At 37.8% G+C, this 60,948-nt stretch overlaps 4 protein-coding genes across 5 annotated transcripts; 2 read left to right on the forward strand and 2 right to left on the reverse strand.

The window, feature by feature from the left end:
• Window positions 1-574: 574 nt before the first annotated feature.
• Window positions 575-8,091, forward strand: AGT (angiotensinogen). Its single transcript, XM_053459040.1, has 5 exons — window positions 575-665; window positions 1,917-2,710; window positions 5,227-5,494; window positions 6,296-6,440; window positions 7,083-8,091. Exons 2-5 carry the CDS (start codon window positions 1,936-1,938, stop codon window positions 7,278-7,280), a joined length of 1,386 nt encoding a protein of 461 aa, XP_053315015.1. The 5' UTR covers window positions 575-665; window positions 1,917-1,935; the 3' UTR covers window positions 7,281-8,091.
• Window positions 8,092-11,101: 3,010 nt separating this feature from the next.
• On the reverse strand, window positions 11,102-29,620 carry COG2 (component of oligomeric golgi complex 2). Its single transcript, XM_053459749.1, has 18 exons — window positions 29,495-29,620; window positions 27,888-28,049; window positions 26,374-26,439; window positions 25,775-25,855; window positions 24,941-25,041; window positions 24,036-24,144; window positions 23,031-23,210; window positions 22,404-22,528; window positions 21,607-21,733; window positions 19,557-19,696; window positions 18,751-18,812; window positions 18,355-18,506; window positions 15,717-15,896; window positions 15,180-15,252; window positions 13,957-14,099; window positions 13,429-13,568; window positions 11,652-11,829; window positions 11,102-11,462 (listed from the first exon to the last, which is right to left on the reverse strand). The coding sequence occupies exons 1-18, from the start codon at window positions 29,564-29,566 to the stop codon at window positions 11,361-11,363; spliced, it is 2,193 nt and encodes a 730-aa protein (XP_053315724.1). The 5' UTR covers window positions 29,567-29,620; the 3' UTR covers window positions 11,102-11,360.
• Window positions 29,621-31,600: 1,980 nt separating this feature from the next.
• PHF10 (PHD finger protein 10) lies at window positions 31,601-51,450 on the forward strand. 2 transcript variants are annotated; one of them, XM_053459200.1, is made up of 13 exons: window positions 31,601-31,672; window positions 31,898-32,025; window positions 34,052-34,182; window positions 34,889-34,972; window positions 35,435-35,568; window positions 37,264-37,317; window positions 37,403-37,552; window positions 38,509-38,618; window positions 41,674-41,833; window positions 42,473-42,622; window positions 47,978-48,086; window positions 49,579-49,767; window positions 50,600-51,450. In XM_053459200.1, exons 1-13 carry the CDS (start codon window positions 31,652-31,654, stop codon window positions 50,683-50,685), a joined length of 1,506 nt encoding a protein of 501 aa, XP_053315175.1. In that variant the 5' UTR covers window positions 31,601-31,651; the 3' UTR covers window positions 50,686-51,450. The 2 variants fall into 2 exon arrangements, with proteins under 2 accessions (XP_053315175.1, XP_053315176.1); XM_053459201.1 differs by lacking the exon at window positions 37,264-37,317.
• Window positions 51,451-57,350: 5,900 nt separating this feature from the next.
• On the reverse strand, window positions 57,351-59,658 carry C3H6orf120 (chromosome 3 C6orf120 homolog). Its single transcript, XM_053458845.1, has 2 exons — window positions 59,580-59,658; window positions 57,351-58,601 (listed from the first exon to the last, which is right to left on the reverse strand). The coding sequence occupies exon 2, from the start codon at window positions 58,572-58,574 to the stop codon at window positions 58,014-58,016; it is 561 nt and encodes a 186-aa protein (XP_053314820.1). The 5' UTR covers window positions 58,575-58,601; window positions 59,580-59,658; the 3' UTR covers window positions 57,351-58,013.
• Between the last annotated feature and the right edge of the window lie 1,290 nt (window positions 59,659-60,948).

Consider the following 60,948-nt stretch of genomic DNA (forward strand, 5'->3'; position numbering starts at 1 on the left):
TGGGGGCTGTGTCCTAAATTGATACTGGTATCTAATATTTCTGATGGTTTCCCGGTATATGCCTAATATGACATGATGTATATTTCCTTATAGATTAATTAGTCAGCAATATGTCATTAATATTTGACTGAAAATGAATTATGAGACCCTATAGATTCACAGAAAAAAAAGGAAATTGAAGCGGACCATTTGTATGATTTTTCAGTTGGTTATAACAAAGGTCACCCAGAGATGACAACTGATTGGGTTAGGACTCCTCAGCAGGAATGACGTAAATAAAAGGGAAACATTCCAAACAAATTAAAAGTAGCAGGGCATACCACTGATTGTGAAACAACTTTAATGTGTGGTTAGAGAACTATATCATGCTGCGTGGAAATACAGCAAAAACAGCAAAGACAATGATTGACAGATGTAGAAATGTTTTATCTTATGTTTGCCCTCATGCTGTGTAGTAACAGATGTATGATGTTGAGAAGTAGCACAACAAAAAAGCCAGCAAGTGGTCACAGAACATTCTGAACAGATAGAGGAGTCCACGGATATTAGCTAATAAGTAACCACAGTTATGCAACAGTTGAAATAATATTTGAAGCAAATATATGTTTGCTCCAGTTTTGAAGAAGAGGAAACTAGAACTGGTCATCATCAGGGATCTGTGTTAGGTACGTACACATTCGATAACTCCACCATTGCGATTTTATTTAGTTAAATAATCTATTTGTGTAGGTATCCATCTATAAAAGTAGTAACATTTTGTGTTTGGAGGACAGATTGGGGAACATCCTATATAATTTTGTGATATAATGATGTTATTCTTTCAGCGTATATTTAAAAATGGTATTTTATATTTATTAAAATAACATAAGTTATTAGGTTGGTACTGTTTTGGTTAACACTATAAAAATAATTGTTTAATATAGTGTTATAATATTACATAATACACTTGTTAGAATAAAATATTTTTCCAAATGTAAGTTTTTTTAGTCCCTTGCAGTTTCCAGTATGTGCATCTACCTTATGTAAAATGATAAATTGCGTCTGGGGTTGTTGGCTCCCTCATGCTGCTTCTCCGAAATTTGCAGATTTTGACTGTCTTTGTCTTTAAGATGCTTTAAACTGAGCAGCATCCAAAGGACAACCTATTACATTTTGTTTGCTGGCTAAGCAACCCCTACACAACCACATTTTATATATTTATATTTAAAAAACAATTCTCTGCAATGTTGATCTTATTGGATCATTGTAGAAACTGGTAATGGTACAATGAGCAGGGTTATAATATAACATTGTTCTTTGCACACAAATTGCTCTCTATAATTAACCTTTATTGCTTGATGGTCCTGTTGTAGGCCCCTTTTGGCTAGCTTCATTATGCAAGCATCTAATAGCAACTGTACTTGCTCTTGAAATATTATGTGGTCCATTTTTTTCATTTTGCTTCCAATTTTTCTCATTTGCACTTGTTAGCTACTGCTAGCTCCATTTGTTTTCAATGCCCACTATGTGAGCGTAACTGCTATCCATGATCTAGCTAACTCTTCACACAGCTTAGATTTAAACCTACTAGGATACTCTAATCTAAAGATCTATGAAGATCTATCATATTCAGTCCCCAAGAAGAAGCAGGATAATTTGCACCCTTGTAGTCCCAAGTTATTCATCTCAAACCTTCCTATCTTTTTTATCCTTTGACGTCTACACCAACCAATAATTTGTCCACTATTAAATCTTGCAAATTCTTGTTAACTTGTCAGTGATGTCCCCGAACCCATTTTTATTATCTCACGTGATAATTTTCAAGTAGTCAAATTTTTCTACCCTAGTAGCATGGAGGTTTTTGTTTCCTTCTGTAATAATACCTACCCATTATAATGAATGATTGTTGTTTTTGTTTTGTTTTGTTTATTTTGCAGATTTCTACAAATCACAACAATGAAACTTCAAATCTTTTTGTTGCATTTAGCTGCATTTTTTACTATCTCGGTATGCAACCGTGTCTATGTGCATCCTTTCACTCTGCTTATGTACAACAAAACTGAGTGTGAAAAAGTGGATAGCCAAAACTCCACCACTGAAAAGCTTTTCTTACCCATTTCCATTGAATCAAAATCTGAGCCTCAAGAGACACCATTCAAAGACAAAACACCCCCCGCAAGAAAACAGCTTGGACTTACAGGTGTATTGACACCTTTAATAGAGTCTGTCGGTTTGCGAGCTTTCAATGCCTTGAGGAAAATCAACAAAGATGGCACTTTGCTTTTGTCCTATATTGACATATATTCATCACTTGTATCTTTCTACCTTGGTGCATCTGCAGAAACTTCAGATGACCTTCAAAGATTTTTGGGATTTGAACACCCATCTGGCAATGCAGATTGTCTTTCTAAAATGAATGGCCCAAAAGTACTTTCAACCATCAAGCAAATAGACAGCCTTTTGTTTTCCAATGATGCGAACATAGATACACTGAAAATGGTTTGCATATTTGTCTCAAAAGGTGTCCCACTATTCGAAGAATTTGTGCATCACCTGATTCCTTCTGCTAATGAACTTCATGTAAGGTCTGTCGATTTCACAAATTCACTCAAGACTACAGAATTAATCCATGAATTCATTGATAAAAGAGTATTGAAAAAAGGCAATTTTGTATTGGAGCCTGTTGATGGAGCATCCAACCTTCTCTATACAAGATATAGTAACTTTAAAGGTAAGAACAATTTTCATTTACAAACATATTTTTAGGTTGAAAATATACAGGAAAAAATAAATACAAAACAAAGGTTGATGTTGAGAAAGCTTTGTGTACGTCAATGTGGCATAATCTTGAGAAATCGTTTTTAGAAGTGATTTAATTTGTTTACTTAAAGGGGAAATATAAATCTATTGCTCTAATTATTAAATCAAAGGATGCATTATCTAGGGCCAGTTTTCATCCTTATATAATTAATAATACATAATCTTCATAATTTTCACTGCAACTCATTTAGTGAATACATTTCAAGTACATACTCTGGAATGTATGAATTTTTGAGTGGAAACTCAATCTCTATTTGGTTTAAGTGAGTTATTAGTAATTGGTGCATTATTTGTTTGTAATGAGGACTTCTGTTCCCTTTACTTGACACCCAAAAACCACTTGTTCTTCATCCCCCCTTTCCCTCAGTGCCTCTCTTTTCTAGACATTTGGAATGTCTGGTGGGTATTAGTATTTAACTCAGTGTTACATATGTTCTATAACCAGAAAGGGTACAATTAATGTTTCTGAATGCAGAAAATGTGTTTTTAGCAAAATTGTGACATTATTGTCACAATAAAAAGATAAATAAAGAGTCACATAAAATGTCTACAGAAAGCCGTGTCTCCTAGCGACACCTGTAACCACTTCGCCTGAAATGCCCCCCTTTGTCTGTTTAGAATGGTGGGTGGAATAGAATGTTTTTGACTTTCTTTTCTTTATACATGGTTATGAGTTATAAAGAGGACTGTTTTTTAAATACGTGATGCCAGTTTGACAACATGGTTCCTTTTATGGACAACTCAGCATGGGCTGTATTAGGACATTGTGTCCTGTAATCTAGATAAAAATTCAGATGTGCTCATCAATACACACATGGAACATCAGTGACCAGGCAGGGAACCCATGTTTAGACAGTTTTGGAGTTTATTAACCAAAGTAATCGCTGGGAGATTTTGCAGGAAAGTTGCAGTTTCATCTCTCTCTCATTTTACATTATGAATGGTCTACCCCTGTGAGCTTCTGCTTGAAGAAAAGCTTAGATGGTCCTGTAGAAAGCATTTCTTGTATTTTATATCACTGACTGAACTCTCTTTAAGCAGGGTCAGCTTGGTCATGTGGAGAAATGCCAGGGATGGTCCTTATAATGCATAATGAACTCACAGAGTCGAAACCACAACTCTCCTCCAATTTCTGTGGTCAACTACTGCTTTAGTAAAAAAAAGCCCAGTGTTTACTGAGGGCCTGAATTAGATAAGATGGTATATTTTGTTTTAATAAACCATGATGAAAATTAAAATTATTTGATTCACCCCATTGTGAAAAACTTTTAGGTTTTCCCAAGAACACCTACGGCATAATAATTTTTAGATGCTAAGGCAAGGTTAAAACTGCTTTGTCTTAGTGAATTCACAAAACACTATTCTATAGTTTGCATCTGGACCCAGTCTGAAAGTATAATCCAGGTGTTTAACACTTAGATCATGCTTTAATTGTATGCTAGACACTACTGTAAATGTATTAGTAACTTGGCTGTTCATCATGCAATAATCTGTAACCTGTATCATTTTACAACAAGCAGACAGTATCGTATGAGATAAACTAGGATTGTGCAGCTGGACTTCCCTACTGCACCCCGTAAATGTATTGGCTAATTTCAAAATTATTATTATTAATACAGTTGTCTTCCATTTTAATTGATTAGTGCTAAGAACCCCCAGAAAATGTGGCTCCAAAAACACATCTACAATTCCAAAACTATTTTTCCAAACACTAACTCGATCCTTAAGGTGCTACTGTACCTTCTTTAATAATGATGCTAATTTCATAGTTAAAATGTGACATGCATAAGAATTCTGCTTTTTTTTATTTAATGCCTCCAACTTGTATAATGTTTGAAAATGAATTTACAATATTGGAATCAATTGTTCCCTTTTTCCCTGTTTTTCATTTCTTCCCTTCAATAGAACACACCACTGCATTTGGATAATGGGAGATAGACTGTTACAATGTATTTTATAGATTGTTCAAAAGAATTAAAGATCTACATGCATACATTTAACATGACTAAATACTAAAGTGCCAAACCAAGCCTCATACCTCTGCAAAATATAGAATAGTGTTTTGTGAATTCACTAAAGCAAAAGCAGCTTCAACCTTGCCTTAGAATTTGAAAATTGTTATCCTTTAGGTGTTCTCGGACAAACCTAAACGCTATTCACAATGGATTAAATAATAATAATAATAATTATCATGGTATAGTTCTATATATTTTCTTTACTTATACCTCAATGAGTTTGCTACTTTAAGGAACAGGGCTATCCTCAAGAAAACTGAAAGGGTGGGGAACCATAGTGACCCATGGCCCAGTAATCATACTTTCTGGTGAGATCTGGAGAGTTCTCAGATTTGTAAATCGTAATTGTTTTCGAGGGTACCGTATGTAGACTTGGTTTTATTAATAAATAACCAATATCTCTGTTATTTAGGCAAAGTGAGGAATTCTGTTTCAGTTCTGGAACCTCAAGACTTTTGGATTCAGCCAAACAAGAAAATTTCAGTTCCCATGATGTCAGTATCAGGAATGTTCCAATATCAACCTGGTGATAAAGTGAACCCATCAATATTAAAGATTCCTCTCAGTGAAAATGATTTCTTGTTGCTGGTGCAACCAGACAATGAAAAGTCTCTTGAGGATATAGAGTCTACATTTTCTATGGATACATTTCCAAAGTGGCTGAATAAGTTATCAGACAGGTATGAAGGTACAAGTTTCTGATAAATGTTGTTTTAATTTTTTTCACACACTAAGGAACAGTCCTTTTATGCAATGTAATAATAGGAGATTTGGGGCTTTGAACTGAACCCATTTTAATAGATATATAGTCTGTGATTTAGTATGAATAATATATTTAAAAAAGAAAAACTATTTTATATATAATTCTGTTGGGATAAACACTTCAGTATCAAGCTACTTGCAGACACTTTGAGCAATTCACTAATTTAGCCCAATCTCTCATGAATCATCATCCACACTATTCCACCAACAAATGTTATGACATCAGAAGCAACAACTATCAGGCTTCCTTCCCCTGGTCAGCTGAAACATTTTAGTCATATTGGGAGAATCCTGGGGCAGCAACTGCAATGCGCCCACACAGCCATTCACATTTCTATTAAACAAGGTAGTCTCTTCATGTCCAATTTCGCAACCACTAAACTCTGAAGAAGCCAGTATTGGCAAAACGCATCAGGTTCTCCACAACACCATTTTTTGGTGTCAGTACCTAAATCCAGAGACACACAAACAGTCCTATATTTTAACAAAATGTATTTTTAAGTGCTTGTTTTTTTATTACGTAATGTTTTACAGTATTAAATATTAAAATTACCTGTCTTCGTACACTACTCCTGTACATTCTGCTTTTGACTGGATTAAATTTTATTTCTTTTTTTTTTTCTTTCATTTTTATTCAACATAACACATCGACATCAAAAGAAAAGTTTTAAATAAACTTACAGAAAGCGTAATACATACAACCTTTTATTTCTTTTCAGGAAAATAAATCTAGTGTTGCCGAAGTTGACAATCAAAAGTACTTATGATATCCAAGAAATTCTTACTGAAATACAACTGCCAACCCTTCTTGGGAGAACAGCAAATTTCAGCAAAATAAGTAATTTAGACATTCATGTTGGAAAGGTAATGATTATATACAATATACAAAAATTAAATTGATTTTTCAATTCACTGACTATTGTGAGTTGTCAACCCTGGCAAGATTCAGCAGGCATTCATGAAATATGACTGATATACTTATACAGCATACGAGGCCAACAAAGCTCCTTTGCAGTAGAATTGTACTTATGTTGGCGCTTCATAATGCATACTTGTCATGGTGTTAAAATCTGTTACTCTTCTGTCACTTTCCATTTTCGTAAGTGAACGCTAAAGTTCATAGAAAACCTTTAGTTAGCCCAATTAGGAAATTTTAATATAATCCCGCAACTGCATTATATTATATATATATATATATTATATATATGTAACAATATAATATGTCTTATTCAGCGCCTACATTAGTTTGTATTTCTCCTTTAAGTTATTGTGTTTAGACAAATGAATCACTTGGACTACATAATATGGATAATATTAATCTTTGCGGGGCACGCCATTTCCTGTAAGATCACATAAGAAACCAATAAAAGGAAAATATTTATTGCCCTAATTTTGAAGCTTTATTCCTGAAATGCTTCAAGCAAATACGGGTCTTTCTATTGGCATATAAATTAATATGCAAAGCATTATTCTGCCATAGTAATAAACGTGGTTTCCTTTTTTCAGATTATAAATCAAGTTCATTTGGAATTGGAAGAAAGTGCCATGGGCACAAATGAAGCCAGAGATCTCTCTTTGAATGAAGATGATATAGAAGCTCTGAACATAAAATACAACAAGCCATTTTTTCTGGCTGTTTTTGAAGGAACCACTAAGGCGTTGATGTTTTTTGGTAGAGTGATAAATCCTGAGAATGCCCTTTAAGATTTAGCAGATTGTTTAAAGTCCAGATCAACTGAAATTATTGTAGGACACAGACTTGCCCAAAGCTGCCTTCTTTGAGTATTTTTATCCTATTCTTGTGTGTAACTGGGTGGCTCTAAGGAGTAAACAATACAAAAACACCAATAAGCAGCATTGGCTTAAATTTCCTAAATTTAAAGCCAAGTATTCTAAACGTAGTAAATCTTTACATAATTAAAAACAAAGCTATTATTATCTTAACAGCAAGCTGAACTATTTCAAAGCAAATGAACCATTAAAAGGAAAATATTAAAACTGTACCTTTTAACCAATATTTGTTTCAATGAGTCATTTTAAAATATGAATGACAGATGTGTTGACAAAAAAGATCACACTTTCTCACATTTAATATGTATATTAACATTATACCTACCTGGTAATTTGCCAGAAATGTTAAAGCCAGGTTTTGATGGTTAGTCCCTTGCAGGCAGGGAAAGTAGCAGGGAGTAGGTGGAAGTGTGTGGTGAACCGGTGGTCTTCAAGAACCTTGTAGACCTGGTTCCTCTGCCATATCTGTAGTGCTGCAAATCTGGCAAGTACCCAGATACAAATGTACATTCAAGTATTGTATTATTAGCATCATATTTTTATTGTAGTGTTTGTTACCTTTATTGTGGTTTTTATCATAATAAAAACAAAAATCTGATTGTATCACAATTATATAAAAAACTTAATATCTTCCAATGGACAGTTTATGTATTCTTGAATTCAACATTTCAAGATAGACTATCACCCTTGCAGACCTCTCTAATAATAGCTTCCTATGAACCTACCTGGTCTGTTTTTTGTGTGTGTTGTGATGGTCATGTGTCCACATACTTTGGGACATAGTGTTCCACCACTGGGCTTGATGGAGTTTATTCAAAGCCAGAACATGCTTATAATATTCAAGGCATACTGGAACATAGTGCGGAATACAAACATTGACAACTTAAGTAAATACAGGCATATCATCTGTGTAAAGTCAACAATAATAAAAGAGTACATCCTAGATATAAAAGCTAGGTAAGAACTGTGTTGTATCACAAATTGATGTGAAACATAGTACAAAGAAGCAACATTACTCATGACACAATACTACATTTGTTCTGGCAGTGTCCTTTTACAGAGGCTTAGATGTTTTGCGGTTGGTTAGATATCACATTATATAGTGGAGGGAAATAATAGAAGGGAGGGACACCCTAACAGGTATGTGGATACACATTTTGGGGTGCTGATATCTACATGCAACAACAAGAAATCAACACACAGCCAACAAATATACACTGCAAATTCCATTTGAAAGCATCTATGTCAAGGGTGTCCAACCTGTGGCCTCCAGTTGCTGCAGGACTACATCTCCCATACTCATCTGCCAGCCACTTAGCTGAAAGTGCATTACGGGAAATGTATTCCTGCAGCAGCTGGAGGGCCACAAGTTGGACACCCCCGATCTATGTGAAGCATAATTACAGGAGATTCTGCCCCACCACATCAAGTAGCTCAGTTATGGGTACTGTTTTATGTTTAACCCACTGAGGTTCACCTGTAAATTAAGGCCCTTTCTGGATACCATTAATGAGGCATCTGTATGGTAGGAGAGGTGCTTAACCCAGAAGTCTGGAAGCACACTCTATATAAATACATATTTTGGGGTGCTTCTGAAATGACCATTATGTAAATACAACAATTCAAGGTTGTATAGAATACACGTATGTATATATATATATGTATATATATTTTATAAAGAAATAAGAAAAGGAATTCGTAGGAAGAATAAATATTTTATTTCAATGAGTAAAAGTCAATTTATGAGCTCCAATATGTTCCAATGTTATATATATATATATATATATATATATCTAAAGGTCCATAAATTTGATTCCAGTTAAGGATTATGTGCTAGGTGACATAAGGACATAATAGTACGATGGCCTTTGAACTGATCTTTCCACATTGCTACAGTGTTACACAGGCTGTCTCTACTGTCAGCAGAAGCTGGACTCGCCTATACAGATAGACATGTTTGGAGGACTGGACCTTTATAGCCACATCCACCCTTGCAGCGGATGCGCTTCTGAACACTGCTCCCCGACCTCTATGATGGTACTCACCACCGAGTAAAACCACTGTCTGACATTAGTGAGCCAATTTAAAATAATCTTTGTCATGCACATTTATGAATACATATTTAAACTGTTTCAGGGTGTGATTTAATCACTTGGTGTTATAAATGTAGCCCTGATGGAGAATTGTGCTTTACTGCAATGAGTACAACTTGTTAAAGATGGCTGTTCTAAAGCAAAAATAACAAATTATTAAATCATGCTTAACTCAAAGTTACTACTATATAAAACTACGGTTGTACATCTGGTGCATTAATCCCTTTAAATCCCATTGTGCACATGTTTTGGGTTTCTGGTTTGAGTATGAACTTTGGTTTAGTCTCAGTTTGTAGACAGATCCATATGTGCACAGTACATGTTACTGGCAGAGATACTTTGTCACATGTCCATGTCCAACAAGCCTTGCCAGCAGAAGACCAGAAATTACTGGATGAAACTAACCCCTGTGCTGATAAATGTCTTCCTGGTTCTAGAAGGTTCAAGTTTGCAAAGACATGATAACCTTTTACACTTTTGGTTGGCTGGAGATCTACAGGACTTTGACCGAAAGGGCTGCCATATAAGACCACACTATTGGAGGATTATATATATATATATATATATATATATATATATATATATATATATATATATATACACACACACACACAAACATTCTGGTGAAACGTTTGGAAAATTTCATCATTCTAGCAATGAATGGATTGGTTCAAAAGAACATGATTTAGCATTGATTGCTGAGGTGATAAGACCACTTTTAAAACCTTGCACCAGAATCACGTTCTATTCATACAATATTATACTAAAAGTAACTAAGTATTCCTACTGCTATGAAGAATAATATAAGCTATTGCAAACCAACAGGGTAATGTAAATATCAGGATAGCCTAAAAGCATTATTTCTTTAGAAAATAATGAGCGCTTACTGGTGCAGGTCAAAAAAATCGACATCAGAAGCAAGCAACAAATTAGCCTTTTGCTTTTGGATTGTCCACCCATCTGCTATGGACGAAGGTAATTTTTTTTTATATTCAGTTACAAAACTATGCAATATTTTTAGGACTTTCAGGGTGATACACTCTTACCCGCCAACCCATTCAGTGCCCCAAGAAAATAGGGACATCAATAAAAGAAAAAGGGGCATTTGAGTACACATATGTGCTGCCCATACTAAACTTGGGATCTAAGCAAATAAAAAAAAAAAAAAACATTTAAAGGAGTAGTCTAATGTCCCCTCCAACAAAGAACGCATATTAAAATATCAAGATGCCAAGTATCATCTCCCCTATGCTGTCTGCAATTTTACAAAAGATGTGGCTAATAACTGGCAGAGAATCAGAGGATAGATGGTTTTCCGATGAAAAAATAAAAACCTTAAAAGGTTACACTATTGTGTGATTTAAATTGAATAAGCTCGGGTGGCTGGAGCGCCTCTTTAGGAAACAAGTCAATTTATGTATCTTGTCCTATATTGTTTAGTGTCATTAAGCACCGTAATAACCAGTTCGCACATTTGCACACTTAATACCGAGGGTTAATGTATCACACAGTTTATTTTAGGTTTACAACCTTCTTTTTTTGTGGCTATGCAGAGGATGTGGATTAGTTCCTCATTAGTACCTTAAATAGTAATGTTGATTATCCCAAGCATAAAAGGAAATTCAGAGGTAGAGTGATACATAGGCTTTAAAGGAATTTTATTTGGCCTCTATACACTTGGGCTACGTAAAGTAGAAAATCTCAGACATCAATCTCTTTATTATTGTATGTACAAGATATTTAAATCACTTTATTTTAACATATTGATTTCCCCTGAAAGTACCACTGTTGTTCGCATATACCGTTTTTTTCATTTGTATAATATTAGAAATCCAAAAACCTTGTGAAACATTGGATAAAATGGAAAGGAAAATAACAGAAAAAAGTGCATTTGATAAAATCAGGCTTGTTCTGTTGTTGCTTGTTCTTTAGCCGCTTGAACTAACTCTATAAGAGCTGGGAAGCTTTTTATGTCATTTGTCTCTAAGCCCAAATTCGCAATCTGAAGGAAAAAACAAAACAAAAATATTAAGAAAACATAATGCGCCTATCTCACACTCTTTTTTCATTGTTAGGCGTCTCAATCAGTGTGATCATTTACTGTACTAAATCCGATCAGAGAATGTACCAGCATGTGGTACAGAAGTGGTACTGACAAAAATATGCAATTTAAATTTTTTTTTTAGCATACCTGATTCCCCATATATTCCACATCAAGCGCCAACTGAAGTCTGATTTTATTATCATCAGTAGTCCCTCCGTTAGATGTGTTAGTCGATGTTGTGGTTTTTCGAGCTTGTTTAAGTCTCTTTAAACTCTCTTCCATCTTCTTTACAGAGCTGAGAACATCTGATACAGTGTCATAATACCTAAACACAACAGGGTAAAGTGTCATCGTCATGGCAACAAAAAAATGGGGGGCCAGAATGCCACCTTCAATAAACTAAAACCACATCAGTTTGCAGGTGAATGTTGCACAAGGAAGAGTGGTATCCATGTTTAACTTGCAGGAGACAATAGCTACAGATAATCAGCAGCTGATGACTTCTTTATGAAGCTTATCTATTGAACAGTGAAGTGACTTGCAGTAAAATTTCATAAATCACATTAAATATGCATTGTTCTACTATTAGAAAGATGACCCTTGATATATTGTTAATTTAGTGGGATCACCAATGCGATGCTTACTGAATAAAGCCACAGGGCTATGATGTTATACTCCAACATGATTTGTCACTGCTGTCATGAATGGACAAAGATAGAGATAAAGACTCCTCTGCTTCTTCCCACTACACCACCTGTCAGCAGGTGGGACATATTAGGCACAAAGTGAACATTTTTTCTGCTGTTAGAAGCACGAAAGATGGGCAAGTGTAATGATCTGAGGAAGTTTTAAAGGGGCCAAATTGTGATGGTTAGACGTCTGGGTCAGAGCATCCCCAGAACTGCAGCTCGTGTGGGGTGGTCAAGGAAGGAAAAGTGGTGAACCGGGGACAGGGTCAGGGGCAGCCAAGGCTCATTGAAGCACTTAAAAGGGGGGGGGGGTGAAGGGTGGCCCATGTGGATAAATCCAACAGATTAGCTATTGTGCGCCAAACTGCTGAAAAAGTTAATGTTGGTTCTGACAGAAAAGTGTCAGAACACACAGTGCATTACAGTTTGATGCGTATGGGGCTGTGTATTCGCAGACCAGTCAGGGTGCCCATGCTGACCCCTGTCCACTGCCGAAAGCGCCAACAATGGGCAACTGAGCCTAAGAACTAGACCAACGAGCCATGGAAGAAGGTGACCTGGTCCGATGAATGTTTTCTTTTACATCACAGGGATGGCCGGGTGCGTGTGCATCGCTTACCTGGAGAACACATGGCACCATGATGCATCCATGGAGGCCCTACCTCGCAATTTACAGGACTTAAAGAGGATCTGCTGCTACCGTCTTGGTTCAGATACCACAGGACACCTTCAGAGGTCTACTGGACTCCATGCCTGGATGGGTCAGGGCTGTTTTGGTGGCAAAAGGGGGACTTACGCAATATTAGGCAGGTGGTCATAATGCTATGGCTGATCGGTGTATTTTTCTTTGTTGGCAGGCTAAATCTTGACTTCGACTAATAACTCCATTTATGGCAATAACTATTCTTCTTATAAAGAGTACTCATAGTATAACAAATACATGGAAGGTTTATCTGCATTGAGTCATTGTTTTTGCCTAAGCCGTACAGTAAAAAAAAAAAAATATATATATATATAGTGAGGTGCTTATCTGCATCTATCCACCCATAACACTGTAATAAATAACAGTCAAAAACAACATAATAGAGTCCCAGATTAACACGTCTCACACTGGACAAAATTACCTTTGATCCACCTTTTTTGACCCAGAGAGCATAGATACCAAATGTCTACTGTAAAAGCAAAAACTGTGCTGATTATGACCAATTTTTCTTTATAAACATTTCGATACATACCTCTGAATGCTGCCAGACAAGGCACCTTTCAGCCAATCCTCTCTGATTGACTGCTTAAGCAGATTTTTGTATTCACTTTGAAGCTGATAAAGGTGCTTCAGGGCATTGTCCACATAAGGAGAAGCCTTGGTCGGTAATTCCTAAGTAGTATTAAATTGGTATGTAAGCAAGGTTAATAATCAAAACAAATTTTATATAAATTTATACTAAACAATGAAACTGGGATGCTAAGATGTGTTTCTCAATGAGTCTTTAAACCTTAAGAACAACTTTTTCTGATCAGTTTTTGAAAGATAATGCTATAGTTTTTAAATGAGATGGGAGGGGGCATAAAAAGTGATGATTTAACTTTAACAAATTAGCACTGAAACGCAGCAAGAGTTGAGACCAGCTGGGTTACTGTGTGGTTACCTTCTACACATAGCACAACCTTATCCAAACTACTATTAAGCTTCGGATATAACCTTTTTTATGAGGAATCACATATTCATGGGATTTAAACCTAATGGTATTACAACAAGTACTAACCTTGTTTGTTCTTCTGTAAAGCCTGGGGACCTCCAGGGCGCTCTTTAAATAAGCAAAGCAGGCCTCGCTAAGGTCATTTGTAATTGTCTTATTAATTGCCAACAGAGGTATGGATATTGCATTAAGAGTATCCTCTAAGGCACCTACAGAGATCATATTATAAGAAAAAAAAAAAGAAGCAGAATAAGAATATGCAAAAAAAAAAAAAAAAAAGAAAAAGATACTGCGCATGACCCATTAAGTTCTACTATATGTGCACCTAGTAGAAAATGTTAAACATTTTTCCAACTTGCACTTTAAGGGACACTCCAGCCATCTTCTGCTTTTTAATGCATTTGATAGCTGAGTGTCTGAGTAACTAATGAGAACCCCCTCTATACATTTCCCATCGTTTTCCAACCACATCTACTTACAACGCAGGAAATGCATTTGGTCTCCTGCACAGGAGCTTACAGTTTCATGGGGGTCTACCCAGAACCCCCCCCAGTGAATAACTGCCGAATGCACTCCTATTGTTTTTATTGGGAACATTAATCGGCTGTTTCAAGCAGCCAAAACGGATGTCAAACACAGAATGATGAGGGGTAATCAGCAGCAGCCCTGAAGCTGCAGCATTTGCACCAAGTAAAGGTAGTGTTGTAATAAAAAAAAATATTCTCTGGTGGGGCTGTATGGAACATAAGAACACAGAAGACCTGTATTTTTTGTGTGTTTTTAATATTAATCGCTTTCATTACAAGTTTGTTTTAGGAAAATATTGAGGGACCAACACCAGGTTGAACCGAAAGTAAATAACTTTAAAATGCTGAACTAGATGGGAGGTTTTCTTTTTTTCTCAACAACTGGGACTCTGAGAAAAGCTCCAATAATGTAACACAGCGACAATGGAATTTATTCATTAAAGTTGGTTGCTGGGGGAAGCCAGTGAGATGGAACGGCAAACTTGTCTTCCAATAATTCCTTGGATGGCCCTGTATTAAAACATATTAACCGCTGAGGATTCTCGAAAGTCATCTCACCGAACTATGCAGTTCAGATCTTCTTGTAGACAACTCTGCATAGTAAGTTGAAACCACAACCCTCCTGCCAACCCCTTTAGTGAATAAATCCCAGTGTGTAATACTGTACTTTTTGTGTAAGTTGCCAAGTAACTTAAGTCTCATAAGGAACACTTAATGAAATCATTCAATGATCCGGTATAAAATATATGAAAGCAGTCTCACCTGTTACTATGGACATGTTCTTGAAACCAACCTGATCAAGCTTTTGCCTAATTACTTCTGTTAGCTCTGGTAACTAAAAGAAATAAAAAGATCACAAATAAAACAATAATGTAAGCTAGACTTTGAGCAATCTTTGTAATTGTTTTGGATTAATTACAACCTCAAAAATGTATCGTATGCCAACATGATTTGGTCCTCCATTTATATTAAACTGTATAGACATGGGGCGTTAGGCTAAAAAATAAAAAAAATAAAAACCCAAAAGCCGGCACTCGCATAACTGAAGGCTTTTGTTTGGGCATGTATGTACTTTGGGATTAAATGCATGGACTCTATGCAAACGGGTATATTTATTGCAGTAAAGGAAGTCTCATTTTTTCACTCTGATAGCAGAAGGATGCCTTCATCAATTACCTACGCAAATTGGACCCCAATAATCATTTCAGTTAAATATATGACTGGAGTGGGATGGAGTTTACCTTTTATACATGTCGGTGTTGTAATGCTAGCTAGTCAACAATTATTTATTGGTTGTACCTGATCCTTTATTTTGTCAACATCTGCAACAACAAGCATGAGCTGACGTGTGGAAATGACAGAAGGCTGTGACTCTGGCGCTGACCCACTTGCTTGGTCGTCACTGGTGGTCAGAGGCGAGGGGATCAAGTTACTCATTGGCTGTGGAGTTTTACCATCATTTGTTGTCCGAGATGCCAACTGGAGATAAGCATTCAAAAGACAAACATTGAAAAGAAATAATAACCCAAAAAATCAGGCCCAAATTCAATTTCAAATAACATTAATCTTAACTGAATATTTTTTTAAAGTTTTTTTTATTAATTTTTTTTTTTTAGCAGCCAAGGCAAAAAAAAAACCCTCAGAACTGGTCTGGCAAATGGAGTTTTGGGAACCGAGAACTGAAAGTTAACCCCTTAAGGACCGGGCTCATTTTTCGTTTTCTACCCTGTGGGACCGAGGCTGTTTTGACACTTTTGTGGTGCTTGTGTTCAGGTGTAATTTTCTCCTCACCCATTTAGTGTACCCACATAAGTTATATATTGTTTTTTTCAGGACAAGATGGGCTTTCTTCAGATACCATTATTTTGATCGTATCATCTTATTTACTATAAAAAAAATAAAAAAAACATGGTGAAAAATTGAAAAAAAAGACATTTTATGACTTTTATTTGAAAAATCTTTTACTCACCTAAAAAAGCAAGTAAAAAAACTAGCTAAATAGATTCTACTACTTGTCCTGAGTTTAGAGATACCCAATGTTTTTATGTTTTTTTGCTGTTTTTTGTACGTTATAGGGCAATAAGTACAAGCAGCGTTTTATGATTTCCAAATCTTTTTTAACAAATCTGGTCAGTCTGCCTCCATCTCCTCTTTGGAACATCTTTGAAGCCGGTTAACTCAATTTAACCCCCTCAAACCATATATTTTTGAAAACTAGACACCCCAGGGTATTCCAAATGCTGTTATTTTAACCCTTTCCATGCACCAATTATACAACTACACTTTGTCAAACTTTGTAATAGTAATTTTTTTTATTTTTTTTTCCACACAAATTGTACTTTAGTTATAGATATACAGGTTCTGGTATATGTCACTATCAAACAACACCCCAATGTGTGTTCAGCAACATCTCCTGAGTACAGCGATACCCCACATGCATGGGTTTGTCAGATTGTTTGGCTGGTAAAAGGCTACTTTTGGGGCATGCGTAATCCAGGTGGTCATTTGGTCATTCTGCCTCCATCTCCTCTTTGGAATATCTTTGAAGCCGGTTAACTCAATTTAACCCATTCAAACCATATATTTTGGAAAACTAGACACCCCAGGGTATTCCGAATGCTGTTATTTTAACCCTTTCCATGCACCAATTATAGAACTACACTTTGTCAAACTTTGTAATAGTAATTTTTTTTCACACAAATTGTACTTTAGTTATAGATATACAGGTTCTGGTATATGTCACTGTCAAACAACCCCCCAATATGTGTTCAGGAACATCTCCTGAGTGCAGTGATACCCGACATGCATGGGTTTGTCGGGTTGTTTCAGATTTAAAATGCCACATTTGGGAAGTGCGCTTTTTTTCTCCATTTTGGTCAGTCTGTACCTATGCCCTATCTGTGAGCTAGGCCACTCCAATTTACCCCATCAGCCATTTTTTTATATATATTAGACACCCCTTGGGTATTTGAAGTGCTTTTATTTTAACTCTGAGATTTTTGAGAAATTTTAGCACTTGCTCAAAATAATAAACTTTATTTTTTTTTTTTTATATTTTTTAATACTTTTTTTATATTTTTTTTTACACATTGTGCTGGTACTGGATGGTTCATCTAGTGACATCACTGCATAATTATTTTTAAATGTTAGCACATTTTTTTTTTTCCATTTTTTTATTTTTTATTTTTTTTTTTGAATATTTTACTAATCACATAGTGATTAGAAAGCTGGGCTCCATTGACTTGCATGGTTGAATGCAGTACCTGTATTCAACCAGCAAGTGGAGCCAGTTCTCTAGAGGGTCTGGAGACCCTCTAGCGAACTTTTTCGTCTTTATTGTTGTAGTTCCCGGGCCGCCGCCATCTTACTTGATGGCGAAGATCACCGGCAGCTGCGGCTGTGACCGCTCTCCGGAGCGGTCACAGCCCACCTAAAGGTAAGTGTTTGGTGTCGCTGGATGCCTCCTGATCGAGGCATTCCAGCGACACCATTTAAGTTTAGGAGGCGATCGTTGATCGCCTCCTAAACGCTTTTAAAACGGGCGTCCGCCGCCATACAATGTATGGCGGCTGTTGACGCCCCGGGGAGGGGCCAGACATGGCCCCCGATGCCGATCTCGGCCTTGCTGGATGCCTCGACATCGAGGCATTGCAGCAAGGCCGTTTAAGCGAAGAAAGTGATCCTTGATCACTTTCTAAGCTTATTTAACTTTTTGACGGTTCAGGACCGTCAAAGGTCATTTAGTGACCTTCTTGTCATGACGGTCCTGAACCGGCAAAGGTCGCGAAGGGGTTAAAACTTCCACCCTGATCTACCTTCAGCAATCTGAGGTTGGCTACGGGTCACTTTTGCCAGTATGTCCCTAAATTACTTTTTCTGCAATCAAACGTAGTTTTAGAAATACTGCTATATAAATAAGAATATAAAGAAGGCTTACCTCTTTAAGAAACAAGCAGTAACGTGACAGCAATTGAAGCGTTAGTTTCCAAAAACGATGTGCCAGTAAAGGTAAAAAGACCTTATCGGACCAGCAGGACGTCAGGCAGGTCCAGAGGACATGGGAAGCTCGAAGACAGTAAGGACTGCCAGCTGAAAGGGAAGGCAAACACGTATGCATGAAACAACTGCGACCACAAACCTTTCTTGTGTTGTACAGAGGCTCACTGGTTACAGCACAATAGAATATCCAGATTACAGGCCATACAACCCAAACACTGCTACTACAACATGTTTTATACCCTCGATGCACAACGGCCATTACAGTGCAACATAAAGGGTGTTATCAAAATGTATTTTATGAAATAACTACACATCACGCACTCAGATATTTTACCTGGTGCATCTTCTAGGCCAGCACACAAAGCGGATTCAAGACATCCTGCTATTTCCTTAAATCTAAACAGGAAAACAAAACATTGTAATACTTTTTGGTGCAGCAAATACTCTCCCAAACTTCGGCATAACCTTTATTATTCATAAGTACATAACACTGATATCAAACAACATGAAACCAATTTTGGGTACCTATTAATATCTTTTGTTAAACATTATGCATTAATTAGTATTAGCTGTCTTAGAGATTTCATTATGTCATGCAAAGCCTGCAGTTACTCTTTCAGCATTCCCGATAATATTTCAGAGCTTCTGTTAATGAAGTGACCTTCACGGGTTAAGCTTGGCTAAAGAGCTGAACCCAGCAGTGGTTAGACATGAGACAACCCAATCTTCAAACAACCAGGTATAGGAGGTTTATCTACACTGTTCTTAGGGCTCATCAAGTCATCTTAGTGACAATGCCTACCCTGTATATCATCATTATAAAGAATACAGTACATACAAGAAACCAGAACCGACAAAGTAACCGTTATACGCTTACAATCTAGGGTTAATATAAAGAGACTTTCAACAGCATCTTGGAATCCTCCTCCCCCTTTTTGTGTTAAGAAGTGTTGGACCAATGGAATAAAATATACTGTTAAAACAACTAATTTGGCAAAAAATTACAAATGTAACCATTATGGAATCTGTTTGCTTTTCACTTAACCCCTATGAAAGCTTCAAACGGATTTCGTGCAGCGATAACCCTGGCATAGGTTTTTGACCCGAACATTTTTGGGAGTAAAAGAGTCACGTGTTCACCTTATCTGGAAATACACGGGCAAATTCCACTTGTTGTTAAAACTGTGATAGGACGGATGAGCTCGTAATCGCTTAACGCTAGTTTGAGATCCACACTGTCTCTCAAACTTTCTCACAAAGTCCATGCTTATGGTGTATTTCTAAAAGGAAAAAATAAAAGCAGTAAAATAAAAGCAATTAAAAACACTTTCAAGTATAATAATTGTTTTTTTTTATTATTTGCATATCAATAAAGCAGCAAAACACAAGTTATCCCTCGCATTTAGCAAAAAAAGCACATACTACTACTATTCAGTATGGTGACAACAAAGGTATCAGTCTGGTCCCTAAATCATTTATGGACCAGACAGCAAACTATAGACGCTGTCTGTATCTGTTTTGACCTGTTCTGTCCTAATTCAGGGCTTCAGCTATTTCAGTTGTACTACATCGGCAAGGTGGATCTTTCTTTAGAATGCCATGGGCCATTATTACCTACTATGTATGTTAAATCAGGATATGTTAAAGATATTAATAAAAAAAAAATTATAAACTGAAAGAGCACCTAAACAATCAAAGCATACTTTCATATGCATTGTTTAAAGTTGGGGAAAAATAAAAAATATATTTAACTTAGGGAGAAGCTGCAGTTTTCCACCCCCTCCAAGTGCTGATGTTTTACTCTTTCGGGGTCTGAATAGATCCGTGCCCACAGCATTCACCACTGGAACCGACCAGTGGTAAGTAATGTCACGTGCAGCGAGATCTGTTCAGCCTAAAACATCTCCGGTACAGAAAGTAACCGAGGGGTGGAAGGGAATGTACCGTATTTGCTCGATTATAAGACGACCCCCCAAATCTTAATATTAATTTAGGAAAAAAAGAAAAAGCCTGAATATAAGACGACCCTATAGGAAAAAAGTTTTACCAGTAAATGTTAATTCATTTAAACACTTTTTTTAATAAAAGGTATGCTTGAGAAAAATATTTTGGTTTTATTTCCTTCTATTTTCCAACCTGCCCCCCAGTTATGCACATCTGCCCCAGAAGTGCCTTATACCCCCTATATGCCACTGTGCCCCATGATATGCCTTTTAACCCTCTAAATGCCACAGTGCCCCATGATATGCCTTTTAACCCTATATGCCACTGTGCCCCATGATATGCCTTTTAACCCTATATGCCACTCTGGCACTTAGAGGGTTAAAAGGCATATTATGGGGAAGAGTGGCATATAGGGAGGTTTAAGGCATTTCAGGAGGCAGAGTGGCATTAAAGGGGTTAAAAGGCATTTCACAGAGCACTCTGCCTCCAGAAATGCCTTACACCCCCCATTTAACACTCCCCCTCCCTCCTCCAAACTTACCGGTGCTTCTGAGTTGGGGGGGGCGCATAACACAGGAGGGTCCAGGTCCCCTGCATCTGAGCCCCAGGTGCTTAGTCCGGGCAGCATGTAGAGCTCCACGCGAATCGCGTAGAGCTCTACACGCTGCCCGGACTAAGCACCGGGGACTCAGAAGCACCGGTAAGTTGGAGGGGGCATATATATATATATGCCCCCCCCCTCCAGCTTACCGGTGCTTCTGAGTCCCCAGTGCTTAGTCCGGGCAGCGTGTAGAGCTCTACGCGATTGTATCGCGTAGAGCTCTACACGCAGCCCGGACTAAGCACCGGGGACTCAGAAGCACCGGTAAGTTGGGGGGGGTTAACACAGGAGGATCCAGGTCCTCTGCATCGCTGCGGGGGATCTGGATCTTAGTCTCATAATCAGACCTATTTGAGGTCTGATTATAAGACGACCCTGATTATAAGACGAGGGGTATTTTTCAGAACATTTGCTCTGGAAAAAAACCTCGTCTTATAATCGAGCAAATACGGTATATGGGGGGGGATTCTGCAGAATACCTTCATGCAATTGCAAGAGGGAGATCATGTCGAATTTAAAGGGACCCCTCAGGTATCATTTGCATTCAAGTGCATTAAAATTGCATGACATAAAGCTGAAGCATGACGCTAATTGTACAATACAAAATCTTGATTACAAAAATGGCAAGACCAATGTTTTAATTACCTGATGAAATATGTCTGGATTTCCTGGGCTGAAAAGAGACGGTAATTTTTCCTCTAAACCTCGTGCAATTTCGGGCCAAACAGAGGTCAATAAAAAGTCATACCCAGGAACCATGTCTGCTTTATCACTATAAAAAAATTTAAAAAACATGTATGAAATACAATTCAAATTGTAAGCTGACAAGTGGGGCCCTCAAAAGCCCACCATTCTTGCCAGAACCTTTGTGTCTGTATGTGTTAATGTATATTTGTTATTTTTGTGTTAAAATTGCACAGCGCTGCGTAATTTGTTGGTGCTTAATAAATAAAAGGTAATAATAAAATATACAACCACAGTTATGCACCAAGGATATTGTTCAACAGTTTGTTATATCAGGCCCTCAAGTGGTCATTCTACACCACGACAGCTAAAGTTGAACACCAACGTACACTTTCATGTACTTCTAATGTTATTTATTTATTTAACAATGCCATATTTGCATTAATGTATATTTTTCCACCTGAACTTGTGTTTTCCGGCTATTTCATGCGCCTCATACAGTCCATTTAAGAAAATCATACTACACTCTTATGGGACATTTTTACCTAATATTCCAAACAACCGTCAATTTGTCAACCAGAGCTTCAATGGTTTCCATACCCTTTACCTTGTCCAGTGACGGAGACCAGTTGGACAGTTTATTACAGACATTTATTAACTCTTCATCAGTTTTTAATTTATATCCTAATTACAATATGTATGGTTGTTTCAAGTTGGTCCACGTAGGGATGAGGAAGGTAGGTGAATAGGATTATTACCTGGATATGGCTCCTCCTGTTACTTCCCTAAGAAGCCTACAATGGTAAGGAACAAACTCCAGGAGCTTATTATACATAGCCTGAAGCCCGTTGGGATGAGACTGTACATACTGTTCCACTATCACCTGCAAGCACAGAAATCATAGGTTAAAGATGAGCAGAGCTTGATCAACAAACCATTTCTTTAAATGACAGTATTATCTCTTTAAAGAAATCTAAAGGAAGAAGGGCGAGAGGCTTAGGTGTAACGTAAGGAAGTTTTGACAGTGACGGTGGACATGTGTAACAACCGTCGAGCACAAGCTGTAAAGGTTAATGCATATAAAGATGCATGGAGTAGGCATATGGCTATAATGAGTATATGACCTGGAACACATTACGTTTTTCTTGTTTTTAAGAAAATGTGACAAATTAACTTCTCTACCACATTATTAGGTACAGCGTTCCTTAGTCAATGGACCGGTTGGGGAGATGGTCGATGCCAAGCCAGCACAGACCGTGTATTACATAATACATATAGGTTTCCATGCAAGTTGACAACGTATGTATATCTGCTTCCAGTAACAGTGGCCCATATTCATAGAGGATATTTACACAAATAGTCGATGTTATACAGGTGAAGTTTACCTCCTCAATATAAGGTTTCACCAGCACCTGGCCCACTAATGCTTCTGCATCTCTGGTTTTGTCAATTGTTGCATATGTCCGTAAACAGTGACGTATTATATCCACGTTGGAAGTCTGAAGACCTTCTAAGAGCAGACCTTCCAGAGACTGCTGTAACATGGCCGTTATGCCAGCAATACGCTTCAAGGCAAAGAGAAAGAAAACACATTTTTAGAAAGCACTCTAAATTACTGTTGTTAATGTGGTCAGCTTTGTATATGTGTGTGTATTTAATTATGTGTAATTATATATAAAACATACATGTCACAAGAAATTAACCTGGCCAACCTCGTGTTCTAGGGAGCTGGACTAATGGTATACCTGGTGCTATGATCTTAGCAGTGAAAAAATATATTTGATGACACCTGTAGGTTCATATGATCTTATCATATGACTGTATCATTCCCACAAAAGTACAGGAATACATTCCCACATTTATAAATGCTCTTTAAAGCTTCATATATCTATCTCTACATCCATAGATAAGAAAACTGATCTCCTTAATAGCACACAGGCTAAAACTCACATCTCATACTTCAAACTGCTACATTTTCAGATGGTCTTCTCATACATATTTTAAAGATGTGAAGTTTAGTTACGACTTGAAACAATGTGGTTTATTCAATAAAAGTAGAGTCCTCATATGAGTTGTGAATTTAGCTTCCTGTTATACATAATGAAGGTCACTCCGGTGAGCTTCTGCTTCAAGAACAGCTTGTCTGGTCCTTTATAATGTATAGTTAAATCAGCAATATTTGTTTAAAGTCTTCTTGCATGTGGAATTATGTATTATACAGGGCCAGCTCAGCCCTTCGTGATGGAGAAACCTGACCATTTTGTCTTTTCATAATGAATAGTGAAATGAGAGAGCTTTGACCACAACTGCCCTGTTCTGTCCATGCCATTAGCAAATAATTCAAATGCATGCCATGAATGGTATAAATATATATAATTTCAGATACTCACGGGTCTCAGTTTATCCAACAGAGGCATGCCCTTGCTTTGGACTGCATGGAACTGTAACTGGTTAAATTCTGTGGCAATTCGTTCCAGGACCTGTCCAGTCAACAACGGGCTTAAAAAAACACGGATAAAGTGTAATTTTACACCCTTTTCTGTGTTGGTCCAATAAAAGACATCTCCTTTGAATAAACTTCTCACGTACCCAATAAATTTAGAATTTACTAGCCAAAAGGGCTACTTTCATTCTGAGCAGTAACAAAAAAACCTCACATTGATAATGTTTCCCTTTCGGAAGTTCCCCACTACTTTAATACAAGACTACTTACAGAATCACATAATATTCTTTTATTTCCCATAAAAAAAATAACTTCTGCCTATTATTTGCATGCCTTTTGTTTTTTGCTTGGAATTTCAGTTTCCATAAGTGCCATTTCCGTGCAATGTATTTGTGAGTTAAAAAGATGTACCATAAGGACACAGCGACACTAGATGTACACTGTATGGCCAAAAGTATGGGGGCACCTCACCATCACACCTATATGAGCTTGTTGGAGATTTCACTCCAAACTATGGGCACTAATATGGTGTTGTCAGCCATGTCCATCAGACTTCCAGTGAAGCATTATTCATCCCTCCAGAGTCCACTGACAATGTGGACAGTAATGCTTTACACCCCTCTAACTGACGCTTGGCATTGAGAGTAGTGATCTTCAGCTTCCGTGCAGCTCCTCGTTCAAGGACACCTATTTCATGTCACTGAGCTTTTCAGTACGACCAATTCTACTGCCAATGGGTGTCTATATGATTCATTTATACATCTGTTAGCAACGGGTTTGGCTGAAACACTAGCCAGCGAAGATTGACTGTATCTACTAACAAGCATAAACTGATGGCATCACTCTACTGACCTGCTTTGATCGGAACCACCCTCTTTGCAGCTTTGGGAGTTAAGTATTTTTTCAATCTTTTCAACTGAGCGAATGACTTGAATCATCCTTAAGACACACATCTGTAGATAAAGATAAAGAAATCTTTTAGTTTATAACAATAACCCATTTTAAAATTTCTATATTGCAGTTCAGTAGATTTTCATTTCTGCTGACACCAGTTTAAACTAAACCACTATATTATTGTATATGGTGTTTAGTGAATTTTTAATAGCTTTTTGTTAGGAGAGAGAGAAAAAACAGGGTGCAAACGAGGACAGTACTGAACATTAAAGAATATACCGGTAATTCTCAGCTGTATTCAAGCCCTCTATTCACATACACATTTACTCAACAAGTATAGGGGCAAGAGGATGTTCAATTGCCCTCCCAGGCAACTATTTGAATAGCAAAGGCCTGCATTGTAAGGGGAACCTAAGGAAGGATGCTGAGTCGCGCAAGTTCTTATCGCAGATTACAAATTTAGGGTAACCTAAAGGCCTTTTACAGCACTGCACAACCTGAATTTCTCCTATACAGAAAACATCAACTGGATTTATGCCGTATGAATTTTAAAAGGGAAGACAAAAAATATCTTTATGTAACTTTTTATCCTGGTATATATCAGAGAAATGTTTCCTGTCATAGAAAACTATTTCTATTGTTTCACAGTAAATCACATAACTGGTACCTGCTCCCTTCCACTACGAATACACAGATTCTAACAATGTTTCAGTATTTTCAAAAAGGTCAGTATGAAAGGGACTCTTTTTAATGATTCTGTTAGTACAAGAGTCCTAAATACACAGCTCGTACCTTCTTTTTCCTTATATCTTCACGTTTAGCCAAACGCTCATCTACATCCCGGATGACATCCCTTACTGATGTCTTCAGACTCTGAATAAAAGAAATTAATAAAATATGCACAGACGTTGCAATTATTATTTTTTTTTTTTTATCTGCAGAAAAATAATTTACATACGCATTGGTAACATGATTTAGATGGTAGATTACATTCAAAAGTTACAGTAAGTACAACACAATACGTCTATTGATATTCTATATTATTCTACTAACAAAGGACAGTGCATACCTAATGATTAGATGAAAGTGCATCTGTCGTTTTCCAAATCCTATGTAATGAGATTTATAGATTTAAAAGGGACAGTGCCAGGGAAAAAATATTTCCTATATGCCATACGCTATATAAAATTGCAAATCTTTATGAAATAATAAATTTGATTTCACCACTGTGTTCATGTTTCCATCTGAAGGAAAAACCTCTGAGGTTCCGAAAGCTTATGTAACGGTACATGTTCTTCTATGTTGGTCCAATAGGTATGAACCTCAACTGAATACTCCAGGAGAAATAACAATATCTTAAACAACCAAAAATATAAAGCTGTCAGCCATACCAGGACTTCTTCCCACAGCTGTCCCAATGGTACTGAAAGTTGGCTCAGTGCTTTATCCATTCCAACCTGGTCAACAAGAGAACCAAAGCACATATTCAATGTTGGACGTTTTCAAACATAGCAACATCAGTTTGGAAGACTTTTAATCCAATGATAGGGTTAAACTTTATACTTGTATACAGTATTTATGCTTGTAAATTATATCAGAGTGCAAGCTTTCACGACTACACGTCGCTTCTTGTATATAAAGATGGGATATATGGGTGGGGTGATATTGAATATTTGTTCACTTTTATCAAGAAGAACACATGCTCAAAAGGTAAAGTAAAGCAAATGCATTAAAAAGATTCAAACGGTTTTAAAAATACAAATAATCTGGTTCACTTTCTCTCTGAGCAAGCAGATTCCACGGTATCTATTTGGGGTTCCACTGTAAAAGCTCGGGAAACGTGAGGACTTTCACCAAGAGCACAATAAAACAAAGGTCCTGGCATTATTTATACACACACATGGTTGCTGCAGATAAGATCCATCATCCTGTTAAACATGCCTTTATTTATTTTTTCTAAGCAAACATACGGTGTGAAAGAAAAAACACGGATCAAGAGTCTTAAAGGACAGCGCTTAATTTGCTTTGCCCAGCTAAGCGAGATTTTGTCGTTTTCCCTCCTCTTAAAGAAAACGTCATTTTTATAAACTACATTATATGTGTTATTCTAGCATATAAACCACATTAGTAGTAAGGCATCAGATATCACCCCTAGATGCACTTTGATGATGTGTTTCAAAAGCCTTCCCATACCTGGGGTGAGAAAATGGGCACATTGGGAAAACGTAAAGTGGTAGCAGAGCTATCACATGCATTAACAGCTGTCTCATTCATTCTGTTTTGTTCTTATGTGTCTTTTTTGTTTTTCTCTGTAGATATGCCTCAATTGCACACTTTATTTGGTTAATTCACTAAAATGGGAGCTGGAAGGAGAGTTTGCAGGAGAGTTGTGGTTTGAACCCCCAGAATTCACTATGCATTAAGAAGGACCATGCCTAGCAAAATTTATTTTACTGATTTGGACCTACAAACTGCACAGTTCAAACACTGAGTGGACCAAGGAAATTTGTACTGCCTTAAATGTGTTTCATACAGGGCAATCAGACCAATTCCTGGAACAAAGGCTCACTGGGGTTGGCTCTTGGTTCAATGATGTAAATTGAAATGGGAGATGCAACTAAAAGCTCTTCTGCAAACTTTCTCATTCATGCACCACTCACTTTCTCAAGGAGGGAATGAAATATGCTTCCAGCCAGCTTACAACGATGTGTCTCAAAATAACTTCCCATAGCTCTTCAATTATCATCAATAATGCTGTATCGGTACCCTTTTTGATATTAAAATGGATATATGAACAGCTGCTGGTTGTTTAGGACTGGCACTAAATAGACTTCTGAGAGGGAACCAGGTTATGAAAAACTGCAAATCTTGATTAAAGCAATACTGAATATAAAATGAAATATACCAGGTTGGTGGAGAGATTCACAAAGTCTGCATAGTCCTTGTTGATCAGCTCTACCATAGCTGTCTTGAGAAGTCTATAATATAGTTCCAAGTCATCCCGAAGATCCTCCAGCTGTACACGTTTTCTGCATTCTGACATAAAGTTATCAACATCGAACCCATCCTAGTGGAGATCAAACATTCATGTTAACATAATATAAAAGTTAGGTTATAAAGTCATTTGGTAACATGTACATATAGCTTAGTGAGAGCCTGTATACTGATTTTAGTAGCATTCATCACAGCTCATTTAGTGGTCTCAGATGACTTATGAAGAGAATTTGAGCCCCATTGGGTTCAAGTCCGATATACCAAACTTCAACTCTAACCTTAATACAATATTTAATATTGATTAAGAGTTTGTGTCTTCCCAATAAACTCAAATCCTACCTCTTCTACTGTTTTGTTGGAAGGATATGCTTCGTTAAAGCAATTTAGAACTAGAAAGATTGTAGCCTCCATAACAGGAGAAATAAGCCTAGTTTAGGAGAGAGGAAGGTACCCCAAGAAGGTATCGGTAACAGTATTTGTTTCCTTAGTATTTCTTTCCTGAACATATGACACAGCCAAGGAGCTTTCAAGGTTTTATAAAAGTTAAGTATTGGCAAACTAAATGGCATGAGTGTTACTATGAATGATACATCAATATCAGCACTCAGCAGAGAAATTAAATGATTGATGTGTATTGATTAATAAACAATTATCAACTCTACATTACCCTGAATAAAATTCATTTTAAAATATTTTGAAATTTAAATTTTTATTTTGCTTAGATATCCTAATATAAGGTGTTTAAAGTATACATGACGGTCTCTTTGGGAGTTATGTGTAAACAGTGATTTTGGTGCAAGAGTTCTTAGCACCGTAGAAACCCAAATAATGTTGCTGATGATATGACCAGTCAGGCGCAGAGTGGCAATCTGGCACACAGAGCATATGCCTGGTGGGCTACTGGCTAACAACGCAATGTACTGATCTGATCCTACGCTCCAGTGGCAGATCAGGTGCTGCAGAGTGTGAATATACCTGGCCACGTTCTACATAAGCATAAAACGTAGTCTGCGGCTGCGCATAGCCACCCGGCAACCAAACTTATGTCATCAGGCAGCCGCTGGCCTTAAAGTGCCAGCGCCGTCCCATCATCAGTCCAGCCCTGCGCCCAGCCCACTGGATGTCATGTTTTATACATATCCCATTGTAATTCAGAATTAAAGTGCATCAAATTTTAATTATTATATACACATATTCTGCCCTATCATAAATAGGAGGGTGAGAAGGATTTTAATCTCTGAAGAAGCAACACAGGCTCCTGTGGGTTAGTAATATTCAGCTTTTCTTTTTGTAATAAGTATGGTACTTGCAACCAAGCCATATATTGATCCAGAATAGGTCTTGTTTGAAGCAATAGTCATGGCAGATATCCCATAATAGTATTATTCATGACCGTCTAATTACATGAAAGGTTTATTAGTATATTTGTTTGCAATTACTTATTGCGTAGGCGAGCAGTTATTCTGAAAATAATTCTGTGTAACACACAGTGAAACTTAAATAATTAGTAGCCCGAACCTTCATGAACTCGTCTTTATCAAAGCACAACGAACCCGGACCCTGCGGCAGCTGCATTCCGACCCGGTCCATATCGCAGCCGGCTGGTGGAAGGCAACAAGCTTACGCGGCACTTCCGCCAACCCCTGCAATAGAGATGCGAAAACTGGCTGGCAGAGAAGGACAGTAATGGAGGATCTGGATGTCACAGCGACACCTAACGGCCGCCAGCAAAAATGGTGCGTCTCACTGAATGCAAATTCATGAAATATTATATGTTTTTGTTTTTTGCTGTGCTTAAGGGAAGGACATATATATATATATATATATATATAGATATATATATATATATATACATATATAAATACAAACATATATATATATATATATACATAAATACATATGTGTGTGTATATATATATATATATATATATATATACACATAAATATAATATATTTATATATAATATATTATATTAAATATAATGGTTGGTAAAATCTGAATTTGAATGAATACAAATTAAAATATATCAAGTTGTAGATTATATTACAATATTATTATAATACATACACACACCCTTTAGGGATAGACAACTACTGTGCTTCATATATACATAGTGGTTGGCAAAACTCAATTTTACTGTAACATCTGGCATAGATTGTCAGTAAAATGGCTGAATAAAAAGTGTTAATAAAAGATTAATATTAACTGGTTGTCGAATTTCAAAAATAAAAAATATACGGTATATTTCTGTAGCGGCTATTTTTTTTTAAAAAAATCCCACTTTATTTATTTTTTTAATACTAAATGATTGCTTCTATATAGGATTTTAAAAATGAAAGACTTGGTATGCATTTTTCATGTGTCACTGGCTACCCCGACCTAAAGGTAACTTGATGGTGTTTATTCCACTACCTTTCAAAAGTTTGGTTTTACTTAAAAATGTTCTTGTTTTTGAAAGAAAAGCAATTTTTGCCCATTAAAATAACATGAAATGGATTTAAATGATTTTTGAGGAATATCTTCATAGTCGTACAGAGGCTTTTTATCAGCAACCATCATTGCTGTGTTCCAACGGCACATTGTGTTGGCTAATCCAAGTTTAAAAGGCTAATTGATCATTAGCAATTATGTTACCCAACTAGAAATTTCTTTGTTTTTCATGAAAAAGTGACCCCAATGTTTTGAACGGTAGTGTACATAGAACACGCATCAACTGCCTAGCCAAGTACAGGCATAGCATGTGTATACAACGACAGAAACTATACACCCGAAACAAGGGACATCCCAGATATCACATTTTTAATGGATATGCTAGCTGGGTGGTCCCTTTAGCTTTTTTTGGTGTCCTTCTTGCAAATGCATGGGGGGTTTCTGTAGAAACCCATCATATTATTATTTGGTTTATATATCGCCATCATATTGTGCAGCGCTGTACAACGGGTATGCATTTTCCCTCAACAAATGTTGCAGAGGAGATGTGTTCGGCTGGATGTATCAACATGAATGTGATATACTTAATTCCAGCCTTTACTAGCGCTGGCTGTGCGAGCTCTATGGGCAGGGGTCCATTCAGACCCCCGTATGCATGCGCAGGAGGCTGTCCCGGTGCTTTATTTTTCCTTTATTTTTTTGTATTTGAAGAACACAGAGTACTTTAATATGCATTTTTCTTTAGTGGGGCTGTCAGGGGGCAGTAAACACAGTGACAGTCAAGTGATCTGCTCTGTGAAAGCACAGCACCAACTGATCAACAATGCAATATATGATCGCAGAAGGAATTATACCTGGGAAGATAAATACAAATGCCCAAGGATCTGGAGTGGAGGGCTGAGGATTGGTCCCTCTCCTCCAGACTGTTGAATATAAAAGCAATGCAAAACCAATATCATCATCATTTAAATGTATCAACCCTACTTCCTCCTCCTGCTATTTGGATAAATTGTTCCAGTCACTATTCAAAGCTTATATAATTCTCTGACAATGTACATCTTTGCCCCCAAACCACCGACTACACTCCGTATCAATCAATACGATGATTCCATGGTACTTCCGGGTCACGCTTCCCAGAGAACTACGGCTCCCAGCGCGCTCGCGCAATGCCTGCCGGGAGCTGTAGTTCTGGCGTTCTCCGTGGGAAGCGAACAAAATAGTGACGCCTGTGGCCTAATCCACCAATGGATCCTCCAGGAGAGAAGGTACTGCAGTAGCGTCCTCAGCCCGGCTGTTGGATCCATTTCAGCCCTCCTTAAAGGGAACAAACGAGCGTTCAGGGATGTTGCAATCCAATAAGCGCCTGAAAGCTTTTCGTTATGTCTGCCGTCTTTGTTCTCGGTTTCTGATGCTCTCATAAGCCGTTCGATGTTATGATTTGTGTGCTTCTGATATTTTGTTTCTGACTGCTCATGTTTTGCTTTTAACAGGAAGACAATTCAAATGATGGAAGAGATCCAGAAGATATCTCTAATGATGGAAGCCAGCCAGCGAAAAGGAGATGCACAGCATCCGAGGAGAGCTCCCCAATCTGTGAGAACTCCAACCAGGACTTTGGGTACTTTTCACAGTTAGAAATCAACTCTAATTTGGGGAAAATATACTTAGGTACACGTGTATGCTCTAATTTGGGAAAGATATACTTAGGTACATGTGTACGCTCTAATTTGGGGAAAATATACTTAGGTAGACATGTATGCTCTAATTTGGGAAAAATACACTTAGGTACACGTGTAAGCTCTAATATGGGAAAAATATACTTAGGTACATGTGCACGCTCTAATTTGGGAAAAATATCCTTACGTATTCTGCTTAAGGAACTTGTGTTATTTCTGTTGCTTGGCGCTAAGGATGACAATATATATATTTTTTTATGAGGTAACGCAACCTCTACCGATCACCCGGACCCTATCAGCTCATCCCCATCCATCTCCTACTGTTTCACGCTCCCTCTACCACCCACTAGATTGTAAGCTCACAAGAGCAGGGCCCTCTTCTCCAGTTTCTTATTATGTGTGACATTAAACTATTCCACTGATTGTAACAGCGCTACGGAATCTGCTATATAAATAAATGTAATGCAATAAATTCTATGACTGGTTGGATAATGGTTTGAAACCCGTCCTATGTGCGCATATTGCTGTTTTGGGTTGTCCAGTAAACACCGTGTTCTCCAACATGAGTACGTTCTTGGCCAGACTGCCCAAAATAATTACAATCATCTAATCTCAATCCAGGGCTTGACAAATTTGTTGTGAATCTAGGCGCCAGGTAAAAAAGTTAGGAGCCAGGATTTTTTTAAACTAACAGTTGGTCAGGAGTGATCTGATCATCATCAGCCCACTTACTAAACTCACAGCGTTTGACCTGGAAGCACCCTGGACTTTCAGGTCAGTGCTGTTTGTTTTTTTTTTTAAATATATTTTTTTAACTCTTTCGATGCTGATGTTCCATTGGAGCACAGCATTGACAGATATTTAGTCCCCACAAGCTTGTGGGGACAAATGTTAACCCCTGCAATGCCACGAATGTGTCATACACAATTGTGGCATTGAAGGGGTTAACGCTGCACCGTCGCTCTCATGGAGTGATCAGGCAGCAGGGGGGTGTTGGGGCTGGTCTCCACACTCATGGCGAGACCAAAGAACCCTCTCACCCTGTCCCTGAAGCTGCCTCTGGCAGCTGGGACTCAATTGCTGGTCTATAGACCAGCCATTGCAGAGGGAGTCTCTTTGATGACTGCTGTAGGCTTCTATGCCTACAGGAATCATCAAAGGGCTTGTGGGGGCTCGTTTTTTTGCTGTTGCTGGTCTGCCTGGGCTTCCAGGCAGACCACCGGCAGCAGAGCCCCCAAAACGGGGGCATTGAAGGGGTTAACGCTGCGCTGTCGCTCCCATGGAGCGATCAGGCAGCTGGGGGGGTGAGGTCCCCAGACTTGTGTGGGGACCCAATCAACAGACAAACCCCTTCCCTGAGGCTGCCTGTGGCAGCTGAAAACACGAGTGCTGCTTTTCCAGCAACCGCGTTTTCAGCCTACAGGCTCACTCCGTGGGAGTGATCTCAGGCTCGGGGGCGGGCTCGGAGTGGCTGTGCTGTCTGCCTAGACTTCTGGGCAGACAGCAACAGCGCCCCCATGTGGTGACTCAGCCTCTTACATCCACAATTTTTTCTGGATGTAAGAGGCTGACAAAACCTAGGCGCCAGGACAAAATTCTCTGGCGCCTGGGATTTGTCGAGCCCTGTCTCAATCTATCTCATAAAGTGATTTTATTTAACAATGACTCCTCTCACAGGTTCGCAGCACCACTTTTTGTTACATGTCTTTTCTTAGCACTTTTGTGATCGGTCCTATACCTCGCTCTCTCAGCACCGCCCCCCCCCCAAAAAAAAACTGATCTTAGCGACGTCTTTTCAGCTTTCCTCCCATGGTGGTGGCACCCCTTGTTTTCTTTCCCTTCTCCCTCTGTTCTCGGTTTTCCGCAGCTTAACAAAGATGTTTATATAAAAAAAAAAAAAAAATTAAAAAAAATAATGACGCTATGAGATGTCTGATTGCTTTAGTAATGAAAATGTGTTATTTTTAGGTCCAGCTACTTTCCCGCAGAAAATCTAATCGAGTACAAATGGCCACCAGAGGAAACGGGGGAATACTATATGCTGCAAGAGCAAGTCAGTGAATACTTGGGTGTCACGTCTTTTAAGCGTAAATATCCAGGTAATATGCCTTGTTAAGGAAAACTGTATTATGTCTGCCTTTATCTATTTCCCAATGTTAACATGCTTTACAGAGATCCTTTTTCAGTTCAGTATAAAGTGTCCTTCATTTTATAAATTAGACAATGGCTTGATTGTTGATATCTTAACCTTTTGCACGATGGATCAGCAGGTTCTTAATGCACCGTTGGGTAAAGCATAAAGCAGTTATGTACAAAAAGTGATTTTTGGGGCAGTCTGGATAACCCTAAATGGCATTGTCTTGCTTATTTGACCATTCCGTTGGTTGCTGTAGTATTGAGTCCGGTTTTCAAACTTATGTACAAAAAAAAGTTATTTTGGTACAATTTCCAATTGTTATTAGGTCTCTGTTTATTTGAGCTAGCAGCTTTTTGAAGATAAAACTCTCACAACCCCTAGCCAGTTTGCATACAGCCAGTTTCTAGCTGAGGATGATCATGGGAGACGTAGTTTTAAACAAAGCTGTCTATAAATGACACCTGGTCAGAAGCAAATAACTAGATACCTAATACAATAGTTAATATGTCCTTTTCCCCATCTGTTAGATTATTTTACCTTTCTGATTTAAATTTTGTGAAAAAAATTGTAAAAAAAAATATTTATCATAACATGCCCTGTAGATTTTTTTTAATGGTTTGTTTCAGTTTGGTGAAATACAAATTACATTATTATTTTCTCTTTTATAGATTTAGAGCGAAGAGATTTGTCCCACAAGGAGAAACTTTATTTAAGGGAACTTAACGTGATTACAGAAACACAGTGTACATTAGGTAATTCTGGCATAATTCAAAATTTTCATACATTTTATTATAGGTTAATAGTGTCCCTGCTGCAATTTGGTTTTATTTCATAGCTGATGACCTGCATCTTTCAGGGTAAGGGTTTCATAGAATTACCTTTTTTTTTCTTCTTCTATAGTCTTTAAACCAATAAATACACTATTTAATAGCGAGCCTGGCTGTATTGGCCAGGAATTGCAGATTCATAATTTGTCATTGTTCACTGTAATGCATAGCTTAAGACGTTATTGTAAATAAACTTTCCTTTGGACCTTAGGTCCTCTTTCAGAATACAAGGCTTTTTTTATCCTTCCTAAGAATGACTTGGAGTTTCCTTCATCAGAATGGATATTTTTATAACATCCCATAATATTTGCAGGCAGAAGTATTCTCATTCGTTCTCTTCTCTTGTGAATTGCCCTTGGTTTCATTTTTTTTCTTCAATCCTCACAGGTCTGACTGCTTTAAGAAGCGATGAAGTTATTGACCTCATGATAAAGGAATATCCGACAAAGCATGCAGAGTACTCTGTCATACTGCAAGAAAAAGAACGACAGCGCATTACAGACCATTACAAGGAGTACTCAGTAAGTGGTATAAGAAGGAAACAATTTTCTCTAGATGTGTGTGTGTGTGTGTGTGTGTGTGTATATATATATATATATATATATATATATATATTTCACTCTACAATGTAAATTGGACACCTTACAACTAGTATCATCAATGTTCAATACCAATGTAGCACTAGGGTAATTGAGATAAGGGTTTCTATTAGAACATTGATTTTTGCCTCCTAAGAACCCAAGTGTCCTCTTTTTTTAACTACCCCAATGTATAATTTTTTCGCTAGTAATAGCCCTGTAATAACTCCTGAGTTACACTGAGACTTCTTTAAAATATTTATTAAAATTTACTGTACAAAAAGAACAAAAAGATACCCAAGTAAACCCATTTTAAAGAGAGTAATATTGTTAAAGGATTTTTGCTTGTTTGAGAAAATAGTTGTACATAGTATGTCTTAGATGACTAATAAAATGATTACAGACTTATATGGAAGTCATATGGTAAGTAGTTTGTCTTGTGAGGATATAAGAAAGCAGTTAACTGTAACTGTAGGCTGCTGGGGGTTGCTGGGATCCCTTTCAGACCCCACTGAATATCAGGCTGGATCTGAATTCCAGATGCACATTGGCCTCAGGAAATTCATAGAGACATTATACATTATATAATGTAACATGGTTTTTATATTGACAATGGATTTTAAGGATCTTATTTTTATTAGGATGATGATATGATAATATTAGACTGCCTTTGAAATCAGCAATGTTATTAAAATATTTAAATATATTTTTTATTAACTTGTAATTATAGCTTGGATAGTAAAAAGGGACCTGGCAGCATTGCTGACGTTGTATCAGTAGTAACTTTACTCTTATTCTTTCCATTTTATCTTTATTAATAAAACAATATTTCTGCCAGAGAGCCTTTGTATTGGACTTGATTTTTTGTATCTTTGAAAGGAATGAATTTGAAATTAATTTTGCTTTATGAATTTTTGTGGGATTTGTAAAGGATGTAGCATGGCTCAACTAAGATCCCATTGTGCAAGATATCAAGTTAGCCCCCTTCTCAGTGAATCTTTGCACCTCATTCAAAATAAATGGACCATAGTGGCCCATGGCAGGCACCCACTTTGCCAAGGATGGATGGATTAGGCTGCCATTTGTATTGAAGGGCAGAACACTAGATTATTTCTGTTTTTAACCTGAGAAATGTGACAGTACAACACTGTGTATATATAAATGGTGATGGGGAGGAACTGTAAAGATGTTTTAATATGTTCTGGGAAAATTACTTTTCAGTCATCTAATTGGAATATTTGGATATAATGGTAGTGGTATTATCTTGTCTTACTATGCTTTCTTGCCATGAATGTGTATAAACCATACAGGGTCTTATTTTAATATTTTGGGGTGAATTTGCAGAAAATCTCCATAAAGAATAGGGAAAAAGTGATTGAAAACAATGAGAATTAAATGGGTCAGTTGGTTCCTTTTTGTCATCATTATCAATGTATAGATAGTTGAATTGAAACATTTGAATGGCTAGGTCTTATGACATCATCTGGGATTATAGTAAAACATATTTGGAAGTCTGATTCCCATCATGGTAAAGTGATCTCACTACTGTTAAATCATACAAACAATGAGATTTTTTTTATTTATTTTATAGACTCAAGGCACAAATTGTATTTTTATACCAATATTTTTCCGTAACAGATAACTACTGGAGGGATTCAGAATGAAGTATGTGATCAGGATGAAACGGGGAAAGTAAATACAGTTTTACTGCCAATTTATTTCTTTTCATTACTTGGCATGAATGGAACTGCGCCTAACGAGGACATCTGTTTTTCAGCAAATGCAGCAACAAAATACGCAGAAGGTGGAACCCAGCAAAGTCCCCGAGTACATTAAGAAGGCCGCCAAAAAAGCTGCCGAGTTCAACAGCAATTTAAACCGTGAGAGAATGGAAGAAAGGAGGGCCTACTTTGATTTACAAACACATGTAAGAGGAGTTAGTGTGCGCGGAATTTTGTATCGTTTGTCCTCAAGAACCTGTCCCGATATTTCAGAGGTCTTTTCTAGTGAGGGCCACATCTGTAAATAATGGAAAGGAAGCCTGTCCTGTTTAGCATAGGGGGCCGGTGTTTAGAGACTTCTCAGCAGATCTTGAATTTTTGTGTTCACTCAAACATCTTTTAATTATTTAAAAATCTAAGGTTTTTAAATATTTTCATAATCTCCTTAGTTCCAAGTCAAGCTCTTACTGGAGTTATTTAAAAACCTATAAGTGATTAACAGATCTTAAGGTGAACACTCATGTCTCTGTTGTGAACATACAAATAATTCTAATTATTATAATAGTCTCTAATTATTATTGTGTGTGGGTTTTTTTATTCTTGTTATCTGCACCAATTAAAAATCAGGTAGAAACTACTAAAATACCAGTTGAGAAATTAGCCATGGAATGAAATAAAAAAAAAAAAAACAACTTTTTTTTAACATTTGTACTTTTTAAATACAAATTAATTTACTTAATGTCGATGAGAGAGGCTGTATTTGCCTAATGTACCAATAAGCTGAAGATGTGGCACTACATTTTTTTTGAAAAAGAAAAAAAGTGGCGTTTCTTGCTGTTAAACGTACATTTTAGAGTGATAGGTTTGGTTTTAATATTTAAATTGCATAATTTCCATGCCATACCATATTTGTATATATAATACTGTCAGTAATGTGGCATAGATTCTCATTAACCTTGCCAAGAACAGCTTCTTGTTATCCAGTGGCCAAAACATGAATAGGTATCATGAAGTTGATAATTTTACACCTTCTTAATTAAAACCAACTTTCATTGCATTCCCAGAGAAAAATGATAAACACAAATAATCGCATGTTTGACCCACATTTATTTAGGGCTTCACCAATGTTTTTAATATTTTTTTTTCATCTATGGAACAATAGGTAATTCAGGTACCTAAGGGAAAATACAAAATTCTGCCCACTGAAGTAACGAAAGTGAGTCCATATCCCGTTTCTCTCATCCCTGGACAGTTTCAAGAATACTACAAAAGGTATGTATTTTGTAACGGCAATCGATATTACCACATCATTCCAGATAGGTTTGTTTCATTAGGGTCCTCCTCACCTTTTGTTCCTGTAAATTCATTTACTTGTGTTATGCTATACTTGTTAAGTACTTGTTTACCCATTGTACACCACTGCAGATTATGATGGTGATATATAAATTACCGTATTTGCTTGATTATAAGACGACCCCCCAAAATCTAAATATTAATTTAGGAAAAAACAAAAAGCCTGAATATAAGACTACCCTATAGGGAAAAAAAGTTTTACTAGTAAATGTTAATTCATGTAAACAATTTTTTCATATTTAATAAAAGCTATGATTGAGAAAAATATATATATTTTTTTATTTGCCAACCTGCCCCCCCAGTTATGCACATCTGCCCCCAGGGTTGCCACTCTGACCCATGATGTGCCTTTTAACCCTCTATATGCCACTCTGCCTCCAGAAATGTCTTATACCCTCCTATATGCCACCCTGCCCCATGATATGCCTTTTAACCCCCTATATGCCAGAGTGGCATATAGGGGGTTAAAAGGCATATCATGGGGCAGAAACATATAGGGGGTTAAAAGGCGTTTCTGGAGGTGTGTGTGTATATATATATATATATATATATATATATATATATATATTATCTCTATATCTGCTAACAGCAATCACACTCCTATCAAGCCAAGGCAGCCATTACATGCTGGAACCTGGGGATGATAGGAGTGTGAGTACAGCCTCCCTATGTCATGCTACCACCCCCCCTTCTCTGGCCCCGTCCCCAGAGGAAGGAGGGGGAGGTAGAATTATGTGACGCTCTGCTAGCTTCCTGTTCTCCTGCTGCTAGCAGAGGAGACGCTGCTAGCGACCAAAGCACCGGTAAGCAGCCTGGCCCCAGCGGACATTTTTTTGAGGTCCGATTAGAAGACGACATCGATTATAAGACAAGGGGTATTTTTTTTTTCTGAAAAAAACCTTGTCTTAAAATCGAGCAAATACGGTATTAAATAATCACAATTATTAAATAGATTCTTCTGGAAGTTGTTTTTTTTTTCTCTTTCATGCCAAGGTGAATTACAGTTGGATTCTCATTTCTTTCAGTGTAGGGACACTCCAGCCACCGTACCCAGTTTAGTGCATATGATAGCTTAGTGATCCCTTTAAACTTGTGTGGTCCCCATAGCAAATGCTTGGGGGGTATTACAGAATCCCAGATATGCGTTTTGCCCACCTTCTGTATAGGTTATCAGGGGATTCTGCAGCATCCACCTATGCATTTACTACTGGGACCACACGGTATACTTACTGTCAGTCAGCTCCAGCACTGGGTCAGTAAGGGTTTTTAAAGAATACATATTAAAATGCTCACAAAGTCATTTCATAGTCATTCTTCGTTGGTGAGGCTGCCAGAGACGTTAGACTGTCCGTTTTGTTGAAATAAATCAGAAAATAAAACAAGCTTGCAGGAGAGTTATAGTTTCAAATCCCTTACTTCATTGTGCATTGTGAAGGGCCAAACCGAGCTTTCACTTCCAAAGAGGTTTGGCTGGCCTTAGGTATTGCCTGGACACTATGGGAAGATTTCTCCAATGTTACATCAACTATTGAACTATGAGTTATGCCAGGGCTTGAGAAATCCCAGGAGCCTTGTATCCCTTAGATCAGGGGTGTCCAAGTTTTTTCTGCAGTGGGCCACTTCATCAGAATTGTATACGTGTGCGGGCCGCACTCATTTTTCACTGTGAGAAAATATGCAGATTAAAATAAAGTAAATGACACAAAACCTTTACTTTTCCTCTCACTGATTTCAGGGCCTACAAATTCAGGATTCTGGATAAGTAAAAATAAAATAGTTCTATTTATTTTAGGGATGCACTAAAATGAAAATTCAGGGTTCACTTAGCCGAAACTGAAAATGACCCCCCACACACACACACTTTTAATAAAAGTAAGTTACACACCAAAATTGTACAAAAAATTATATATTATGATTGTTAACAGCAATCTCAGGCATACCCAGATTCCAGCATGTACTGGTTGGCTGGGCATTGTACCGGTATTTTGTGTCCAATTTTAGTGTGTAACCACGCTTTTATTAAAAGTAACACACCACAATTGGACAAAAAAAAAATCAACTATATGACTTGGCATGATAGGAGTGTGATTGCTAACAGCAAACACACTCTTTTTATACCCAGGCAACCAGTAAATGCTGGAACCTAGGCATGATGGGACTGTGATTGCTGTTAGCTGTTAGCAATCAAACTCCTATCATCCCAAGTCAGCCAGTACATGCTGGTACAGGGTGGCTGTAAGTGCAGACCCGATACTGCTGGCAGCATCAATACACAAGGGGGCAGCTAGCCAGGTTTCAGCATGTACTGGCTGACTTGGCATGATAGGAGTGGGATTGTTAACAGCAATCACAGTCCCATCATGCCTAGGTTCCAGCACTTACACATCCATGCTATCACACACGCACACAAATTCATTCATTCACAGATTCATTCCCTCAATCAGGCATACTCATTCAAACACCCTCCCCACCCCCTTACCTGCACTACAGCTCTCTCAATGCCGATCACAGACTTCAGCAGGGGGCGTGGCCTCCCTCATTCTCCCCACAGAGGAGGCAGGACTGGAGCAGAGAAAAGACCCTCCCACAAGTAAGCAGCAGGGCTCTTGTGATCCTGGCTGCCGATCTCACGCGGGCCGCACCTCGAGGTCCCGCGGGCCGCATGTTGGACGCCCCTGCCCTAGATCTTTTAATCGGGCTCTTAACATTTGCCATTTTATATTGATCATTATGGGTGTACCTCTTTCTGCCGCCTAAATAATGTTAAGATGGCTCCTAACTTCGTCGCAAATATGCCCAGCCCTGTATTATGCATGACCAGCCCAAAGTTTCATAATGCATACTAAGTTCGCAGAGTGGATATTTCACCTCTACTACGAACTGCGACTGGTTTGTTATGAACAGCTGCCTGCTAACGCTGTAACTCGAGCTTCGTCTCGATAATGAAGCAATTCTTCTTTTTTTTTTTGCATAGGTATTCCCCAAATGAGCTCCGCTACCTGCCACTCAACACAGCCTTATATGAACCGCCCCTCGATCCCTTGGACCCCGAACATATTGCCCTCGACAGTGATGGAGATTCAGATGAGGTTGAAGAGGGGCGCAACGAAAAGAAAAAGAACAAAGCCTCCTCAGTAAGACTCATCTGTGTCTTTACTTGCAGAAATATATTAGAAAGAATAGCCTACAACCTCACTATGCTTTAGGCTCATTCTGACTTATGATGTACTGTAAGAACGACATCTCTCTGTAATAAAATACAGGTTTCTTATTAGTCCTTAATCAGTCCTTGGTCGTGTGTTAGATTCAGGATAGCCATATGCATGCTTAAATTCATTCACTCTATAAGCATCTGCCGCCGCTAGGACTACCGTCTCCAAGTATTGTGATGGAGACCCATACCTCGCCGTAAAGATCTTCATTGCTGAAAGCTCAATTGCTCGTGGGATTAACCCTTTGTGAGTGGAAAGGGAATCTGACAAGCACAAGGGGAACACGGGGTCTATGAACCCATAATCCTTGGGGAAGTCGGTGAATATACTCCTTTTAACTGAGGGGTAAGACATAGGAACGCGGTATATTGCTAAGTAAATGTATTTTTTTCTTTTTTGTGAATAAAATACCAAATCTTGTAAGGTTCATTTGCTTAACATACTAGAAACTGCAACAGCACATTTCGGGTGATTCTCAAAGTAAGTAATTTACTACTTATTATTGCCAGTAATAGCTGAATTTTTTTTTTTATTTTTTTTTTTTACTTTCCTACAATGCAGGGCAGCTCATCTGGAAACGTGTCTGAAGGTGAAACCACACAGGACACCCAAGAGGACTCCGTTCAGGGAAAACCGAAAGCGAAAGAGAAACCTACCCCGAAGAAAGAGGGCACCAAACGTGTACAGTCCAAATCGCTCTCCGGGTACAAGGTAGAAGAAAAAAGCCCCTGACTCGGCTTCTTTACTGACAGCCTCTCTCCCTGAAACATTAATACTCCTTTACATTTCAGCTCTTCATCCACGCTTGTTTTCTCCCAGTTTCCTGCTCCTTGCACAACCTCATCCTCGTTTCTCTTGCTTTGTGGTGTTCTTCCATCTTCCTGTCTTCCGGTTTGTTTCACTGGGGCTTTTCTGTAACCTTGACTAAGGAGTAGCGTCTATGGCCATTCTGATCCTGCTCTTTAACATTTTTATTGCCAATGTGTAAGTTCAGAGGAATGGCCATAGATACTGTTTTCTCCTTCAAACTGACTTTTTTCTGGTTGTGATTGAGTTTAACCACACTACAAATTCAGTGGGCCACCAAGTTTGCCTTTCTCTAAATGATCCCCTGGACTGAAACAATGGGATAAGTAATGAGTTAGGAATAAGACATTTTAAATGCAGTTGGTTGATTTTTGGGATCTCCATTGGGGTTCCTTCTTTTCTAAATTAGAGATTACAGTATTATTTACAAGTAACAAGTAAGTAACACAGTTATAGTCTGCCATGGATCTTGATGCAGAATGTGTACCTGTGTGTGTGGATATACATATTAAAACGCACACAAGTATGCAATCTGGGCAGTTATTCAGTGACTCGGAGGTAAACGTTGAAATCTCCTTTAAGCCAAGTAGGGGGATTTTGAATTTTTGGCACTAATGCACCTATAAAGTATTTAAGGCAATTCAGTTTTAACATGGACATCCAATTATCCAGGTATCTAACTGTGTTGAATGCTAACTGACTTTGGGAATGATGAGTTTTAAATTTGATAGACCTACAGGGTTCCTTGTTTTGTTTTATGTATTTCACATCCTGCTTTTGCAGTAAATAAGAACACATTTCACGTGTGAGTTAAGCATTTCCACAATTGTGGCCTGTATGCTTAGTGATCCATGTACTAACACCACATGACGTTTTCAGAGATTCTCACTCAACTTATGTTAAGGGGTTTTTGTGCATGCTCTGTTTTATTCATTAAAATGTGTTTGAGATACTTGAGGGAGTTTCCATTGCAAAGAAAGTGGTTAAATACCTACGTTTTTCAGGAGGCAGGAGAAATAATTTTCTGTTGTAGACTTGGTTGATAATTTGTGCTAAAAGCAGCTCATAGAACACACACACACACACACACACACACACACACACACACACACACACACACACACACACACACACACACACACACACACACACACACACAATAACTTATTCTATTTCAAATTATAGTATTTGATCATATCTACCAATGAATGACCTCCAAATCTATAGCTATAATAGTCCTTAAAATTGGAAACCAGATTATTCTATATTTATTCCTTGACCATTCAGTGCAGTACTGTTGGTTTTAAGAAGTGTATTATTTTTGGTTTAATTCCTATTTGTTATCTAAAGCTTACTCTGTATGCCATTACGCTGAGCATATGTATTCTTTGGATATTGTGGAGCCACAACACAAGTTCATTAAGTCCTGTAGGGTTGGTTATGTTCAGCCGTATGTATTCCCATACATCTGTAAAAAGGCACTATGTCTGATATGCTGAGCTTATGTAGCTGATAATAGTCATACATTTTATGGCATTTTGGGTGTGATGTGGAGACCGGTGCATAGACAACATAGGTTCCTACCATGAGTATGCAGTATTCAGTCATTCATTGTGATGGTTGTCCCTGTATGGGCAAATGCATTGAGTCTGTGACCTAAGGATCTCCATCCTACGGGGTTTGGTTTTCTTGTTAGGAATCGAGATCCATTGCCATGAAATTGTGTGTAGTTGTATTGACGTTTGCTGATCTGGAGATAAAATAGACCTAGGTAATTTATTTTTTGATTGTCAGTGTTATTTCCACTGATGAAGATGAACAGCTCCTATATACTTCTGAATACACTTTAACAGACCAGTCTTGTTGTGCTTATGTTATAAAAACTCATAAGCTTAAAAACGGAAAAGTTTTAAAGAAGGAGTAGAATTAAAACACATGGTAATGGATATCCCTCTCCGGTACTCTGCCCCATGTTCGTGGTAACCACATATTAGAGTTCATTTTGTATGCGTACCAATGCATTTTACCGCGTGCACATTGGCACATGCATTCTTTTGTTGCAGGAATTATAAAATTAGACTTGAGTCTCATTTTCTGGCTTCTCCCCCACACATTGAAATCAGGGAAGGTAACTAAGTATTGCGTCTACGCTTCCCACAAGTGCGCTGGAGCTCTCCCATTCAAGTCAATAAGCAAACTTGAATGTTGCAATATAATCCAAGCTAGTTAGCCAATAAAGGTATCATCTTTACTAAATCGGCTAACACAGTTCTATGCTGATTCTATGGGAACTCGGCTTGCGTGAGCGGCAGCCGCTCATGTGTATACAACCAGCTCCCACTTTCCATGGAAAATGGACTCTAATATACATTAAACAAATCCTGTCTTTTTAAAGGTGCTGTTTTTTCTACCTTGTTGAATTCAACACGTTTATAACATAATTCCAATTACTGTTGAATAGACAAACCCTTCCCAGAAATAATTAGGGAGCAAAATTTGATCTTATTCATATCGTACCTGCCATAGAAATTGGGGGGGGGGGCATCTTAAAACTCTTGTTTTTGTGATTAATAGGAAGTATGCTAAGGTTGGTTTGCTTGACATATATGCAATTAATGACTTGACAAAGTGGAACAGCATCTTTAAAACCCAGAGACTTTTCTGAAATTTTGTAACAAACCCATTATTAACGCCATTATGGTTAATCCCGTGTCCTACACCTCTTCCCCAAATCCTGTTTTGCTCCATCTATTTTCTATATAACATGAATCTCGTGAGATTTTTTTGAAAGTGATTTATGCAGCACGTATAGCCTGGTGCCTCCATCGTATTTCCCATGAAGCAGCAGGAAAAACCAAAGGTTCTTAAAAAGAAAAAAATATATATAAATATATATATACAGTATATATTGTAGTACTTTTATTCTGTGTTTGAAAAAATGGGTCAACCCAGCATATGGGACAGATATCCGTCTATACGTTTTAAATGTATAGTCTAATATTGGTTTATTTATTCTGTAGACACTCCTGTGAATGTACCAAGATTTCAATTATTTTTATTTTACTGTTTTATTTTTCCTCTCAATATGTAAATAGGCTGACAATTGCTTTATTTTTCATTTATAAATAAATGACATTTAATGTCATCCTGAAGGACTCTGTCATCTTTTTGAAGGCAATAATTCTGCCAGCAGTATCCATAATTGCAGATTACATTAAATCATTAGTTTTCTCTTTCTGTTTTTGCTTCTAACTGATGAGACATAATTCAATTATCACTTAATTACCGTTAAAGTTTGTACTCTGTTACCATTCATGGACTTATTCTTGGAAATCAAACGACTGAATTCCAAGGACCTTCAGACTTGCACTATAGCTAGTGTCTCAGTTGGCTAAAGATTCGTTTCATAAGGCATTGGCTTTTTGGGTATTTGTGATGATTTTTTTCCATTTTTTTTGCCATCAAACCTAAATTAGTTAAGACTATATACATGTTTTACCCTTAAAGTCAATACCGAAAATATAAGGATTTATACAATGGGCATATCTTGGCATTGACCTGTAGATCGTGTGAATATAGTACATTTCATAGCAATGGCCATTGACTCTCTTCACCTTGCAACTTATCTTCACACGAGCCGTGATGACAACTCTGGGCTTGGAAAAAACTTCTGAGGTTTCACATACTAATACCATAGCACACGGTGGGTGTGTAGATAGGTATAAATATTATTTATTATAAATATAATGGTTGTAATCCCATCTACTGTGTACATCTTTATCTAAAGCCTATATAGCGACTTTATTTTATATCTTAAACCTGTACTTCAATATATTTTTCCATGGACAACAAAATTATGACCTGCTACTAGCAAGGATATAAAGATTGCTGATATGACCGCAGTACTTTCTGTGTACCTGCTAGTATACCCAACAGCACAGAACTTTACATTGATGATTTCCTGCACTAATCGACAGCGGAATGAAAGATGTGTCAATACAGTTTCACAATCGGTTTGGCTCATTTGCAAATTTTGAGCTTTATTAAACATTTGTTTAAATGCTTGGGAGATTTTATAACAATTGTATTTATACAGACCTATTGCGTAAATTGTTTCTAAAGAACATGATATGCATTAGCTGTAAAATTTATATTTAGTATGTAAAAACTTATGGGCTTTAATGATTCGTACTGGTGAACGAAGCATGGCGTTTTAAAGGTTGTGGAGAGACAGAAAAAATCTAAAACAAACCTGTTGAGATGAATTTCCCATAGAGGTCACTGACCTGAATGCACAGATCAAGAGTTAACTAAAGTGAAGCAAGGTGTATTCGAGAAAAAGGAGAGCAAAAATACAATTTGATTGAATTCTTGTTTTTGTAGTTGTACCCCCTTTAAATCCTCTGATAAAAGTTACATTCACGCATGACGTCATTTTAATTCTACTTCCCTATATAAAAGTAAATCATGTGTTGTATAACAGACTATATAGTACAGACAAAAATAGTGTTATCCCCTATTAACTTGTAAATGATGATTCATATGTAAGAGCTGGATATCTGTGAATATTCTTAAATTTTAAGCAATCATAGTATTTTTCTCGGTTTAAACAATATTTATACAATGACTGATTTTGCTTTCCTATTTAAACTATGCGTGGTTGCAATAGTAATAGTCCTAATTTATTAAATTATGATGCAAATTATCACTTAGAACAAAGTCTGCTCAGACTTGATCCCATTAAAAAATGTTTTTACCTATTCTCTTTATCTTAATAATGTTATAACTAAATGCAGATTTAGAAATATCATTCGTGGTACTGTTAAGTGTCCTGAGCTTTCCAGAAATATTTTTTTATCTAGTAAAAATTCATATTTTTTGCTAGGCAGATTTGTCATGCGATTCAAATGCAGGCCCTGATGTAAACTTATAAAATATATATAAAAATTCATATGAGGGGGAAAAATATAATGACATATCTGTTAATGTTTGTCTGCGTAATGTTCTAGACCACTCAAGTAATCCCATACTTCAAGGGACTGATGTCCCATCCACTCATTTGACGAGCCTTTATAAGTGTGAGCAGACATGGTTCTTATTGAATGTTTATCCCTTTACAAACAATACTGCTGGTGTACTTAATCTATTCACACCCTTACAACTATTTGCACATATTAATTTACCAATTGATCTAAAAGTAGAGGTTAACCAAGAGGGCCCTCAATGGCATGAAATGATAGCACTTTTCTACCGTTCCAGCCAAAGTCCAATCCAAATGCTATTTGTGGGATTTGTCTGAAGGGTAAGGACGTGACCAAGAAAACAAGGGCTGAGAAACTAATACACTGCTCCCAATGTGATAACAGTGGTAAGTAGATCAGTCTCTTTTACTAATCAATGCACAAATTCCTTTACTGTGACATTTCAAACACTTTGTGCTTCAGAGCTTTGGTTGTGTTATTCCATTGGTATACAAGTAGTTCACCAAATGATGCTCAGGACATTTTTCATACAGCGTACAGTTAGATGTTAAAGTATCTTTATACTTTGTATATCGATAGCTTTGAATAGGGCTCAACAAATGCACAGCACAGTCAGGAGCTGCCACCTCTACTGTTGAGGAGCCCATGATGTGGTACCAAGTGACTCTGCTGGGCTTCTGTCTCCTAGAAGCATATAGCAAGGAAAAGCCAGCTCCCTATAGAGCCAGTTCATGAGTCCCAGTGAAACCCTACGTTCCATGATGCAGTTGCTAATTGCCATATCGACCTACATTTCAGGGCGCACTAAAAAAAAATATGCAGAAAAAGATTTTGTTACTTCCTGAGTAACATCTGGGAGTACTGTGATATTCCAACTTAACCCCATCCCAAGTTTTTACAAATGTAAACATAATATGAACTTTACAACTGTAAACAATCATTAGATGCTTGTGCGCAGTACCTGAACTAGCAGTAGGATATCAGTGCAGTTTCCACTGTATCATCATGTAAAATGATAAATTGGTATGAAAGGGCTGGTTTTTGTTCCAGATATGATAGGTCCAAGTTGTACACCAAAATCCATACACATATTCCATGTATTCAGCGTCTGTTATTTTGATATGCAGGAGAGGAACCCTTTCAGCAATTCATATGTGCAGAGCACATTTTCTTTATTTATGTATTATGTTATGTAGAAAATGATTTTTAGGTTGACCAGCAGCATTAGTGTACTTTAATTTACTAATTTCCCTGTAGGCTTCATAATGGCCATAAAATCTCCTACACGGGTCAGATATGTGCCAATTTATTAAAGTTTGATTTTGGCTATAATGGCTCGTTTCATGTAGTAAGAGTATACTACACACTGCTGCAATACTAATTATTTTTAACTGAGAGGCATGACATTGTTCAGGATCAATATGAAATGTTTAAGTTAAATCTTAAAATGGCTGATCACAAAAAAGTATTTATCTTTATGTATTTTTAAAGTGTGTGCATTTGTTGGGGTAAAATACTTTTTCAACTACTATGCAGCATCTGAAGTGTTTTGGTAGCCACCAATTATCCATAATCCTTACATTCTTAGATATTTAGCAGATTTTCTCTATTAGTCTTGGGAGTTTGGGTTGATCCTGTCAGTTAATGATACTTGAATAACCATGTACTTTATGTCTACCATAAATTCATTGATACAGCTGACACAAGTGATAAGATTAGAGCAGAGATGGTTACATGTTCATAAACTGTGTGTCTGGAACCTTGTACAGGATTCCATGGTTGCTGATTGCTTCGTTCTCAAAGTTTATACTGACTAAACTCAAGGCTGATGTAGAGGATGTTTGCAATTATACAATTTGTTCTTTTCATTGATCCTAGGCCACCCATCATGCTTAGATATGTCTCCAGAACTGGTCGCTGTAATAAAGAAATATCCTTGGCAATGTATGGAATGTAAAACATGTATAATCTGTGGACAGCCTCACCATGAGGAGGAGATGATGTTTTGTGACCACTGTGACCGGGGATACCACACATTCTGTGTTGGACTTGGTGCTCTCCCATCAGGTACACTTTTAAACAATCCTATTCATTTTTTTGGTGGGGATTCTAAATTCCATTTTATTATAGTTGCTGTTAGTTTAGGGGCTTGCACAATATCAAATTATAAATCAATTCTCAAATAATAGAGTGCAAATAGGATCAAAGAAGCCAGATAGAAAGTTTTATGGCCCCAGATATGCCACTCTGCCCCCCGGCTTACCTATGCATCCCTAGACTTGCTGCCCATGTTCCAGACTCCCTGTTGTCTAGTGGGGGCAGCCGGTAGACATCTGTGCAATGCGTGTAGACAACCTCTGTTGTTGGCCGGCACTTCCACCGGGGCTTCTATGACGGAGCACCGGAATGTCATGTCACGCCGGCGCTCCATCATAGAAGCCCCAGCGGAAGGGGCAGGGAGCGGCGGAGGTTGTCTACGTACATCGCACAGACGTCCACTGGCTACCAGAGGAGGATCCAGGTGCCCTGCACCGCTGATATGAATTGCGCATCCCAGAGCTAAACACCAATTATAGGCCGTACGCCCACTTTAAAGACTTAAATAAGAGGGGGAGTGGAGCCTATAATCGAGCCAATACGGTTTTTGTGTGTGTGTATATATACACACTTTTTTATGTCAAAATTTAAACAATTTAAATATTGGATTAGCATTTTGTCAATATATACATATGTCTGGAGTGTAACATGTGGTACACCAAGTTATAAATATAAGAGGGCAGCCTATAATTGGGACAATACAGTATGTCATTAGAAACCAGCTTACATGACTAACTTGTAACGTTATTATTTCAAAAGTGTTGCCATAATTAAAAAAAAATAAAACTTAATTTTATTTCAGGTCCCTGGATTTGTGACTGTTGTCAAAATGTTCCAGCCACACCAAAAAAAGGAGTCAAAAGAGGCAAAACCAGCAAAGAAGGATAGCTGGCTATTTTTATTCTCAGATGCTGTTGAATGCACAAGCCTTTCAAAACGGTGCTACATGCTCTTGGATCTCATACGTGTACCATTTTTTTTCATATTTTTACACCAAATAATAAAACATTTGGATTCTTAATATTTTTTTTCAGTAGCATACAGGGACCTGACATGAATGGAAGAATCATGTTTGTAGGGTGTGTGCTTGATTTTATATATTCATTATTATGAAAAAAGTGAATACCTCGTTATCAAGTTTAACCACAGAGGGTTGTATGTGTTCACTGATAACTTCACTTTATCCTCAGAAACCACAAAAATAGATTGTCAAGTATTTCTTTGTATATTAGTCAAAAAGAATTATGAGGGCTAAAGTCTAGTTGGTAACATTAATACTTTAGATCGTTAACTACTTGAAACGTCCATCTTACTAAAATGTCTACTGTTGTTATGCGTCTTAAAAGCATGCTCTGAACTTCTCCTTGAGCACATAGCTCGGAGAATCAATTTATATATGAAATTCTGTGCTTCACCGTCAGATTACACGAGAAACCTCAAAAGCTCTTTAAAGCCCAGAAAACCATTACACACTGAGGTATCTGACAAAGAATATTGTGTTTGCCTGAATTCTTGACATTTATCCTATTGGGAAATTTCAAATGGGCTGATAGACTGGAGCCATAAAAGTTAATTTAGTTAATTCATGTTGCCAGGTGTTTTACAAATTAAAGATGGCTTTAAACAATCAACTAAAGAAACACTTTAAGCCCTAACTTGTGTTGTGATTTTATTTTTTTAAATACCAGAAACGTGATATTCTCTCTACAGGTGCCTCATTTATTTTGCTGCAGTGTAAAAATCCACACCTTACTGACCTACTTGCTGCAGGGTTTATGCTGTCTGGTGACAGCTATCTTCTCATGGTAATCTTAAATTTAGCATTTTGTTATTCAAGGATTTGTCATGATGATTGCCGCACTATATACTAGCCAAAGTGTGCCAACAATAAATTGTAGTGGGAATCTCTCTGGTAAACACCATGATGTCGTTGGATGGCTATGGGTTAGCAACGTAAACTTGCTTGTACTGGATTCCAAAGTGAAGGATTGTTTTTCTTTAATCCGTAGTTTTTAATATATAAGACTCTACTATAAATTCTTATAACCGGAAAATGAAGTACAGAAATATTTGCATATATATATAAAATAAAATGATGCAGTACTGTGGAAAACGTTAAAAGGGTAGGTATAAAATGCATAGGACCTTAAACATGGGGGTCGGCCAAGGAAACTTGGTGCAGCAGATGAAAGACACATCATGCTCCTTTCCCCTTCCAATCGGAACATGTCTAGCAGTGCCATCAGCTCTACATTGACAGAAAACAGTGGGACCCTGGTACACCCATCTGTGTGGAGAAGTCTGGTAACAAGTGGTCTTTATGGAAGACTTTTGGTCAAAAAGCCATTCCTCCCATGTGGAAACAAGGCCAATAGACTCAACAATTCAAGAAAACACATGACCTGGAGTGCAGAAAAATTGCAGCTGGTGCCCTGGACTGATGAGTCAAAATGTGAAATATGTGAATGTAGCAGAAGGAAGTTTGTTCACTGACGGGCAGGAAAGCAATACAAGAAAAAAAAAAGGCTACCGCCAGCTTGTATATAACAGATCAGGTGTTGGACCGAGGCTAAAATAGTACTATAAAGGAAACACAGATGAATAACCGGCCTGTAGGAAAGTGATAGATGGTGTATAGGAGGGGAATCTAAAATATACGATAAATATATAATACTGTCCACTAAAGAAAACAAAATTAGGAATGGACATATCTCGTAAGAAATTTGTTAAAAATGGTATAGGTAAACTATGACAAAGCAACTTTTAACAATTTCAGCTTATGTTCCTAGTACTTTTTGACCCCCAAGTACCTTTGCCTGAAATAATTTTTTCTGGTTGTCCCTCTCACCTGCAAAAGTAGAAGATGTAGGAAATATGGATGTTTTTTTCTTGTGCTAAACCATCTTCACTGTACATTCTGAAGGTTTATCCCCAGTTAAATATGCAAAGGGCTAAGTAGCCCTAACTAATGCTATATATTAATATAAGAATGTTGGACATTTAGAAAAAAATACTATGAGCCTGGATTCCAGGCTACATCTTTTCAGACATTCCAGTTTCAGATCACATGACCCCTTTTCAGGTAAGTTCAGAAAACTCACAAAGTGTCAGTTAACAACAGATGATGTGCCTGGCATTAAACAAGCTTAGAAACTGATCTAAGATCAATTTAACGGTGTTGCTGTAATGCCTCGATGTTGAGGCATTCGGTAACGCCAAAAACGGCAGTAGGGGCCCTGTGTGGCTTCTCCCCGGGGCGTCAACTTCTGCCATACACTGTATGGCGGTGGATGCCTGATTTAAAAGAGCAATCGCCTTCTAAGCTTTAATGGTGTTGCTGACATGCCTTGATAGGGAGGGCATTCAGCAACACCAAAAACCCATCCCAGGACGCACTGTGACCACTCCAGAGATAACAATTTTGGAGTGATATCACAATTGGGCACCATCCAGTTCCAACAAAATGTAAAAAGTTTATTTTCATGAGCAAGTGCTTAAGTTAACACTGTAGTAAAAGCATTTCCAATTGGGCATCTAGTTTGATGGGGTGACTTGAATTGGCCTGGCTCAAAGATGTCCCAAACAGGGCATAGCCACAGACTGACCAGATGTAAAAATGAGGAGGAAGAAAAAGCCCACCCCCTAAATGTTTCCTTTTAGCTGACAAACAACCCAACAAACCCATGCATGGGTGGTATCACTGTACTGGTGTTGCTGGTGGTGTTTGACAGTGACATATACCAGGAGCTGAAAATTCATAAAAAGTAAAAAAAAAAAAAAAAAACATGCAAAATTAAGTGAATGTAAAAACTTCAAATTTCACGATATGAAATACCGTATTTGCTTGATTATAAGACGACCCCCAAAAATCTGAATAGTAATTTAGGGAAAAAAAAGAAAAAGCCTGATTATAAGATGACCCTATAGGAAAAAAGTTTTACTAGTAAATATTAATTCATGTAATTTTTGTTTTTATTTCCTTTTATTTGCCATCCTGCCCCCAGTTATGCCTTATACACCCTATATTCCACTCTGCCTCCCTGATATGCCCTTTACCCTCCTATATGCCACGCTGCCCCATGTTATGCCTTTTAACCCCCTATATGCCACTCTGCCTCCAGAAATGCCTCATACACTTACACACCCAGACACTAATATACCCACTTACATACGCAGACACTAACATACCCACTTTGACACTTACATACCCAGTCATTAACATACCCACTCAGACACACTTTCAAACCAAGACACACACTCAAGCAACTAAGGCACTTCACTCACTGCAATGCCTCAGCAGGCATCTACCAGATCCGCTTTGGGACTGCACAGTGCCGCCAGGGTTCCGGTCTTGCTTCTGGAGCGCTGCCTGTCACAGAGAGATCAATGATCTCCCCAACCGGCTCTGCTTCCCCGGCAGTGGGAAGGTACGCACGTATGCAACCTCCGCTGCTGCCCGCACTTTCGCAGGCGCTTGGTGATAGACACCCGGTGGAAGTGCCGGCAGCAGCTGAGGTTACCAGACAGGAGGATCCAGGTCCCCAGACGAGGGCTATTTTTCAGAGCATTTTTAGCAAATACGGTACCCTGGGGTGTTTAGTTTCCCACAAAATATGGTTTAAAGGGGCAAATGGAATTGGCCAGGTTTATATATGTCCCGAATAGGACATGGGGGCAGAAGGACCAGATGTCAAAGTTCCAAGTTGAAAACCTGAATTGCGCATATCCAAAATGTGGCCTTTAAGCCCCCAAATAACTTGACAAACACATGCATGGGTGGTATCACTGTACTTAGGAAATGCTGCTGAACACATATTGCGATGCGGTTTTAAAATTAGACATTAGCAAGAGCTGTAAATTTATACCTGAATTATAATTTGTGTGGGGAAAAAAAAGTCTCTAAGTAGACTTTTTTTGTAATGGTAAATTATATACCGATAATTCAACCAAATAGCTGCAGGCCTGGAATAGAGAGGGATAATTTGGTAATGTCTACATTCTCTCACACTTCACATACACAAGAAATGAGACAGCCGAGCATCTGTTTGTTACTCATCTAAAAATTAGCTAAATACAACCGCAGATGAACAATACATGACATATTACACCATGTCATGCTTTATTAAAAAAAAAACCGAAGCCTAAATGGAGAGCATTGTGTGAAAAACTAAGTACACCTCAACATTCAATAGCTTCTGCAACCACCTCTAGCAGCAATTACTTGAAGTAATTGTTTTCTGTATGACTTTATCAGTCTTTCACATCATTGTGGAAGAATTTTGGCCCACTCTTCTTTACAACGTTGCTTCAGTTCATTGTGGTTTGCGGGCATTTGTTTATGCACAGCTCTCTTAAGGTCCCACCATATCATTTCAATCGGGTTGAGGTTTGGACTTTGAATGGGTCATTGCACCTTGATCATTTTCTTTTTTCAGCCATTCGGTTGTAGATTTGCGGGTGTGCTTGGGATTGTTGTCCCAAATTTTGGCCAGGTTTTAGCTGTCGGACAGATGGCCTCACATTTGACTCTAGAATACTTTGGTATACAGGAGTTCATGGTCGACTGCAAGGATCCCAGGTACTGTGGCTGCAAAGCAAGCCTAAATCATCACCTCTCCACCACCATGCTTGACAGTTGGTATGAGATGTTTGTCTCGATATGCTGTGCATGATTTTAGCCAAATGTAGCGCTGTGCACTATGGCCAAACATCTCCACTTCAGTCTCATCTGTCCTATGGACATTGTTCCAGATGTCTTGTAGTTTGTTCAGATCCAGTTTTGCAAACCTAAGCTGTGGTGCCGTGTTTTTTTTCTCCTGGCAACCTTTCAAACTGTACTGCCATGAACATTAAGATTTATCATACTGAGGCCTGTAGATTCTGAGATGCAACTCTTGGGTTTTTTGCAATTTCCCTGAGCATGGTCTGAGCTTGGGTTGAACTTGCTGGGACGCCCACTCCTGGTAAGATTGGCAATTGTTCTAAATGGTTTCCACTTTGGAATAATCTTTCTCACTGTAGAATGATGGACTTTAAATTGCTTGAAAGTGGCCTTATATCTCCCCTAGATTGATGGGAAGTAAGAATTGCTTCTTTAAGATCATTGTTGGTGTCTTTCCTCCTTGGCATTGTGTTAACACACACCTGAATGCTCCACCCAAGCAAACTGCTAAAACGTTTAATGAAGTAGCCACACTTGAGGATGATCAATTAATCAAGGACTGTAAATATGAAATGTAAATGAACACCATTTTGTATTAAATATACATGTTGTTGTAGACACTTTTGGCAATGTAGACAAGTCTTGTTAATGATTTCTTTCTCATCCTTAAGTAACGAAATAACATGTTTTCCTTGTCTGTATGCGAGGAAATATTTACTCTGTGTAAATAAGAACTTGTTACCTTAGTCTGTGTTTGATGTGGATTAGTTGTACCCACTATATGCTGAGTGTTACATTTTTCTTTGTGAATAGTTTTGTAGCAGTGTCCCTGAAATAGTATTTAAACCCGCTCGCAGCAATGAATAAATTGAGAAGTGACTGAGAACGAACACCTTGTGTGTGTCTGAATTATTTACTTCTCCCAGGTATCTGCGCTTGCCACTCTGAAGGTTCTGCAGATTTACTCAAGAGCTCCCGGGAGGCTTTCGGCTCAAGAGAGGTGTCCCCCATAAGAGGAGGGGCGAAACATTTTCAAGGGCATTTGATTATCAGCACCTGTCTGCTACTGAGCATCGTAATTCCTATGGAAACAATAAGGGTGTACATTGGTTTTCACACATGGCTTCACCTTTTTCCCTTTATTTTTGTTGAATAAATCATGACATGGTGTACTATATCATGTGCTGTTCACATGAGGTAGTATTTACCAAATTTTTAGACCTGCTAAAGAACAGATGATTGTTATTACATACTATGTAAAACCATAGAATTCAAAGAGGGTGTACTTTCTTTTTCACACAACTGTATGCTTTATGTAGTTTGTATAAAATAAAATAAAAACATTTCCCCCAAAGACCGTGGCCATAAACCACCTCAAAATAAACTAAACAATTATTCTGACTGAAAGTGCGGAAAATATCACTAAATACATTATCACTTGATTATTTTAGGTAAGAAAATAAATTACAAAGTAAGAAGCCCACTATTTGGAGGACCTTTTAATGCCTATGTTTATTAGATGGCAGATCCAAAATTGGGTACTACCCTGGCAAAATTCATTTTGATTTTTGCTTAATCATACACAATAATAGAAGATGAGTAGTATAAGCTGAAAATCAACAGTTAACGAATTCCTATTTTCACTGTTATTACTCACACAAGAGTTATATATTTTGGAGAGTTTATGATTGCAACCAGGCTTGAAGTGTTTGTGTATGTCATATGGATAAAGAAATTGATTGTAACTCTGCTTCATAGAAACTAAAAAGGTAAAGGGAGAATCCCTACTGAGACACAACCATGAGAATACATAGAATTTGATAGCAGATAAAACCCATTTGGTCCATCTGGACTGCCCATTATTCCTCATGTAAAGACTCAGACCTTAAAGTTAGGAGAAATATAGCAGCAGCTAATATTTTATTTGGTAATACCACAAAACATTCTTTGTACAGATTCCAGTCTGTAGCTTGTATTTGTTTTGTTTATTCAAAATACATTCTGACTTATCAAATTTACAGTGTGAAAATATTTGACGGTTTTATAAAAATGCAACGTTCCCTTTTCACCCTTCAGATAACCCCCCCTAACAATATTTACTTTATGCTTTGGTAAGCATGTGAGCACTATTAGCCAGAGATGAGGAATAATAATAAAAAGAAAAGTGTGGGATTACAACACAGTTTAGCTTTCCAGAGGCAGCAAGCTTTTCCATTAGGATTCTAGCTAAGTATCATGGGAGTTGTAGTTTCACAACAGATGGAGATCTACCACAGACAATGCATTATATAGGCCCAGCTCACCAATTTCTTTTTTTGTCACCAGAGCTGTCCCTTCCCATGTATAAAGTGAATAATTCTTACTATATAAGATCATTTATATTGAAATCCCAAATATAATAGATCAGTGTCCAATGGAGATACAAGGGAACATACTGTGGCACGCTTGAACTTCCTGGTCCTTTTTTATTGTTTGTAGAAAATTCCAGTTATTGCATGTTACAAACTTAACAAGCTTTGAGTGAACAGAATACTTAATACAAATGTCATCGCAATTAGAAAAGGATCTCAAGAATTATTTTCAAAATTCCTATAAGTATAGTCCGCAGCACAGATTCCTCCTCCTGAGATGTGTCAACAGGAGCATGTTGCTGCATTTTATGATTGGCTTCCATCTTTTCAGGATCAAAGGAACCATCAATAAAAGGATCATCTTGGATAGTTTGGTCGTAATACACTTTTATTTCAAATTCACTTTCCATGTAAAACGGGTGACCGTAGATTCCAATGCCCACTGGACGACTGAAATGTTCTGGAACGGTAATAGTGTCAAAGCCACACGTTGTTGACTGGAGCTCATACTCATCAAAGCTAGGGTGAAGTGTTGCAGTGGACACGTACATATCAGCATCACCTTTCAGGCTCTGCATCTGGAGTATTATCTTTCCTTCATGGTTTAATCTCAGATAACTGTAGTTTCCAGCTCCTATTTGTCCCTGAATAACATGTAATAGCATCCATTCTTCTGGGATCTCCTCCATTAACAAACATGTAACCAGAAAGAACTTGTATGACGCTAAAAGCAGGAAAAGGGCTCTTTTCCAGTGTGCCACCATTTTATAACCAGGCTTGACATTAACGCTCTAGGGCAATAAAAGAGGACATTTAAGTTGCATTAATGAACATTTGTTTGTGCTGTTGAACATAAAGTATGTTTAGGTATTAGGGATAACACAAGGTCGCCAGAATACGGTTATCAACATACTGAATTAAGAATGAAACCTAGAAGAAAGGATTATAAAACAGGTCCTTTTTAACCTATTGTATCGGTTTATTTTAGTCTGTCTATCCTAGTTTCGCCATGCCCTTTGAATGTACGCACCGTAAGAAGCGCTGGGTAAATTATTGGCGCCATATAAAGATAACAGCATATTTTGTCCCTCACTGACTGTTAACTAAAGGATCCTTATTAATATTCACTCTTGACTGCATTAATCAAGCAGGTCATATCTTCTTGACTTTGCTCTTACTAAAAGCTTCAATAAAATCGGATGGGGTCAAAACGTTTCAACTCTAGGAAGCCCCAAGTTATGCATTATTAATTAACATATAAGGCTCTATGCAATTTCTGATATTGTTTCTTTTTAAACTCAGCCTACCATCTATTTACAGGCTACCCAACAGGAAGCTCTTCAGGTAGGGTTTGCTGGAGCCCAGTTAGTTCTGTGAGTCATAGGAGTTGCAGTTCAACAACTGGAGGGAATTACCTATGGTCTATCCATTAACAAGCTAAAGAAGGTAACTCTTCCTGTGCATATATATATATATACGTAACTGTTACAAAAATACATGCAATACATTCTATTTCAGCAGTAACAATTCTAGAGCAATTAACAACCAGGGCTGAACATTGCTCCCAAAGCGAGGGACGGTGTTGTTCCAAAACAGTGCAACCAGAAGGCCATAGTTATTTTCCATAAACACGATATCGTTAAAGCTGCCGTGTCTGGACAAGCAGCCATGTTAAAAGAGTTCTTACAGCCAGGCTGCTACGTGTAGGCAGGTGGAGGAGGAAAAAGCTTCACCTCGGACCCCCCCCAAACAGAACTGCACGAACTCACCAGAGAGGAAACTGAAATTCCCCCGGAGGTGAGCAATCTCCAGTCCTTCCTGTACAGGAGTAGCTCTCGCGAGGGCTGCTGGTCGGCAAGGGGTGGAGCTAGCAGGCGGGGAGTAAGACCGGTATAGGGAACCGGAAGAAGATGGGGGTAAAATCGCGATGGAAATCAAACATAAGGGTGTTTACTGTTTACACGGTCATGCGCAGCGGAAGCTAAATAACGTCAATCTGGAATTATGGCGGGGGTATATAGGAATTACAAGATACGTTTCTGCGCTGATTAATAGGGTCGTTTCCCTTATGTGTATGATGCGGCTAATGGGTGTAATATAACAGTGCGTTAGGTTCTAACAATACAAGCTGCATTGTAGGTCCCTATGCGCAGCACTGGTGTCAAGTTCAAAATATGGGCCCGGGATATGGGTTCTATTCACTAAACGTACATTTATGGCTTCAGTTCCTTGACTTCACTATATGTTTTTAAAAGGATGGTTTACTGTTCTTGGCAGCCCCACTAAAGAGGAATGTATGATAAAATGTACATTCAAGTACTTTAAAGTGCAGTCTAGCAAAATTAAACCTCAAGTAGAAGCTGCAGCTCTTTAAAATAAGGTGTTCGTGTCTGACTGGCGACCTAGTTTATATTTTAGAGATGGCTTCTTTGCTTGTCTGGTATAATGGAGTGAAAAATGATACTATTTTCACTTATTTCCTTATAATAAATTGCACGCATCTAGTGTAATTAAGAAAAATACCCCAAAACGGCATCCATCCTACTAATGAAACCCTCTTAGGTCAATCTCCCATATTCTTCATATGAATGGGATAGGGTGGCGAGACGGAAGACTTTTCTTACAAAGAAAAACATCCAAGATGATGTTTGCAAAAACACGTCCCCCAAAAGCACCTGGGAAAATGTGTTATGGTCTGATGAAACCAAGGTGGAACTTTTTGGCCATAATTCCAAAAGATATATTTGGCGCAAAAACAACACTGCACATCACCCAAAGAACACCATACCCACGGTGAAGCATGGTGGCGGCAGCAGCATCATGCGTTGGGATTGGTTTTCTTCTGCTGGAACCGGCGCCTTAGTCAGTTCCAAATACCAGGCAATTCTGACACAAAACCTTCAGGCGTCCGTTAGGAAGCTGAAGAGGAAGTTCACCTTTCAGCATGACAATGACCCAAAGCACACATCCAAATCCACAAAAGCATGGCTTCACCCAGCCAGAGCCCAGACCTGAATCCAATTGAACATCTGTGGGGTGATCTGAAGAGATGTCCTCATGATCTGACAGATTTGGAGCGCTTTTGCCAAGAAGAGTGGGCATATATTGCCATGTTAAGATGTGCCATGCTAATAGACT

This window comes from Spea bombifrons, chromosome 3 (assembly GCF_027358695.1).
Source record: "Spea bombifrons isolate aSpeBom1 chromosome 3, aSpeBom1.2.pri, whole genome shotgun sequence".
NCBI classification, from domain to species: domain Eukaryota; kingdom Metazoa; phylum Chordata; class Amphibia; order Anura; family Pelobatidae; genus Spea; species Spea bombifrons.

Coding starts and splice junctions, on each gene's coding strand:
- AGT (XM_053459040.1), top strand. CDS start 1,936: ATGAAACTTCAAATCTTTTTGTTGCATTTAGCTGCATTTTTTACTATC. Junction 2,711..5,226: donor AAGATATAGTAACTTTAAAG/GTAAGAACAATT, acceptor TCTGTTATTTAG/GCAAAGTGAGGAATTCTGTT. Junction 5,495..6,295: donor CTGAATAAGTTATCAGACAG/GTATGAAGGTAC, acceptor ATTTCTTTTCAG/GAAAATAAATCTAGTGTTGC.
- COG2 (XM_053459749.1), bottom strand. CDS start 29,566: ATGGACCGGGTCGGAATGCAGCTGCCGCAGGGTCCGGGTTCGTTGTGC. Junction 25,042..25,774: donor AAGATATAAGGAAAAAGAAG/GTACGAGCTGTG, acceptor CTTTATCTACAG/ATGTGTGTCTTAAGGATGAT. Junction 24,145..24,940: donor GGTGGTTCCGATCAAAGCAG/GTCAGTAGAGTG, acceptor TGTTTTTTTAAG/CCCGTTGTTGACTGGACAGG.
- PHF10 (XM_053459200.1), top strand. CDS start 31,652: ATGGATCCTCCAGGAGAGAAG. Junction 32,026..34,051: donor AACTCCAACCAGGACTTTGG/GTACTTTTCACA, acceptor TGTTATTTTTAG/GTCCAGCTACTTTCCCGCAG. Junction 34,973..35,434: donor AGAAACACAGTGTACATTAG/GTAATTCTGGCA, acceptor CAATCCTCACAG/GTCTGACTGCTTTAAGAAGC.
- C3H6orf120 (XM_053458845.1), bottom strand. CDS start 58,574: ATGGTGGCACACTGGAAAAGAGCCCTTTTCCTGCTTTTAGCGTCATAC.